The sequence below is a fragment of the Lactuca virosa genome, chromosome 1 (assembly GCF_052849685.1).
Source record: "Lactuca virosa cultivar CGN04683 chromosome 1, Lactuca_virosa_CGN04683_v6, whole genome shotgun sequence".
NCBI classification, from domain to species: domain Eukaryota; kingdom Viridiplantae; phylum Streptophyta; class Magnoliopsida; order Asterales; family Asteraceae; genus Lactuca; species Lactuca virosa.
This window is the reverse complement of record NC_136426.1, coordinates 267,012,823-267,084,911: the sequence shown is the minus strand read 5'-3', so window position 1 is coordinate 267,084,911 and position 72,089 is coordinate 267,012,823.

Below are 72,089 nucleotides of genomic sequence, written 5' to 3'. Positions count from 1 at the left end.
CGTCCCATATAGATCTATACACAAGTGTCGCGCTCTCCCTCCAGGAGACTCTGGTTATAATTTCAGGACTTGGGGGTACCTATAAAAGTACATGAAGGTTGTCTCACAAATGCTATATTGATGATTATGTATAGAATATTGATAAGTTACTTTGTAATAAATACTCAGTAGGTCAGTTTCATAAACTATATATGATATAGTTTATATGGTTGTTTTCTGCTTGTTTTCTGACGAATGTTTTCTACTCGTTTTCCGTTAAGTACTTTATTTGTTTTCTATTATGTGCTTTGGAATTTGAAACCAATGAATGAGTTCTCTAAAGTATACCTGCTATAGTTTAACTGTTGGTAAGAATCGATAATACTTTTATTCCATGAAGTGCACTATTTGTACCAAATAGTACTAAACAGTTTGAAAACCCTTTTATATTTATATAAATGTAATATTTATATAATTGTGATTAAGTAGACCTTCGATTAAATAACTTTACTCCAAGCCCACAACCAAACAAGGAACAGGAAATGGGGTCAAATTATATATTCTAAATCTTTTGAATCCAAATTATATTATTTACACATATATAAATGTGTAATTTTTGATAATTATAACAATTTAAAACTTTAAAAACATTTAAAATAATTTTAGATATTAACACAATTTTCATTGTGTTTCACTTGTATCCCCCCTAAAACAGTTAAAAATCATAAAAATGTAGGGGTATGAACTCACCTTTTGTGAGTGATTCGATTGGAGGTTCAATATAGGATGTTATTTCCACGAGTTATATCCCGAGTCCTATAAGCATTTCATGTAATATATGTATATTTTTAGTGAATATAATCACAAATACGATAAGGAATCGAAGTAATTTGCAAGTTTAACTTACAAATAAGAGTGTTAGAAGAAAATATGGAAGGCTGCAAGGTGATCACGGCCAGCCTGGGTGTTCACGACCCAAGAACACTTGGTGTTCTTGAGTTCACAACCCACAGATTTCGACAAATGATGATGAATCAAGGTTGAAATCAAGAGAGCTCCATATGAACTACAAGAAGGAAGGTGCTTATTATGATCTTGAGGAGAGATGAGGGTTTTTGACTGATGATACTTGAGAGAGAATGCTTGAGTTCACGGCCAGAAGTGAGGAAGTGAGGTAAAATCAGTCAACACTTATATATATAGGGGGAAGTTCACGGCCACAAACTGAGGGTTCACGGTCCGAATTCCGTTCACGGAACGAAGGCTCGTTCACGGCCCGAAGGCTCGTTCATGGCCCAAAGGCTCGTTCACGGCCCAAGCAAGGTTTGCGGTCCTCGGTTCGGATGGAGTGGTTTGCGAAGGTTCCCGGTTTGAATATGTTTTACATCTTAATCATACAACACCTTTAATACAAGGTTCATACACTCCTCACGACTTTAATCTATCTTAATAGAAAGGTTTAAAGAAATAGGTTTGACCTATTATAGATATGTTTGACTTTTACAAGAAAAGTAATTACGGGTTGTCACATCATCACCCTATTAAAGGGAATTTCGTCCTGAAATTAAGGCTAAGAAATACACATGGACTAAGGAAAAGATGAGGATACTTATGTTTCATTTGATCCTCCCGCTCCTAAGTGAATTCAGGTCCTCGCTTTGCACTTAAGCGGACCCTCACTATCGGGATAGGGATTTGATTAGTCCTATCGACTTCACTGTCTAGGATTTCTATGGATTCTTCCACAAAGTTGAGGCTCTCATTTACCTCGCTCTTATCCAGTGGGATAACAAGAGTCTCGTCGGACAAACACTTTTCAAGTTAAAGACATGGAAGGTGGGGTGTATTTTATTGAATTCTCGAGGTATTCAGGGTCTATAAGCTACTGGACCAAATCTAGTAAGAATCTCAAATGGTCCTATGTACCTTGGATTTAGTATTCCACGCTTTTTGAAGCGTATCATGCCCTTCCAGGGTGAGACCTTCACATGATGTGGTCACCAACCTGGAATTCCAAGGGTTTTTTCCTATTAAAGTCGTAGCTTTTCTGTCTGACTCTGGAAGCTTTAAGTCGCTCCCAGATTCGTACTCTCTTCTTGGTAGTTTCTCGGATGATTTCCGGACCAGCGAAGGTGTTGTCTAGAATTTGACCTCTAGCTAGTCGCGTGTCACCTACTTTAGTCCAGTACAGAGGGGATCCGCACTTATGACCATAGAGGGCTTCAAATGGAGCAACTTTAATGCTAGTATGGTAAGGAACTCGACTAGTTGGCAAATGGGTATCCCATGCTTTACCAAAGTCGATCACATATGCTCTTAGCATGTCTTTTAATGCTTGAATCGTTCTCTCACTTTGTCTGTCGGTTTGTGGATGGTAGGCTATACTTATGTCTAGCCTAGTTCCCATGGATTTCTATAGTGACTGCCAGAATCATGAGGTGATTCTACTATCTCGAACGGAGATAACAGACATTGGGACACCTTGCAGTCTGAACTTGGATGAACGGAGTATCGAGTATTATGTGTTTCGATCACGACCATTGTCTCCGAAGCCATCGAACTTCGGTGTCCAGATCCGATCCATGAGGTATAAGACTCCGTCACCCTTGACTTCTAAGTTCCTATCCATCCCTCTCAGGGTTTCACCTGTCACATTTTTAGGTTTCAAGGCTTCCTGCTGAGCCTCCTTAATTTATGTGGACTGATGTGAATGGATTGTCATAGTCAATGATGTGACCCTATGACCTGAGTACTCCTTCCAACTAAGGGCGTCAGCTACCACATTGGATTTATCGGGATGATAACGTATTTCACATTCATTGTCATTTAGTAGCTCGACCCTTCGTCGTTATCTCATGTTAAGCTCCTTCTGGTCGAATACATGATGAAGGCTTTTGCTTTGAAGTTCATGGTAAGACTCATACTTGGCTCGTCCATCATCACCTCGTGTAAACAAGTCGTATATAATTCAGATTGACTAGACGTTCGGATGGGTGGCTTTTCCCCAAGTCCACAACCAGACAAGGAACATGAGATAGGGCGGAATTACACATCCTAAATCTTGTTGAGTCTAAATTATATACCACTCTCGCATACACACTTAGTAGTGATAGATTAACCTAATGAGTTCTTAGTATCTGTTCTCGAACTTGACTTGCGGTACAAGTGATCTTCCAATGAGATCTATTGGGGATACTTAGGGTGGTTACTGACTTCTGAGACTTCTTTGGTGCTTTTCGCTTCATGTTTCCTATCTACTGAGTAGACTAGAAGGGCGTGGTACCCCTCGCATGGGTACTTTTGAAGTTTTGAAGCTCGAGACGATATAAGGGTTTGCGTTATGGATTGAAATAATTTCATTGGACGGTTGATTTAAGGGAAAAGTTCTTTACACAGCATAGGAAACTGGTATGGTGAGGACCAAACCAAACCATGTCGACTGACGACGTCGAAACTCCTCGACAAAATAGATATTAAGTCGATTTGGAAGAAGTGATTACTAGGACGATGAACTATCCTACATACATACGTTTTCAATGCCTTTGGTTTTATCCTTGGTATTATTACTGCGAACCCTTTAGTACTGCAATTAACAAGTACTAACTAAACGAGGGTCCTGAAAAACTGAAATAATGAACTTTCATGAAATAATCCCTACTAGGTATCTCTATAACCGCTTGGTGTACACGAGTCATGTATAATTAAGATTGGAAAGACAGTTGACTGAGTGACCCTGCCCTAATTCCACAACCAAACAAGGAACATGAAATGAGGCGAAATCACTCACTCTAAGTCTACAAATCTTAATTATAAATGACCCTAATGTATACACTAAGCCATCATAGCTTACCTGTTAGGGTTCTTAGTTTTATATGATTGTTGTGATTTTGATCGAACGAGAGAGCAATTATGATTATGCTTAATTATTGAGGTTTTGGAAGCGTACCAAAATTTCTAGTAGGGTTCTTTGATGCTTCCTCATGTTCCGGGGTTAAACTCCTCCTGCTCCCCCGTTATTCTTCTCTGTTGGACAGTCCCTCTTGAAATGTCCTATTTCACCACATAGATGGCATATTGGACTGATCCCAACATTGGTGATTGAAGTGATGAACTCGACTGGAGTCCTACAGATGCGGGCGGTATGCCCCTTCATGTTGCATCTATTGCAATACAGTTCTCGGCAGACTCCATAATGATGGTAGTTGCACTTGCTGTAGTGTGGAAGGTTTCTTAAGTACGGTATGGTCGGTGTTGGGACAGTAGGGTTGATGGGGGTATTGACTGCCCCAGTTTGTTGCCCTTTGGTAGGTCCTTGAGTGGAACTGCTCCCTTTCTTGTTCTCGAACTTTCGTTTCAGGATATTAGGTCTGAGGTTTGGAGTGTCGTTACAAACAGGCACTCGTTGCTGTACTTGGTTATCAACGTGATCGGGATTGCCGATAACATCTCCACTAACATTTATGTTGTTAGCATTAAGGTGAGCCATGACAGCTGCTATAGCAGCTGTAACCGCAGCTTGAAAGGTAGACGAATCTATCTGTATGATTGGTGTTTTGCTGGTGGGTTGGTTACGTTTCCTTGGAGGCATGATTCTGTTACAAGATGAGAAAACGGGCTCGTGAGCAACGATGGTTGTTTCTAGTTTCATTCTAATTATTTATATATACATATAAATTTTTCCGTTTTGTTATATGGTTCTCAATGTTTTGACCTACATCCCTATGATGCAGTCCTGGTAAAGAGCAGAAGTAAGTTTTTAGAATGGTTATAAACCGAGTGTTGTCCGAACTAAGTTATCTTTGATTGGTGGATATCATGTTCCAACTTTCGAAAAGATTTGAAAACAATTCATAACAGAGTCTATATAAAACTGACTCATGAATTTTTCAAACTAATCACTCTCAATTGAGATTTCGTGATCCGATTTACTGCTATTAGTTGTTAGAGTGACGCAAAAGGTACTCAAACACTTTGCATGTTTCATATGTGGCTTCCCTCTGTTCTCTTCTCTACTCCTGGTGGTAAGGATTTGTTCTCTCCTAGTATCTATATGGTGTCCTTCTCCTTCGTAGGTATATTGGATTCCCGTGCCGTCATACTTCACGTTTTGGCACTGATCCCATTACTTCATAATGGAGAGTTTGCATCCCGAAGGTTCATGCAAACTTCTCCTGTGTGGTCCTGATAAGATAAAGGCACTTGGTGGTTTCGATAGTTTCTTTACTCCTCAACTGTTTCTTTCTCGGAATCCTCCTAACGAATCTTTTCTGGATCTTCGTGGATTCCTCCGTTAGTTGTTGTGGTGGAGTGGTTACATCTATCTAAGTGGTTTATACGAGAATGAGAATGTCTAAAGAATCTATGAGATTAATAAAACATTTTCGTTACAAATACATTTTTACGAGGATGATCCATTCCGGTCTTTCTATAATCACATAGTGTGTACCGATTATATATAATCCAGATCAAGTAGACTTTCGAATAAGTGATCCTACTCTAAAACCACAACCAAACAAGGAACAAGAAGTGGAGTTAAAATCACCTATTCTAAGTCTATAAAATCTCAACTATATATAACTTTAACGTAAACATTTAGTAATTATAGACCTATCAGAAAGGGTCTTTTATTTTTCACATAAGTTATTTATGGTGCCTAAAATACTCCTTTAGTATTTTAAACTTTAAGTTTGGTTATACTATTCTTTTGTGTATAAGGTTGGTAAGTTTTAGACTTGTTGCAACACCACAATCAGTCCCAAACACATGTTGGTCGTATCTCAAATAAATATAGTTGATCAGGCTAAATTTATCCCAGATATGACTACATAATTATCCAGGTTTGACTGTAATGTCCAACCTCCAAATACTTTTGTTTTGTTCTTCTTGTGATACTCGTTCTAGTATATATATATATATATATATATATATATATATATATATATATATATATATATATATATATATATATATATATTTTAAAGTATAACACTTGGTTAGAGTGTTTTTTTCCCTTTGTGTTTATAGTTGTATATCTTTTATGAAATTTGATATACTGAGTTCACTATAAACAATGCTCTGATACCAATCTGTCACACCCATAAACCAGAACGGCGGAAAAGTCAGGGGGTGGGTGACTTCATGTCAAGTATCACAACACATGCATTATAGTAATGAAAGTACAACAACCATTTCATTAATAATGTATAAGTTTTTACATAGGTGTTCAAACATTGAACATTTGACATCAAAAGTAGATAAAGTAAAAGACAAAAGACACAGCACGACACTAGGCAATCTTCTCAAAAGCTCTGGGAGTGTACCTGACTACTGGATTTCCTGAGAATACAAGTTATTTTGAAAGAGAGGATCAACATTTAAGTTGGTGAGTTCATAAGAATGTTTATAACTCAAATCCGTTTTCTCGTTCTTTGATAAAGTAAACACGTTTTTCCCAGAAAATCCTATATTTTCTGTTGTATTATACGGTAAGCAAAAGAATGAAAGTTTATGTGTTCTTAAGTGGTAAAAATGTAGTTTAGTTTACATAAAAGCATAAGGAAAAGGCGTTTTCTTATACGAAAATAGTATTTTGTATTTATACTTGTAAAATACTGTGTTATAGTTTTATAACGATAAAACTATGTGAAGTTTTACTTATTCATACACTAATCATTTTATTCAATATCAAAGTGTGAGTTATTATAACCATACTAGATGACCTATGATCGCTTGAACACGACGTTCTTCAGGCGTCGCAATTGGTAGGACATTTGTCACCATAGGTCTGCTGACCTAGCTGTTGCAAGCAGCTCTGGTGCGGGATTGTCCGTCCCGTATAGATTTATACACAAGTGTCGCGCTCTCCCTCCAGGAGACTCTGGTTATAATTTCAGGACTTGGGGGTACTTATAAAAGTACATGAAGGTTGTCTCGCAAATGCTATATTGATGATTATGTATAGAATATTGATAAGTTACTTTGTAACAAATTCTCAGTAGGTCAGTTTCATAAACTATATAAGATATAGTTTATATGGTTGTTTTCTGATTGTTTTCTGAAGAATGTTTTCTACTCGTTTTCCGTTAAGTACTCTATTTGTTTTCTGTTATGTGCTTTGAAATTTGAAACCAATGAATGAGTTCTCTAAACTATACCTATTATAGTTTAACTATTGATAAGAATCGGTAATACTGTTATTCCATGAAGTTCACTGTTTGTACGAAATAGTACTAAACAGTTTGAAATCCCTTTTATATTTATATAAATGTAATATTTGTATAATTGTGATTAAGTAGACCTTCGATTAAATAACTTTACTCCAAGCCCACAACCAAACAAGAAACAGGAAATGGGGTCAAATTATATATTCTAAATCTTTTGAATCCAAATTATATTATTTACACATATATAAATATGTAATTTTTGATAATCATAACAATTTAAAAACTTTAAAATCATTTAAAAGAATTTTAGATATTAACACAATTTTCATTGTGTTTCACTTGTATTCCCCCCTAAAACAGTTAAGCATCATAAAAATGTAGGGGTATGAACTCACCTTTTGTGAGTGATTCGATTGGAGGTTCAATATAGGATGTTATTTCCACGAGTTATATCTCGAGTCCTATAAGCATTTCATGTAATATATGTATATTTTTAGTGAATATAATCATAAATACGATAAGGAATCGAACTAATTTGCAATTTTAACTTACAAATAAGAGTGTTAGAAGCGAAGATGGAAGGTTGCAAGGTGATCACGTCCAGCCTGGGTGTTCACAGCCCAAGAACACTTGGTGTTCTTGAGTTCACGACCCACAGATTTCGACAAATGATGATGAATAAAGGTTGAAAACAAGAGAGATCCATATGAACTAAAAGAAGGAAGGTGCTTATTATGATCTTGAGGAGAGAGGAGGGTTTTTGGCTGATGATACTTGAGAGAGAATGCTTGAGTTCACGGCCAAAAGTGAGGAAGTGAGATAAAATCAGTCAAAACTTATATATATAGGGGGGAAGTTCGCGGACGTAAACCGAGGATTCACAGTCCGAAGTCCGTTCACGGACCGAAGGCTCGTTCACGACCCGCAGGCTCGTTCATGGCCTAAAGGTTTGTTCATGGCCCAAGCAAGGTTTGCGGTCCTCGGTTCGGATTGAGTCGGTTGCGAAGGTTCCCGGTTTCAACATGTTTTACATCTTAGTCATACAACACCTTTAATACAAGGTTCATACACTCCTCACGACTTTAATCTATCTTAATAGAAAGGTTTAAAGAAATAGGTTTGATCTATTACATATATGTTTCAATTTTACAAGAAAAGTAATTACGGGTTGTCATAAAATTCACCTTGAAGAGCTTTAAGAGTCAAGCGGTGAAGGAACCTCAAACACTAGCAATCAACTTGAGGAGAAAACTCCGGTTGATCCAATTGACGAGTCCTTACCTCTGAAGCATTCCAGTAGAGTTAGAAATACACCTGAGTTTTATGGTTTCCATATTACTACTGAAGGTGATACATTTATCAGTGATAGCACACTGGTAAATTTGGATGAACCTAACAATTACAAGGAAAACATGGCAGGCCCCGAGTCTGCAAAGTGGAAAGAGGCTATGGACAGCGAGATTCAGTCTATATATGACAATCAAGTTTGGAACTTGGTTCACAAGGCACCGGGTCGTAAGACAGTCGGGTGCAAATGGATCTTCAAGAAGAAGACCGACATGGATGCAAAAGTACACACATATACGGCGCGACTGGTTGCAAAGGGATTTACTCAAACTCCGGGAGTTGACTATGATGAGACCTTCTCACTAGTAGCGAGGATTAAATCTATAAGGGTTATGTTGGCCATAGCTGCATTTCATGATTATGAAATATGGCAAATGGATGTGAAAACCGCTTTCCTTAATGGAAAGTTGGCTGAAGATGTTTACATGAGTCAGCCAGAGGGTTTTGTCAATGAAAAGTACCCTGATAGAGTGTGTAAGCTTGAGAAATCCATTTATGGATTGAAACAAGAATCTCGTAGATGGAATCTTTGTTTTGATGAGAAAGTCAAAGAGTTCGGATTTTCGAGAACCGAGGATGAGTCCTGTGTATATGTCAAAGCTAGTGGGAGTATAGTAAGCTTTCTTGTATTGTATGTAGATGACATAATGCTCATAGGAAGCGACATCCCAACCTTGCAGGAGGTTACGTCCTAGCTTGGGAAGTGTTTCGCTATGAAGGACCTCGGAGAAGCTTCCTATATCCTAGGGATAAGGATATTGAGAGATATGAGTAAAAGACTAATAGGATTTAGTCAAAGTATCTACTTGGACAAGGTATTGAAGCGTTTCAGCATGGAGAACTCCAAGAAAGGTAACCTACCTATTTTGAGCAATACCAAACTAAGTAAGACTCAGAGTCCGAGTACAGAGGCTGAGATAGCAGAGATGAGTCGAATACCATATGTTTCCGCCGTTGGCTCGATCATGTATTCTATGAGTTGTACTCGTCCTGATGTGGCCTTTGCTTTGAGCATGGTCAGTAGACATCAAGGGAATCTTGGTAAAGCTCATTGGAATGCGGTTAAGAACATTCTTAAGTACCTGCGGAGGACTAAGGACTGGGTCCTTACCCTTGGTGGGAGTGACGACTTGAGAGAGACAGGATATAGCGACGCCAACTTTCAAACCGACATAGATAATTTCCGCTGTCGGTCGGGCTGGGTGTTTACCCTGAATGGAGGAGCAGTGACATGGAAAAGTTCCAAGCAGGAGACTGTAGCTGATTCAACGTGCGAATCAAAGTACATAGCAGCAAGCGAAGCATCGAAGGAGGCGATATGGTTGAAAAACTTCATCGGAGACCTTGGAGTCATTCCATCCATAAAGAAGCCTATGGAGATTTTCTGCGATAATGAAGGGGCAGTTGCCTTAACCAAGGAACCGAGAGATCATGGTAGATCCAGGCATATTGACAGAAAGTGCCACTTCATAAGACATCAAGTAGATGAAGGGCACCTCGTGGTAAATGGGATATCGTCAGAGGACAACCCAGTAGACCCCCTTACAAAGGGACTGACTAGGGTTAAGCACTTGCAGCATGCGAGGGGCATTAGGCTAAAAGACGATATTAGTTTTAGTAATTAGATAAATCGAAACTTGTAATAGCTAAATTGTTATTGGCATTTGATGATTAAATAAAAGGAGTTTTATTTATAAGTAAAGTTACTGTCTTGTTCCAATTATTTACTATAGTTTCACTTTGCATGTTTTGACTACCAGAATAATAAAATTATGATTATTATTATTATTATTCAAACTATCCACAGTCGATCATACGTTGAAAGTAAGTATGAAAGAAGACTGTCATGAGTTGGGTTGTAGATTGTCTAAGAAGTTAGGCATAGCAAAAGTATGCTACACCATTCACGAGTGCTCCTGAAATAAGATTTGAGTATTGGATTCAACCCGCGCTCACCTGAATTACTTCATGGAATTTATCACGAGTAATTGTGAGACGATAATATCATATAATCTACAAACCAAGATATATGAGTTGTTGACTACGATTCGGTTGTGCTATGATGGCACAAAAATGCATCAGTAACTTGATATTATAAAATGTGTCGTTGTGCATGATTTGATGAGTAGTTAGTACAAGCATATAATATCGAAGTTTATCTGTTCCTTTTATCCTAAGAGGATTAAAGCGATATCTTGGTCCCCTCGATGATTCTGTTTTGACTTATGTGTCGGGCCCGGTCAGAAATAAATTGATGTGTTCAGTTATGTTCTATGTCAGACTAATCAGAAATCGGGAAACAAATTGTAGGACAATAAGTATGACTATGTTCCATGAGTTTGTCCGCATAGATATCTTGAGAACAGAGGATTATATGATCACTTATCTAAAGGATGCGTTACTGACTGGGTCAGAGTTGACAACGACTTTTGGAAGCTTACGATTGCTAAGTCGGATCCTGAAGTTACATTGGCAACTAAAGTTATTAGACTTATCTAAGTGGGAGATTGTTGGGTTTGGTGTCTAAGCCCATAACTATAACTGGTATGTACTTGACCCGATTGTAGCATGGTCCCTTTTTGGGTTGCCTTCACCAATGCAATTTGATAGGAAGGATTTTCGAGAATAAAGGTTATTTGTGATTTATTAATATATTACAAGTATAATATATTAATATTATTTAACTAGTATTGATCAAGAATTCATTTGGAATTAATTTTTTTATCAAAAGAGACTAATTAAATATATGGGGATTGATTTTGTAAATCAATGATTCTTGTAATGTGGGCTAATGATCCATGACTATATGGATGGGCTAAACCAATAAGATAATCCATGGATAGTCCATGGAGTTTAATCCATGGAGCATAAGAATGTGAAGAGTCATGGATCATTAGGGTTTACAAAGTGTAACCCTAGTATTTGCCACATTATAAATAGTGCCCCCATAAGCCAAAATCGGCTACACACTGTTTGGAGTGAAGTATCTTATTCTCCTAAAACCTCCTCTTGCATTTTGCTGTTTGTGAACCAATAGAGGCATCACACTTGAGGTGCTCAAGCTTTCAAATGTCAAGAACTCAACCCTACTCAAGAGGTAAGCATCTAAACTAAGTGTATATTGTATAGCTTCAATTGTATGCTAGCTAGGGAGAATGCTTTGGAAAATTGAAAATGTGCATGTATAATAGAGAAAACATAGATCCAAAGCATTTAGGGTTGCATGTGCACCATAGGAGTGTTATAGTGTTCAAAACCCAACACCTCTTTCGCCATATCTGTACGAAGCTCTTCTATTTCTAGGTTGACATCTTCTCGAACCTTTATAACATTTTGAACGAAAAGGACATCTATTTGCTTCGCAACCACCTTCAACTCTTTAAGTTATCCATTAAAGGAATCAGATTGAGATTTGAACCTTGACTCAATATCCCTATCCATCTGATCAAGTTTATGCTGAATCCGATGCTCTTGAGCTTTCAGCATCACATCCACTTCTATGCCAAACACTGAATGTTTACCCCCTCAGTCTGCTTGTAATTGAAGCAATGAATTAAGTATCCTATTCAGAATCTTAAATTGCTTCCCAGACATCAACATGTGATCAGGAATGTTCTCTTCTTCAGAATCAAATTCTATGTCAACAAATGAACCCACGAATCCAGCATCATCAGTTTCATCATCATTTACTGTTTTGGGAGGTTCGGTGGATTGGGATGGAAATAATGAAGTGATGGGTTGTTATAGGAAATTTTCGAAAGTAGGTGAATTTGTGGATGAAGGAACATTGGTTGTAGTAGGAATATGAAAAGGAGGTAAAGAGACTATAGGATCGACTCCAGAAGATTAGAAAGTAGAAGAGATTACAGTAGTAGGATTACCTTGGGCATCTTCATTCAATACTCCTTCACCCGTGTCGACATTTGCATCTGTATCACATACGTATGCAGTGATGCTAGAAGTGCGAACCTCCTCAAAGATTGATTCGGTTGTCGACACTCCGAGTGGTGTGATAATAGTCTTCTCAGGAGTAGAATTTTTCGTTTGTTCACCTTGATTGTTGGTTTTGTCCACTTTAGAAGTTTCCACATTGCCACCAGGATTTCCAGTCGCCTCGAGATTCGACTTAACTGGAGAATCTCTCACAGGTGAAGAATTTCCCATTTGATCATTTCTCAATGGAGATTCAGGAACAACTTCATCATCCATTGAGTCTTCAGTCAAAACCAACTTCCTCAGCTTTTTCTGTTTATTCGAAATATGTTTGGCCATGTCTTCAGCATGCCTTTTCTTCAGTCAAAATCAACTTCCTCTGCTTTTTCTGTTTATCCGAAATACAGCCCCCTTTCTATTAACTTGAGGCTTGTAAGTAAGTTTTGGTGAAAAACTTGTTGATCGTTCAGGTGAATGGCGTGGTTTATGAGCCATTTTCTTCAACCTTTTCAACACACCTGTCTGAATAGGGATCACCTCCTTCGAAAGTTTTGTAGTCTCTTCAACAAGACGTTTGAGAATTTTCTTCAAAGATTTTTCTCCTTTACCAGATTTCTTTGGACACTTAGACAACTTTTCAACTGGTTCAGGACTAGCTTTCGAAGGAATAGCTTGATCATCTTTCTTCTTTGATGCTTTGCGCTTCTTTGAAGGACCTTCAACATACTTTTCTAACAATACCCCAGTTTCAATAGACGGATTGATAGTCTTCAAATATTCGACCAATATGGGATTGGCTAGATCAACTTTTTGAAGCATCACATCTGGAATATGAGCCACAGTCGGAAACAAATCAATATCATCTTCCACGGTCTTGGGATAATGATACAATGAGAATTTAGCTGTTTCTTCGTTTTCAGGAACCATTATGCCTTCCTTCTCATAGGCAAATTGCAGAATTAGGCTCCAATAACAAGCACACAAAATTTGGTCAACAACATTCATATTCCCTACACTCTTCACAAACTCATCCCAAAATTGAGTTGCATAGTCCACTGATAAGTCTTAGTAGATACCAGCCACCATGACATACACTTCCAATCGAGCTTTATCCAACCTTACAGTTCTTCCCGTCAAATAACGAAGGTAGATGCCAAATAAGAAATTCCAAAGACATGGAAAATTGGACTTCTTAAAGTCACTGATCTTTGTAAGAGTAGGTTGATAATCCATCTCATTGAACATATGAATGACTTGGGCATTCATTACCTTGTAGAAAGGTTCAACATTGGGGATATTCAGAATCTGAGCAAAATGTTTATTCGATAACCTGAACTTCTTGTCATTCACCATCCGACAAGTGACAACCAATAAAGCGGTACATCAAAAGAAGTGAACATCACCGTGGATAACACAAAATTTTGTAGAGCAACAATCAACATTTGTAATCCCTTTGGGTAAGCAGTAACATTAGATTGGACTTGAAAATTGGTGTCTTGAATCTTCATAATGGGTTGAGAACAAACATCTTCAGTGGTTTGAGACTCACCATGTTTGGCCGCCATTGTTAGGGTTTTGAATTCTTGAAGAATATCAAAGAGAAAAAGGGCACAAAACTTTGGAGAATTTTAATTGAGCGTAAAATTGGAATTGAACCCTCAAATCCCCTTTTATACGTACACCCAATTTGAATTTAAAGCGGTTGCAGCATTAAATGATAAGACACATGTCACCATGAAAAGCAGACCTAGTGTTGTAAAGATAGCCACGACTGAAAAAGTGATGATCACTTTTCCTTGAAACCTGTGTAGTAACTAGAACGTCACATCCATCAGACTGTTCGATAATACCAAGAGGATAAGAACCGTCAGACACCTTCGGAATGGAGGTTAGGCTCTTTCACTTTTGGGTTGAAAAGCGAAGTCATTTGCCAGACTTTCGAAATCATCAGCCTAAGTTGGTATTACTCAGAACCTCAAGTATTCGTGAGTGCAAAGTGTGCCAAAAGAAAAAGATAAGAATGAAAATAAGAAAATTTTGGTTCTGCGATGTCAAAAATATTTTGACACAAATGCAGTAAGATCCCAGGCAAAGATCGCTTCGTTATTCATCAAGAGAGATGACTAACAGCTTGTGTGGTTTCCTGTGAATTACAATCGAATACTTATCGAGAGAAGTATCGATGGGCATCTTTTTATAAGGCTTCATGGGTTGGTTAACATTTCGTTACATATCACATCTAAACATAAGAGTGATACATTGTAAAAGAAATTACTTGTTTGACCAGTGTAGTCAGGGACAAGTATGCTTTGGAAAAATGTATGAAGTAACAAAGAATCAGATAGATACTCACAATGAAATAATATTCCACAAAACAAAATAATTCATGGATCTTGATGGGTAAAAATGTCATGGGTTTCGAACATTTTAGCAAGATCACGTAAAAAGAAAGAATATGATTTGGAGTATCAAAAAGTGGTACTGAAACTAAAGTTCCGTTAAAATCTGGAACAAAGTTCCCTGTCAATTCCTTTAAGGATTCGAAATTTTAGGTTTCACTTTCATCACAGCTTCATGAATTCAGATCATTAAATCAGATTGTTTACATACCTATAACCAGGTTGGTTTTGGCCTGAGATGTCTTGGGTATGTGTCTTTGTGTGTGAGCATGAAAGAACTTTAGGATTAAAACGTTTTGGTTTAAGAATCGAAAGTACCTCTGTAATGATTGGACGATGCAGTTAAGTCTTAACTCATGTTAGAAGAGTAAGGTAGCTCAGAGACTAATGTGAATACAACCTAATTGGGAAGGAATTTTCGTGATGAAAAATCCATTAAGGCTTTCAAAAACACATCGAGTCATGGAGGCTTGGGTCGACATGAAGCAGCATGCTTCTAGGAACATCCTAACTAGGACAAAGTTTTGAAGATAAACCTTCCCTTAAGCAGCAAGCATGAACCCACAAAAATCTTCGCTAAAAGCTACACATGTAAAGATTAACAAAACACAAAAATATTTTTGGATTTTTTTTGAAAGAAAAGAACAAAAATAAGAAAATCTTTTTGATATTTTTGAATTTTGAAAGAGTAAAACAAAAATGATTGTTGTTTTTGTTTTTTGAAAAAGAAAGACAAAAACGAAAATCTTTTTGTTGTTTTTGATTTTTGAAAACGAAAGACAAAAACGAAATTTTTTTGTTGTTTTTGATTTTTGAATAAAAATAGCAAACAATAAAAGAAATGTACCTGACTAGCGAAAATTTAAAAAATAACAAAAGTATCAAAGATTTTGTCAAACCATTCTGCATGATGTCGAAAGCGAAGCATGTCGAAGCATTGAATAATAACAGTAACTGTTGAATTATGAACAGTAACCGCTGAATCGACATCTTTCCTCCACTTTTGCATGTCATTCTAACGAAATCTGTCCAGGAACTGAATTCCCATCAATCATTCGTAAGCCATTCAGTATTTTTACAAAATATTTTTCATCTAATGGTTTTCTAAAAATATCAGCAAGCTGATCAATGGTCTTTACAAAATGAACTTCTATGTTTCCATCTTCAACGTGATCTTTGATAAAATGATAACAAAGAGCAATGTATTTGGTTTTTGAATGTTGCACAGGCTTATGGAAGATGCGAATGGCACTTTGTGAGTCACAATACAACGAAATTTTCTTCATGTTGATTGCATAATCATGCAGTTGACTTTGTATCTATATGATTTGTGAAGTGCAAGCTGCAGCAGCAACATATTCAGCTTCTACTGTGGAAATCGAAACACACATTTGTTTCTTCGACTGTCAGCGCACAAGCTTCCCATCCAACAGTTGACATCCGCCACTTGTGCTTTTACGATCAAGATTACAACCACCCAAATCAGCATTTGAAAATGCTTGAATGAAGAACCCTGTCTTCGAAGGATACCACAATCCTAACGAAGTTGTTCCTTTGAGATAGCAAAAAATATTATTGACTACAGTTAGATGAGGTTCCCTGGGATTCGATTGGTACCTAGCACAATTGCACACAGAAAACATAATATCAGGTCGACTTGCCGTGAGGTAAAGAAACGAACCTATCATGCTTCGATACAATGTAAGATCAACATCTGGTTTATCCAACGAAGGACTAAGCCTTGTTCCAACTATCATTGGTACTCTCAGCTTTGTGCTATTCTTCCTTCCGAACTTTTCAAGCAGATTTCTTGTATACTTCTCTTGATTGATAAATATTCCTTCTCTGATTTGACGAATATTTAATCCCAGAAAATTGTTTATCTTCCCCATCATACTCATATCAAATTGGCTTTTCATAAAATTTTCAAATTCTCTTGACAGAGCAGGGTCAGTAGAGCCAAAAATACTATCATCGACATAAATTTGAACAAGCATAAGATGATTCCCAACTTTCTTTCGAAAGATAGTGGGAACAACTAATCCTTGTTTAAATTTCGATTGTTTTAAGAAATTGGTAAGAGTTGCATATCAGGCTCTTGGTGCTTGTTTTAACCCATAAACAGCTTTATCTAAAATATAACAATGATCAAGGAATTCTTCGTTAATATAACCTGGTGGTTTTTCAACGTACACCGTTTCTTCAATTTCACCGTCGAGAAACGCACACTTGACATCCATCTGGTAGACATCAAAATCCTTGTGCGCTGCATAGGCCAAAAGTATTCGAACAGGCTCGAGTCTTGCGACAGGGGCGAAGGTTTCCTCATAGTCTATACCTTATTGTTGCGAATAACCTTTAACTATAAGCCTAGCCTTGTTTCGAACAACATTACCATCTTTATCAGTTTTATTTTTAAAGATCCATTTTAAGCCCACAATTGAAACATCATTTGGTTTGGGAATTAATCTCCAGACCTTGTTTCTTTCGAATTTAGCAAGCTCAGATTGCATAGAAACAACCCAATCAGGATGTTCCATACCAGCCTTGACTGATTTAGGTTCGATTTTCGAAATAAAAACGTTGAACATGCAAAATTCTTGATGTACATTAAGTACCTCATTCTTTGCACGAAGTTGAGCTCGTGTTAACACTCCTTCATGAGGATCTCGAAGAACTTGTTCCTTTGGATGACTTCGAGTCCATCTATCCATTATAGGATATGCAGGATCAAAGTCCAAAGGTGCATCTTTGAACATTTCCTCAGTTTCAGATCCTTCTCCTGCATTTGACATATTATCATTAATGTCATGAAATTCATCATTTTGATCATTCGAAACATTTGTATTATTTCCAACTTGCTCCCCCTCAACAGTTGGATTATCATCAGGATGCTCCCCCTCGACATCAACATTCATTCTTTCTCTTTCCCCCTCGAAAGTATGCTCCCCCTCAACTTGAGCAGGCAAATTCAAGGGCTCCCCCTCCACTTGAATATTCGTTTCAATAGACAGACTTTCATTAATAGTGGAAGAATTTGTTGATGAAAGCGTATCATTGTTATCTTGTGTGAGAGTGGATTCATTAGAATGTTTCAAAGCTTTAGGCACTCGTTTGTCCTTAACATTAACTTATGCATCAATAGTACGATCTAGAACACCAAAAATCAAATCATAATCAAAATCTAACTAATTCAATGATTGAGATTCATTATTTGATTCATTCATTATTGGTTGTTGTTCGAAGGTCTTGTCAACTTTTTGAACATAATAATCATCAAAAGTGAGATTAAAATTTTCTTCTATTTTCCTCGTTCGTTTGTTTAACACCCTGTAAGCATCCGAATTGTGTGAATATCCCAAGAATATCCCTTCATCACCTTTCGACTGAAATTTCGAAAGATTATCCTTGAGATTCATAATGAAGCGCCTACAACCAAAAACATGGAAAAATTTAACATTTGGGTTTCGGTTGTTAATAATTTCATAAGGAGTGATGTTAAAACGATGATGAATAAAAGATCGATTTTGAGTAAAACATGCAGTGGAAACTGCTTCGGCCCATAGATATTAAGGAAGATTCGCATATGTGAGCATTGTTCTTGCAGATTCGCAAAATGAACGATTTCTTCATTCAACAACACCATTCTGTTGAGGAGTGTAAGGTGAAGAAAAATTATGCAAAATTCCTTTGTCTGTTAAGAACGAATCAAGAACATTGTTCTTAAATCCTGAGCCATTGTCACTCTTGGTCTTTTGAACCTTTTTCTTCAAACTTAGTTCAATATGCTTGATGAAGTCGATCATTGCTTGAGCAGTTTTGGATTTCAGTCTTATAAAATATACCCAAGTAAACCTTGAAAAGTCATCAACAATGAACAATATTTATCTCTTCTTGTTGAGAGTCTTAACAGTCGAGGGTCCACAAAGATCAATGTGAAGAAGTTCCAAAGGTTCAACAATCTTGGAATCAGTGACAATCAGATGACCTTGTCTGTGCTGCTTTCCTTGTTCGCAAGTTGCACACAAAGTATCATTATCAAATTTTAACATAGGTAAACCTCTAACCAGAGCCAACTAACATCAGACGAAGCTTTCAAAAGTAAGCACACCGAGGGAATACCAACGATTGGTTTGATGTCGAGAGTAAACATATCACCTTTTCGTTTTGATTTAAGCAAAACATCCTTTTTGTCAATGTTCGAAATCACACTTCCTTCTTCATTAAACACCACTTGATTGCCAGTGCCCACAATAAGTTGCAAAACACTTTTCAAGTTATGTTGAAGACCATCGACATAAGCAACCCTGTTGGCCGTAAATTTCCCATTGGTTACTTTTCCATATCCTTTGACTTGACATTTGTTGTTTTGCCAAACTTCACAACTCCAGCATCATCTAGACTTCTATAATCATGCAAGTTTTCCTTCTTTCCAATCATGTGATGAGAGCAACCACTATCAATATACCATTTGTCATCATATTGATCGTCACACCAAACCTGCAATCAGTGAAAGAATTTAGGTCCCTAGGGCTGTTTGGATCCTTGGTTATTAGACTGAAAAACATTGTGAAAAGAAGATCCTAGAATCGAATTCCGAACTTTAGATTTGAGACTATCAATTACATCAACTTTGTTAGTTAAAGGCACAAAAAAGTAATTATTCTCAGGTTTAGAATTTTCACTGAATTTCACATTTTGCTTCTCAATTCATTTATCAGTAACCTTTGCTTTCGGAATGGCTCTCCATTGTTTAACTGAAGGATTTGATTCATTGGATGAGGAACTTCCATTCGAAGATTCATTTAGATACTGTTCATAAGCATCCTTGATTTGTTGTTGAGAAAACTTTCGTGACTGAAATGATTTCCCTTTTCCTTCGAGCCAATGGTTAATGTTTTTCACATCAGACTTGCCTTTGACATACGAAACATTGGTAACGTGTTTCGTAGGAGGATTTGGAAAATGTGGTTGGGTTGGTTTGAAAGTCACATTACTTTTAGTATGGATTTTTTCGAACTTTTGAGTTGAAAACACCGGTTTCGTTTGTGAAGAAAAACGATTTTGAACATTCTTTGTGTTAGGATTGAATCTTAGTTAGATCGAATAGATTCAAACAAGTAAATAATATGAACACGGCCAATAGATCAAAATGTGCTTAATGATTATAAGCCACCGCCTCAGAAGAACTCGATGAAGAATTGCTACTGTAGAGGCGTGTAGGGTTACAAGACTATTTCCAAAGATACCAAATACGGTGCATGCATGCACCTTAAATACGATAACTCTAATAATAAATGACGGGTGGACAGGCCCATCCCGGTTACAAAATGGACTAAATAAATAATCACAATGGTGCAACACTTATACCCACCAATCTCCCTCTTTGCGTCAATTGAGGCGAGAGTCCTTCAAGGCTGAGTTCGCTTCTACACCTCAAAACTTTCGTAATAATGCTCATCAGAACCTTACGAACCTAGATGTACCATAGAATCATATCCGAAAAGCACTTGTTGTCGCCTTTCTTGTTACCCTTGTACTTGTTTACCATGTCCAAAACATACTCTAGGCAAGAGGTAGTGAACAGATGCTTATCAGCGAGAAAGAAACAAGCCTTATGATAGTTTGCATCGTTTCGTTCTTTCAACTGAAAAGCCACATACCATCCTTCCTTTTGTTTCTTCCCGAGCTTTAATTTCCTAAAACCTTCTGGGACTTCTTTAGAAAGAAGATTGGGCTTTCTTCGCAGCACAACAGCAATCTCCACATCCATTTTGCCTACCTCTTGAATATACGAAATTAACATCTGCTTGACGTGAGCAATAATGGGCTCATACTTCTGTCCATCTATCAGCAACAAGTTGAAAAGCATGATCCAATCATAAGGGTTGAGGCAGGGCATATCAGCAAGAGTAAACTCGTAGAACCGAATAGAAGAACCTGTCATAACCTTGAACTTTGCATTTGGGAAGCTGTCGGTTTCAATTGGACCAGTGACCTTCATAGTTGTAATCTTGCTCACACTCCACGTTTCGTATTGTGGCTTCATATGCTTGAGGTAGAACGAGAAGAGTAAATGATCTGCACCACTATCTGTAGATGGGACATTCGCTACTTTCACAAAGTTGCGAAACCTGAAGGCTTTTGGAGTTGTTGGTAGGTCCAGTTGCGAATCTTGTAAATTCTGAAGATCGAATGATACAACTCGATCCAGCCAATACTTACATGGCATATCCACAGCTTCACTTTGAATTCATTTTAGAGTCCACACTGGAAATAAAAGCTTTCGGCTCTCCAGTGTGACCTGATCTTCTCGTTCAGCTTTTTCTTTCGCATCATCTTCGTGAATTATTCTTTGATGCTCATCCATCTGAGCTTCATGTTCCTTTCGTCTTTTCAGCTCGTTTGCATCAGGCTCTTCATCTTCCTTTTTATCGATAATTGGCTCTTCACTAAATATATTTTCTGTTCCTTTAGGTTTAGTATCACTTTTAACTGTGGGCTTCACTCAAGATTTGGGGTTTTCCTTCTTTGATTGTTTGACTTCTTCTCCCCCTTGTTTTAGAATGGAGCTAGATTACAAAACACCTTCCAGTCGATGAAGCATTACGAACACTGGCCGGAGTTTCTTAGATAGATGCTTCTATATAGTATAGTGATCATTGAGTCCCTAGTCTCAATGATATCTGAAAGCAGAGCATTTAAATCTGCTAAACAACGTTTCATAACTGCTTTTTCAGATAACAAATCATTGACTTGTCTCTCAGCATTCTCGAGTGTGTCCATCAATGTAACAGCCCGTTTATTAAATAAATACACAGACAAATTAATGGATGAATAGTAGCCTTAAAATCAATAATAATTTAGCAAGGTGTTGGTTTCGAAGAGTTAACTTCCATATTTTTAGAAGTTGGGGGTTAAAAGTGTAAGTTCCGGATTGGTTTTGTAAATACTTATGAAGGCGGGGACTGCTTGGTAAATCATTGGGACTTCATTTGAAGAGATTTTGGAGGCTAAGGGGCTAAATGGTAATATATGGACTTCAATTAAAAATAATTTGTAGAGGATGGGCTGTTTGGTAACAATTGCACTTATTATGAAAGGATTTATGGAAGCAGGGGCTAAAGGGTAAGTTTTGGATTTAAACTAAAAACAAATCTCCTGGGGAGGGACTGATCTTGGATTAGTTGACCTAAGTTTCAAAGAACACGGGATATACCCGATGTTCCTTCCTGTCGTCTAACCCTAAACCTAAGGCGCCATTCAGCAGCCGCCACCATTCTTAGAGCTCCTCTAGCCTCCGCCTCCTTGCCATTGAAGCTGGAAACCACCAAAGCAAAATCGTCGGAGAGTCTGCCGACGACGATGAAGAACGTCGCATGGACGTTGTACTCGTGAGGCACTGCCGCTGCTATCTTTCGTCGGTGAGGACGCAACCTCCATTTCCTTCGCCGCCACCACTCCTTCTCCCTTCGTTTCTACTCCACATTAACTAAATCGTGTCGCTGCCGTCGACGTCGCCCCCTCACGACTGTTTCTTTTCTCGCAGGGAATATCTCTGGTCGTTGCTGCGACGGATACGGTGGTCGTGGGTACGTTTGGTGGTGTTTTTCCATGATTGCAAGATGTGTGTGTGTGTGTATTTGTTGGCTGGAAAACGTGGTCAACTACCATGGCAGCCAACCATGGTGGATGCCACCATATAGCTTCCTTCTGCCGCCTTCTGTCGGATCTTGACCCCACCAGCCACCGTGGGAGGTGGCTATGAGTTTGTGTATAGGTGTGCATTCTAGTAGACCTATTGTTTTCGGTTTTCATAAGGTTATAGGTGGTTTGTTTGTCCAGAAAAGCCACCACCACCACCACCGTGAGATGGAGGCTGCCACCACGTGCCACCGTCGGCCACTACTATGGTGGTTGTGTGTGTGCTTATTTATTTATGTGTGTGTTTATTTTTGGGATTTTGCATTGTAATAGTGTAACCGGTTCTAGAATAATAAAAAGAAGCTCTTAACCACCACCGTAAGGTGCTGGCTGCCGCCACCAACCGCCGTGTTGGGTGGCGGTGTGCTTTGCATGTGTTTGGATTACTTTTGGGATGCTTGGACTCATTGGACTAGAACCCTAACCACCACCGTGAGGTGATGGCCGCCGCCATGAGCCACCGTTGACCACCACTACCCGAGGTGGTAGTGGGTGGTGCCTGACTAACGAAACCCTAATGGTCCTAATGAAACCCTAGTGGGCCTATTGAAACCCTAATTGATCTAAAGATTTAGTTTTGGGCCTATTGGGTTATGATTGGGTTGAAACCCTAATTAGTGTTTAGAAAACCCTAATTTTGGTTATATTGGACTTGGACTTATCGGGACCCACATTTGGGCCATTGGAATGGAATTGTGAATTACACCCAATCACACCATATGATTTATCTAGTAGAGTGATGGACTTAGTGGATTAAGTCCTTAATGGGTTAAGTGAGAAACACTTAACCCTAATTGTCATTTTATGTGAAACCCTAATTTCACTTGGGCTTTGAGTTGGGCCTTTCTATTGGGCTAATAATGGACCATCCAAGAACAAGCAAATGGACTAGAATAATTTAATGGGCTTTAGGGTAAGGCCCATGTGTGGGGTTTGGGCCCAATTTGGAAAATTGGGCCATAGATGGGCCATAATTGGGCCTTTATGATTATGAGACATTCGGCCATTAGAAATGCCAAATGTTTGGACTGGACTAAATGGTTGGGCCTTAGAATAAGACCATGTAAAGGTTTGGGCCCAATTCGGAAAATTAGGCCATATGTTGGGCTTTGATTCACAGTTTGACCTTTGGGCCTTTGGATTGGGCCTTGAGCTTACATGAAGCTAAGTTACGGGTAAAGTAGTCTTTTAACCCAATCATGGACTATGGATATATATTGGAACCCAATTGTTAATTGGGTATTGTTTTGATATTGACAGTTCGAGAAGCTGTCATCCAGTAGTCCGGGTCTTCGTCTGCGGGACTTCAGCAGTGCGAGGTGAGTTACCTTCCAATAGAAGTGGGTCTACAGCCACAATGTCGGCCCACTAATAGGAGTTGTTGATTAGATAATTGTCTTTGTGATAGTTATCTAGGTTTGCTACTACCTGATATGTTTTATGTGCTAGCGTGATATGATGTTATGTGATAGTGGTAGTAGGGTGAATAGTCCCCATGTTACGGTTGTAAGGACCGAAGGGTAGGTCGGGCACCCCGGTATGACTGACAGTATGTTTATGTTATGTTATGTTATTATGTGGTAGTGGTAGGGGTGAAATAGTCCTCGTAACCGGTTGAGATATACCGGAGGGTAGGTCGGGCACCTAGATATGTCTGACATGGGGTAGGTCGGGCATCACGGTATGCCTGACAGTGGGGTAGGTTGAGCACCCCCATATGCTCAGTAGGGTAGGTCGAGCACCCAGATATGTCTGACAGGGTAGGCCGGGCACCCAGATATGCCTGGCAGTATATGATTTGTATGGTATGTGGTATGATGGGGGAACTCACTAAGCTTCGTGCTTACGGTTTACAGTTTTGGTTTCAGGTACTTCGTTTTCAAAGGAAAGGAGTCGGCTCGATCGCAGCGCATCACACTATGTTTTTCCGCACATGAGATCTTTGGGATTCTAGTCTGATATAGTTTTATGATAATATGTTTTGATTACTTAGACTTTGGTTTTGACATGAGATATTACTATGGATGTTTTTATATTGTTGGTTTTATAATAACTTAATTAAAAATGAAATTTTTGGCCTTGAATTTGGGGATGTTAGAAGTTGGTATTAGAGCCTTGGTTTGAGGGATTCAGGCACACTCTCGGGTGTGTCTGAACTCAAACTAAGGACTTGATATGAAAATTTTGAAAATAAAAATCATTTTTATAAAAAGAAATTTGAAAAGAAATTGAGAAGAGAAAAAAGAACTTTAAAAAAGAACAAGATGTGTGATGCGTGCAATCAACCGAGTTCAAGTAAGTTTTCCCCAAGATACCCATACATGTTATGTTATGATATGATATGATTATGAGAACTGCATGCTAGATTAGGGCTAAGGATCTATGGAGGATGCCTTATATGCCTATTGTATATGCTTGTAGACTTGCATGCTGGTACTGATCAGTCATTGATAGGATAGTTGTTTAGGTTATGCCTGATTGTATGAGCCTTTGAATTGCATGTACAGATTCCTGATTAGAGGATAAAATGGTTTGATTGGAGTATGATGGTTATAATTTCCATTGTCTTAATGTTGTTTGCTTTGTGCTTTGTGGGACTCTTAGTGATGTGATTTGGCTACTAAGTGAATATGCTAAGTCGTATGGGATAGATGCCGGATAATCTGAGAGTGATGGACTTGACCCTATTGTGCAGCTCTTGTTTGAGTCCAACCGTTCTACGGATGGGTATTTTACTCGAAGGATTATCTTATCTCTGTTGCATGTGGCTATATTCATGAGGTAGCTAGTTGACATTACTGGGAATCTTTCAGCAGCTGAGGACTAGGTGGGTTCGGGAACCTAGGAAAGCCTAGGATATGTTTCAGTGGGTTAGTAGTGAGCTTTAGTGAGACTTATATGTATTAGTTTGAGGAAGTGACTTGGAGGATTCGGGACGATTGTTGAGGAAAGTATGGATAGGTGTAGAAGGTAGTATTGGGCACGTACTACTGAAAGCACAGGATCCATACGCGAATCGGTGAGAGTCTTGGAAAATCTGAGAAGCTTCAGGGAGTAGTTTGTGACCCGGTTTGGGGGCAGGATATGTTCCAGCTATTGCAGCTCAGCCATTGGCAAGTAAGACAATGAGCATGACAGGGTGTCAGACCCTAAAGGATATGACTTCCAAAGTTCGAGGATGCGAGATCGATTTGGATCACCTTGAGAAGAGAGGGTCGTGTCAGGTGCATATAGTAGAGGGTCCTGGGGAGGGACCCAAAACTTCTGATCATCGGGTGGACCAATAGGGTCGGAGTCAGTACAGTACGTGCGGGAAAGTTGTTGAGAGAAAAACTTAGAGACACACTTGAACAAATGTTAGAACAAGTAGATTGCAGAATAGTTAATCTCGAAGGATCTAAAAGCTCAACAATAATATAAATAAGTTATAGTTAGATAGTTAGAGAGTCAGTTGCGGAAAAGTAAAGAAATAGAAATGACAACAATTGTTATATCAAGTATACACATAAGTTGATTCATAACGAGGAATGCATTCAAACCAAGTTAATAAGGAAGATCAAACTTAGTGATTAAGTCACAGAATACTTGCTCCGAAGAGAGACTATATTCAGATGAATTCTGGTAAGATTGAAGTAGAAAGAGATGAGTAATAGAGAGATAGAAAAGATAACTTAAGAAATGTGTATTCAGATAGAATGCATAAGTTATCGGTATTGAATACAAGAGAATGAGCTCTATTTATAGAGACTCAGAAATACACTAGATTACATCTCTATGAGTAGCCATGCAAGGCATACTGGACAATAGAGTGTATTACAATAAAGATAAGTAAAGTAATCTAGCTAAGTGACTGCGGTAGGTAGACTCCGGTTGCGGTTGCTGATGAACAAGATTTGACTGCGGGTGCTAAACTTGTTGCGGTAGCTGAAGTGGCTGCGGTAGCTAAGTTCAAGAGGGTCACTTTTATGATTCAACAATTTCCCCCTAAGTGACCTCTTTAACTTCGGTTCAGCTATCAAGTTTGAGGAACTTGATCAGGATCCACCAAAACCTCCTGATGTTTTCCAGCCAAGTGGTTCTCCTTAGGATTTCGAATTTGACTTCTGCGGTAGTATGCTTTGATCTTTCAACTCCGACTCGGCAGATGTCTAGTTGCTTCTTGGTCAGGCGATGCATGGCAGTCATAGGAATGAAGTATTTGACATTATCAGTCTTCCTTTTGAAAATGACTCCAAGTTCAGTAAAGTTGGTTGCGCCTAAGGATCTTTCTTGAAAGCCTTCGGTAGGCATAGGCGCAGGTTCGAGTGGTGGCAGATCAAATTTTTTGGCTATGGTGGGGTAGATGTCTGCATCGATTTTGGCAAACTCACAGACTGTTTCCTTCAGAAAAGTGTTAGCCCTTTCAAGCGCAATCTTCATTTTAGGGTGCTTCTCGGACTTGTTTTGGAACACTTTGGCAATGAGGAAGATTTCTTCCGGATTCATGCAAGGAAAGTCTGCCTGGGTGCGGACATAATCATGCTCTCTTCTTGTGAGGGTATACTGGATGTAGTCAGCCTTCATGAACTTCCGGATTTTGTAGTTCTTGATTGTGGATGATCTATCGTTAGACCATATGTTTTCAATGGAGGAGGCATTTTTAGCATGGAAGAGAATTAGTCTCTCAAATTCCATTGGCAGTCTTTTGTGATCAGGAAGGCTGCGGTCAAATTGCTCAAAGACTGTGAAGAATTTGGCATTTGGAGAAATTGGGACATCCCAGTATCCGTCTGATGGGGGTTCAGCATAAGTGAGGTGGGGTCTGTAATCTTCGTCCAGCAGTCGGCGGTGCGGATTGATCCATGAATTTATCAAGGATTCGTCCATCATTGTGTCAAAACCGCATTCTCTCCAAATTAGCTCTGCAAGTTTGGCTGCCTTCCAATCTTGTTTTCTTTGAGCAGTGGCAGGGGAGTCCATTGAGCTTGGAGATGACATGTTCTCCGCGAGGTTTTTGAAGTGAGGGGGAGTCTCAGGCTTTTCAGGAGTGACTTCCTTTTGCGGTGAAGGGTTATGTGGTGGAGTGTGATGAGATGGTGTAGGTGTGGGAATTTTTTCTGTGATGATGGGGGGACATTGATGTTGTGAGATGGATGGATCAGAGTGATGGACTTCTTCTTCTTCACTTCCCCCTCTTGAGGGATGCAACGGAGGAGCTTCCTCAAGCCATTGTTTAAGTCCATCAACATTGGCAAAAACCTCTTGGAATTGAGCTTTGAGGGCTTCGGCCAACTGTTGATTGTTTGGAATGGAGGAGCTGAAGAGTAGCCTGTGGATTTCCTTGGGTAGCTGGAGGATCTCAGGACCATGGAATTTGGAGGACAAAGATCGTTGCAGTCTGTTGATGGTCGATTGAAGAACGGAGATAGTGGACTCATAAGCAGTGTGAGTCTCATCTATCAGCTTCTGAGACTGTCTGGCTTGATCCGCGATGGCTGCTTGGAGATCCGTTTTGATTGCGGTCACCTCAGTGATGAGGCGTTCCGCAGCAGCCATAAAGTCTTTGTGATCTGCCTTGCGGTTGTTGTTAAGGGACCGGATCCCCATTTCTACTTTGAGAGAAATCCTCTCAACAGCCAAGCGTTCCCTTGTCTCCAGACGTTCTAAACGTTCGATCAGGGACTGCGGTCCCGGGGTGTCTTCTGGTTGCGGTTGTGTTGGCTTGACCGCAGCTAAGATCTGATCAACTTTAGCTTGTAAGCTCATGAACTCTTTTCTGGTGACAACATTCTTCTTCTTTTTCTTCTTGTCTTTTGGTTTGGAAGTTGAATGATGGGAGCCACTGGATTCCTCTTCCTCATCAAACATCATGAGGTCATCATCAGAAGGGCTGGGCTTGTTAACCTCCTGAATATCGTCATCATCAAGACCGAAGGTGGGAGCAGAACTGACCTCGATTGCGGTTCCTTCATCTTGTGATTCATGGACTGTTAGAGTGGGATTTGGATTGGGAGTTGGAGTGACTTTGGAGGTACCTGCAGTTGCACCTGAAGCTTGAGCTTTAAGAATTGTTTCAACCATCTAGGTCATCCAGTCTTGAACTTTCTGAATAGTGGCTACGGTACTGGGATTGCTGATAGCATTTGCCCAATACTTAGCCACTGACTAGATTTCTTGCTCTTTTAGCTGTTGCTGCTTGATTTGTTGTTCCTTGCGGGCTTGGAATGCCCTTCTGAATGCAGCATATTTTTTTATTTCTGACTCAATTACAGGAGTGTACCGTAACCATGAGTCATTTGATTCGTCGCCGTCAAATCCTTGGAAACACACCGAAGTGTCCTTCGGGTCCACGGATCCTTGCACGTTGGTGCTCACCGTGCCTAAACCACCTGCTGCGGATGTAAGCAGAGTAGGATTTCCTGAGCTTCCTTGGTCTCATTGACCCTTAGTAAAGTGTGGCCTCGGCTCAGTTCTGGCATGGGCGGAAGAAGTGCCCTGCGGTTGGGAAGGTGTTTGTAGTGTTTGGGTGACGTTTAAAAGGATGGAGCACAACTCCTCGGGAGAAAAGAAATGCAATCGGGAAGCCCTGGAGACCTTAGGGCGAGCACCAGTGTCATCCTCTTGGGAGTGAACTGGGGGGAGTCTCCATGATGTTGTGAATCAGACTCACTTTCTGAGTCTGATTGGAAAATGATTGTGGTGTTGAATGGGTCTGTGGCCACCCCAAGGACTACTGGAGCCTTTTGAGAGGCTTCAGTATAGATCCGGTCACACATTTGGCTAGGGGAATCGGTTTTTCGTTTCTTAAGGATAGCAATTGGTTGCCTATCCTCATCAGAATCACTACGGGATATAGGTGCGGTTGGTTTGGTTTTACGTTTCTTGGTGGGTGCGGTTGGTTTGGGAGCATCCTTCTTAGGGGTTCTTTGTTTCTTCTTGGTTGCCAATTGCTTTCTTCTTTGAGAAAGATTGGAGAGTGTAGTGGCAGAAGAGACTGCGGTACCTTCAGGGTTAACAATTGCGGATGATTGTGGAAGAGGCGGGGTAGGAGGGTATGGGGCAATACCTTCTGTAGCCTCAATGTGATCTGAGACATCAGCAGTCTCAAGACCAAGTGTTGTAAGAATGTGGGTAGGGAGTCTGCGGATAGGTCCAAAAACAATTTGATTGGAAGAGGGATTGTACCTTTCGAGATCCTTAGTGACAAAGAAGTTGATGTCACTACCCATATCGATTCCAGCATCCGCATGAAGGTCTGATATGCAGAGTGACCAGAACCTTGCAAAAGTGAGCTCGGTTGGGTTCTCCTTTGGGCTTTCTTTGGGAATGTATTGAAGGAAGTCATCCCATAGGATCTGCCCGTAGTTTACATCGTGCCCTGTGAATATGCTCCACACCAACTCCAATAGCTTGAGTCCCATGTTGTCAATGCCTCCGGTTCTGCCGGATAGACAGCGGATGATGAAATGGCACACAAACTGCCAAACCGCAGGCAACTGATTTTTCTTAAATTCACCAATTCCTCTAATTGGTTTCTGATACCCCATTCGGTAGAGGGCAGAAGTAACGTCCGCCATGGAAGGAGAGAAGATCTTGATGGAGGGATGAACCAGAAGGTTTATGGCAGTGAGAAACTTTTCTTTGGACAGGATGACCAAAGAATCGTTAATCAGATTGAGGTGAACTTCTTGAGGGTTTTCGATTGGGCGATAGGCGGAGAATGCACACTTGAAGAGGGTTGAGACTGCAACAACATCTGTGAAAGCGTCGAAAGGACCAAACAGAGGATGATTCTTGAGAAACTTGATCATCAGTTTGGTTGGAGCATTGTATGAAGAATGATCTTCAAACACTACTCGAAAGTTGCTCGAGGCAATTGTTGGAGAGTCTGAACCGGTAGGATTCACTGAGCCTGAAGCCTTGGATTGTTTCTTTGATGCACCTGATTTCACCATTGTAGAAGCTTGAGAGAAGAAGTAGAAAAAACAGAGTGTTCTTGAAAGATTTGAGAGGGGGGTTTCGATGTTCAGAAAGCGTAAAATGATATTGGGGAAGAAGATGGGTTTATAAAGGGGTGAAAGTTTTATTAACCCTAGGTAAAAGGTAAAGATAAGGTAAAAACGTCGTTTGGGATTTGGGGGGAATCTTTGAATTGGGGATTAAATCTCAGCCACAAATAATCAAACAGTTTTAAAAAGATTTGGGAGATTTACTAAAAGGGGTTTGCATTTAATGAAAAGTCAGACATCTATCAATGTGTCAGGTCATCGTGGGGTGAGGGGAAAGGAAGTTGTAACGGATGGGACGTGTTGAGGAGAGGAAAAGACAGATTAAGGATGTGATTATGGAATACGTGCTTTTTGTCGTCATGCCTAAAAATAGATGTGACACAAGGTTTATTCAGAAAAAGACAGTTTCTGAAGGGAATTTTTTTTTTAATGTTTTATTTAATGAAGGATCATTAAATAGCACACAAGGATTCAAGAGTTGATGAAACAGTTGAGAAATCAGCAAAGTGATCGCGGATGGAAACCGCATTGCGGATGGATATGACGTTCCGGATGGAAATTTCATTGCGGATGGAAAGATGAATGATTGCAGTATAAGAACTGAAAAGAGCACTTGTACAAAGACTAGTAATAACAAACAATAAAGACCCATGAGAGATAAGTATGATTTATGGTTGCGGTATCACGACTGCGGTACCTAAACCATCTATCATAAGTAACTCTCAGTTAGAACCGCAACGGAGACCAAGGATGGTCTGCGGTATCTATCAATTCAAAAAGAATTGAGGATCTGGATTCATCATTCCTAACATTTGCAGGAAGGTGTTAAGCTTTGTGGAGTGGAGCGCTTTTGTGAACATATCAGCAATCTCTTCATGAGTATGGACAAAGATGAGTTCAATGTTACCTTTCAAGATGTGGTGTTTGATGAAGTGATACCATAGTTCAATATGCTTAGTCTTGGAGTGCTGAATTAGATTATGAGAAATAGCAATAGCACTTTCAGAGTCACAATAGATCAATATCCGCAGCATTCTATACCCGTAGTCCAATAGTTGAGTTTTCATCCAAAGGACTTGGGAGCAACAGCTGGCTGCGGCCACATACTCAGCTTCTGCGGTAGACAGAGAAACACAACTTTGTTTCCTTGAGGACCAGCTGACGAGTCTTCCACCCAAAAATTGACATCCACCTGAGGTACTTTTGCGGTCTAATCTGCATCCGGCGTGATCCGCATCTGTGAAAGCTTGCAGGCTGAAGTCATTGCCTGCGGGGTACCACAGACCAAGAGATTTGCTTCCTTTCAGGTACTGTAGAATTTGTTTGGCTGCGGTCATATGTGACACTTTTGGGTCAGCCTGATACCTTGCACATACACCAGTTGCAAAGACAATGTCTGGCCTGCTCGCGGTGAGGTACATCAAAGAACCAATGATACCTCTATAGGTCTTGTGATCCACAGATTCGCCTGAGGGATCAGCAGAGATCTTATAACCGAAGGCCATGGAGACCTTAGCAGAAGAACAGTTGTTCATGGAATATTTCTTTAAAAGTTCAGTGGTGTATTTTTCTTGATGAATGAATATCCCTTGCGGAATTTGTTTCACTTGAAGCCCTAGAAAGAAGTTAATCTCTCTATTCATGCTCATTTTGAACTTCTTGGTCATGAGCTTAGCAAATTCATCCACCATTCCTTGATCAGTTGATCCGAAGATGATATCATCCACATATATTTGTACAAGCATAAGATGGTTATCATTTGCTTTTCTAAACAACGTGGGGTCAATCACTCCTCTCTTGTACCCGGATGAGACAAGGAATTCAGAAAGAGTCTCATACCATGCTCTTGGGGCTTGCTTCAGACCGTAGACTGCTTTTTCAAGCTTGTAGCAGTGGTCTGGGAAATCAACATTTTCAAAACCTGGAGGTTGTTGAAGGTAAACCTCTTCTTTTAATTCCCCATTGAGAAAAGGCACTCTTAACGTCCATTTGGTGTACCTTGACGTTCTTGTGGGCTGCGTATGCTAGGAAGATCCGGATAGCTTCCATGCGTGCTACCGAAGCATACATTTCATCGTAGTCAATGCCTTCAAGTTGACTATACCCCTTTGCAACTAGTCTTGCCTTGTTTCTAACTACCGCACCAGATTCATCCAGCTTGTTTTTGAATACCCATCTAGTGCCAACAATAGAGTGACCATGTGGCTTCAGAACGAGCTGCCAAACTTTGTTTCTTTGAAATTCTTCTAGCTCTTCTTGCATTGCAGCTATCCAGTCAGGTTCAAGCAATGCTTCTTTGATCGTTCTGGGTTCTACCGAGGACATAAATGTTGCGTAGTGGCAGTGATCAGATAGGTCCTTGGAAGATCGAGTCTGGATACCTGCGGATGGGTTGCCAATGATTTGACCTGGTGGGTGGTCCTTCGTCCATACGTGAAGACGGGGTTGTAGATGATCAGCAGTTGCGGTAGAGGGAATATCTTGAATATCAGAAGAATCTGCGGTTGGAGATGGCAGTTCCCCCTGGACTTGAGAACATCCTGTTGAGTCATCTTGGTTTGTTGGAACAAGAGTGGAATTTTCTTGAGCAGTTGGGAGTGGTTCCCCCTGGATTGCTGATGGGAGTTCCTCTGGAACCTGAGAGGGTTCCCCCTGGACTGCAGATGGGAGAGTGATAATCCTTGAATCGGTTCTCGTGTCAATGTTCTTAATGAGTTCATCATCCGAATCCGAAGATACGTTTGATGGTAATGTTTCTCTGCGGGTGGGAATTTGAACAGCATCTGGTACTGGAACCTCGATGGTTGGTGCTTGATCCGGAGTAGAGCTTTCGCCCTCAACCGGAGAGGTGAAAGTATTGAGAGATGCTACTTCAGATAGAGATGGACTAGAAATATCAGCATTTTGTTGTTGAGCTGCGGATGACACAAGAACTTCGGATAGTTTCGCCGTTTCAACAGGATCGAAAAGATCGTCATAATTGACTTCAACTAGATTCAAGGGTCCTGAAGAAGCAGGAATATCACTTTCCATGATTGCGGTGGTTTCATTGGATGGAGGGGGGTTGCGGATGTGAGAATCATCAAATTTCACATCGAAGCATTCAATGATTAGCCTTGTACGTCTGATGAGCACCCAGTAAGCAACTTTGTTAGTGGAATAACCAAGGAAGATGCCTTCATCAGACTTCGGTGCAAACTTGTTAAGCTGATATCGGTTGTTGATCACGAAGCATCTACACCCAAAAATATGAAAGAAGCGAACATTGGTCTTGCGGTTGTTGAGGCCTTCATATGGTGTTTTGTTGAGACATTTGCAAACAATGCTTCGATTTTGTACAAAGCAGGCAGTTGCTACAGCTTCAGCCCAGAAGTAGAGAGGAAGGTGTGCGAAGTTGAGCATGGATCTGGCTGCTTCTACCAGTGTGCGGTTCCTTCTCTCTACCACTCCATTTTGTTGTGGTGTATAAGGAGCTGAGAAGTTGTGAGTGATGCCTTTGGAAACCAAGAAACTGTTGAGAAGAGTGTTAGTAAACTCGGTTCCATTATCACTGCGGATACGTCTTACTGGAAGCTTTATCTGAAGTTCCATTTCCTTTATGAAGTTGATGAGAACCTGCGGTGTTTCTGACTTGAGTCTGAGGAAGAAAACCCAAGTGAAGCGTGTGAAGTCATCAACTATAACCAGTATGTACTTCTTGTGATGGAGACTGGCTACGGTTGATGGACCGCAGAGATCAATATGTAGTAGCTCTAGTGGTTCAGAGATTGAAGAATCAGTTACAATGAGGTGAATTGCTTTAGATTGCTTTCCACATTCACAAGCCGGACAAAGAGTATCGTTGCTGAATTTGAGAATAGGGAGACCTCTGACTAGTTCTCCGGTGACCAAGTTGTTGATGTACCTGAAGTTGAGATGAGCTAACTTGCGGTGCCAAAGCCAGCTGACTTCAGATACAGCCTTGGATAGGAAACACAACTGCGGTCTACCAATGATCAGAGAGACATCCAACGAGTACATGGTACCTTCGGATCGGGATTTGATCAGGCATGTGTTCCTATCACTTGTCATTACGTAGCAAAACTGATCATCAAATTCAACTCGATGTCCCGCTTTACATAGTTGGCCAACACTGATGAGATTGTGTTTAAGGCTTTCTACATAAGCAACCTTCTGAATGGAAAAGTTCCCCGTAGTGAGAACATCGTAACCGCGGATGACACCATTCGCATTGTTGCCGAATGTGACATTTCCACAATTGCATATTGGCCTGAAATCCCGAAGGTACTCTAACCTTCCGGTCATGTGCAAGGAGCAGGCACTGTCAATTAACCACTCATCTTCTTGTTCCTCCTTGCACAAAGCCTGAGAATTACACGGTTAGTTTAGGCATCCAAACTAGTTTGGAGCCTGGGACAACTGATGTGTTTCTGAGTGATGTATGGACCGAGGTTGCAGGGACAGGTCTCTTGTCAACTTTTAATCCTAGTCCTGGGTGTTTGAGCAGATTTGGAGTATTGTGGTTTTTTGAAAAAGTACGAGGTTTCGTGTTGAGAGTTTGTGAAAAAATACGAGGTTTCTGACTCTGACTAGATTTGATGTAAGATGAATCCTTCTGACAGCTACACTGACATCTACAAAAAGAAGTTTTGTCTTTTGATCCGACACTATGCTTGATCAGCGGTTTAAAGGATGAATTGGACCTGTTACCGGTCCGAGGTGGGTAATTCCTGACATGAGTGTTGTCGGGTTTTGAAAAAGGTTGTTTTTGAAAAGATTTAGCACGTGTAGGTTTCTGAGTTCTTTTTGGTGGAGTTGGTAGAATACCCTTCCACCTTTTGAAATTCTGATGTGACTTTAAAATTGTTGGAATGGGTAAGATACCCTTCCATTTTGGATCGTCCAAGGAATACACTTGAAAACCATTGATTTGAAAAGACTTTACACCCTTTTGATTTTTGCCAGATGAACTAGGAATGACTGATGAAACTAGAAATTCCTTTTTGTTTGTTTTCTTGATGGGAGAGTTTTTTGGAATGTAGTGTGAGAAAACAAATTGTTCGGGACTTTTGGATTTTGGAAATCTGACATGCTTCTTGTTTTTTGAAAAGGTTTGTCTATTTATGCCACGAGATCGAATTTCTTCTTTAAAAGCCTTTTTAGCTAATGATTTTGGTGAACCGCAGTCTCTGTTATTCAACTGTGGTTTCCTTGAATGTTTTGAAATTTTGTTAAAACGAGGACTTGAATCATCAGAACTTGAGGATTCAGGGATTTGAGAACATTATCCTACTTCGAAATTTTCTATTGGTAACTCATGATGAATTGTTTGAAGAGTGACAGAACTTTTGTTCGAAGACTGCGGTAGGGATGACTTGACTACTGCAGAGTAAGTCTTTGTTGGGACTTCAGTGGGATTTTTGTGGGACTTTTGACTACAGTTTGAGATACTGCGGTCTGAGGATAGAGATGGAAAGTCTTCTGAGACTACGGGTCCTTTAGTGACAATTTCTTCATCAACTACGAAAGAGGTTTGAGAATTTGGATAAATGATGCCACAGATAGGAATTTGATCACTTGTGTGACCCGAAACCTCAGGCACAATTTCCTCAATGACACAGTTGTTGCTTAGATTATGTAATCTACCGAAGTGAGTTTTGATATCTTCGAGAAAAGTCTTGTCATTGACAGGGAAATGAAATTCTCGGTCCGGAGGGACATACAGTCTGTCTTTGTTGAAACGTGGTGAGGAATCCATTGCGGTAGGATATCCATTTGACCAGCCCCAATTGTATGTATTGTCCACGGTTCCATTGTTTACCAAATTTTCAATAGCTTCACTTTCATTAAACAATTTTTCAATCAAGAGATTTAAGCGTACAATTTCACTATGAGCTAAATCTCTCTGGTTCAAAGCTATCTCAAATTGGGTTTCACTTAACATTCTTGCATCTTTTTCTAACTCTAAGTCCTTCTCTAACATAGCCATTTTGAGTCTTTTGTTATCCAGTCGTCCTCTCACGTGGAACATCTCTTGGGACGCAATATTCTTCTCATCTAAGGCTTTATTATAGTCTGTAAGGACGGCAGCACAAGTGTCATTAAGATCATCTATGTAGGGTTGACAGTCATGCATGCTATAATTTAGAGTTTGAATCATGAGTTTTACCTGTTCGACGATGCTTAGAGTTCCATCCTTTGCCATGTAGCAGTAGTTCTTTTCCAGCTTTGTGGACTCATCATCATCCGCAGTGGCCAGCATGCAGATTTTCCCTTTTCCTTTGACATTGCTGATGGCTTCATCTTCATCTCCGGATGACCAAACTTGATGGTCTCTTTTGACATGGGCTACGTATGCCCTTGCCTTTTTCTTATCTTTCAACTCTTGAGCCATTCTAAGGTAGAATGCTCTATCTTTTACTACATTGGCCTTACAATCTCTTGCAAAGTGATTTTCTTTGTTGCATTTGTGACAAATTACAACATCAGTCTTGTCTTCTGAGGGAGTACCGGAGTCAGTGGTTTGCGGAGACTGCGGTACCTCCTTTGGTTGATTAATTTAAGATTGCGGTGGAGGATGTGAACTTTTGGGATATCGAGAATGGTTATTCTGGGAACCGAAGTTACGATTGAATGGAGGTTTGTTGAACTATTGATTCTTGCGGAAGGAAGGAGGTGGTAGACTGTTGAACTGTTGACTAACAAGAGCAATAGCCTTCTGAAATTTTTCTTCATCATCATACTCTGAGTCAACTTCGTATGACTGCGGTGGAATGTCATATGATGAAGGGTAGGGTGACTACGGTGGAGCTTGTGCTACGAGAGCAAGTGGTCCTCCGAAGTCAGCACAGTCTTTGAGTACGGTGGATTCTTGTGCTTGCAGCTCTCCATAGAGCTTGTAGAGTGACAAAGAGTGAATCTTTCTATCGCCTTGGACTATCATCTTAGCCGTAGTCCAATGTCTTCCCAAACTATTAAGAAACTGAAGGTTTGTTTCATGGTTACTGCGGATGGTGCCCGCATTGGATAACTTGGTGACTATCAGATTGAACCTTTTGAAGGAGTCTTCCAAACTTTCTTCAGTATGAGCTTTGAAGTTGTTGAACTCATTGAGTGCGGTAGTGAGCTTCTTGTCTTGTGCTTGTTCTGAGCCTTCGTACAAATTCTTGAGAACTTCCCAGATCTCTTTTGCTGATTTGCAATTTATGATAATATCGAAGTTGTCAGGAGCAACTCCACAGGAGATTTCATAAAAAGCAACAACATCATTTTCCATTTTATCGAGATCTTCCTTGGTGGGACGGCTCATAACTGGTTGACCTCCTCCTAGTCTGGTTGTAGCGCCGTTGGTTTGGACTGGAGTCAAGACTGGGACATGTGGTCCTTCTTCTACGGATCGCCATACATCTCTACCAACTCTTCTTAAATATCTTTCCATTCTTTGTGACCAGTGATGATATTCATTTGCTACCAGTATTGGGGCTCGATTTGAACCACCAACACTGTTGGAAACATTCAGAGATAACGATTGTGCCATTGAAATTTTTGTGAGAAATGAGCTTCAGTGGTATAGTAGGCTCTTTGAAAAATCAGAGTTCCGTTTTCAAAACGCAACCACTATGGCTCTGATACCAATTGTTGAGAGAAAAACTTAGAGACACACTTGAACAAATGTTAGAACAAGTAGATTGTGGAATAGTTAATCTCGAAGGATGTAAAAGCTCAACAATAATATAAATAAGTTATAGTTAGATAGTTAGAGAGTCAGTTGCGGAAAAGTAAAGAAATAGAAATGACAACAATTGTTATATCAAGTATACACATAAGTTGATTCATAACGAGGAATGCATTCAAACCAAGATAATAAGGAAGATCAAACTTAGTGATTAAGTCACAGAATACTTGCTCCGAAGAGAGACTATATTCAGATGAATTCTGGTAAGATTGAAGTAGAAAGAGATGAGTAATAGAGAGATAGAAAATATAACTTCAGAAATGTGTATTCAGATAGAATGCATAAGTTATCGGTATTGAATACAAGAGAATGAGCTCTATTTATAGAGACTCAGAAATACACTAGATTACATCTCTATGAGTAGCCATGCAAGGCATACTGGACAATAGAGTGTATTACAATAAAGATAAGTAAAGTAATCTAGCTAAGTGACTGCGGTAGGTAGACGCCGGTTGCGGTTGCTGATGAACAAGATTTGACTGCGGGTGTTGAACTTGTTGCGGTAGCTAAAGTGGCTGCGGTAGCTAAGTTCAAGAGGGTCACTTTTATGATTCAACAAAAGTACACAAGGGAGTTTGACATTCCAGGGGTTTAGGCTGCTACAAGTGTAGCGGGATTGGTCATGTCAGCAGAAGGAGTCAGGCCCTACAGTGTCAAACGGGAGAAGTCAGAGCTCCAGCAGGCGATGTTGCGGGTATGTAACATTGTCTTCTTTTAGTTTTATCTGCACATTGTTGTGGGAATTGTGTTGTGGTTTGGGATACTGTAGCAGGATGAGTAAGTGTATCCCTGGTTTGTTTCCTTGCTCCTGTTGGGTAAGATCATCAAATATCGTCATATGCCAATTGCATACCGTGAATTACTAGTGGTTAGTGTAAGATTGCTTCCCTTTTGCTGGTTCTGGGTGTTCAGTGTTCGCTCGGTTCATAGTACAGATTTGTAGCGGGGCAGTTAGGGACTCATCTGAAGTCGAAGCCTGTGAATCCTTATAGTACTTCAGGAAGGAGGGTCCTATTGTTAGTTTCTGTCATCGAGATCGGAAGGGAGTTTTACATCAATTCCTCATAATGGTCGAGGTATCTCAGGAGGAGGTGATCAGGATTCCTCCAGATGTTGCGGGTACGTCATCTTCTGCTACTACTAGGTGGATGACGGGAATTTGTACCACTTTGGAATTTTGATTGATTTCAAACCAGTTAGATCTCGGGTCGGTTCTCTACTATCGTTTGGGTCATCAAGGGTAGTCATATGCCATTCTGCATACTGGAAAGTCCTTGATGAACCTACAAAGGGACATATCTTGCAAAGTGGGTTCCGTGCGTACCGTTATCATTCCAGATCTTTGTCGGGATATGTGCAGGAGTATTATTCAGAGGATATAAGGTCAGGGTTAGAGCGATAGTTCTCTAGTGAAGTCAGAGTTTAGCGGTTCTATCATTGTTCGGACATGGTCGGCAATTCCCTATGGAAGAACTTTGGAGTTCCAGGCACTACCATTGCTAGGAAAGGACTGGTAGCATGAAGATAGTGGGGATAGTTGTGAGTGTTAGATGCCTAAGTGTTTGGTCATAAGATGTTCAAGAGAATTGCATTTCTCGAATGGGTTGTGTTCGGATAGAGTTCAGTGGTGCTGCGAGAGTGGACAGAGTGGAAGTGAGAACGAGGTTTCGTCAGCCAGGGTGAAGATTAAGGTCCCCAGTTGTCAGCATGGGAGGTGGAGTGAGGCATCAGACTGGTCCAGATTTCAAGAGTACTCTTCCAGATTTCAGAGAATGGGCGATCTTAAAGTTTATCTGGTGATTGATCACTAGCATTGGTAAGTACAGGTTGTCATCGGTGGATTATTAGAAAGCAATAAGGATTGGGGATCCTTTGATTCTCACGTTCCATGAAGACTTACTTGAATCTAAGTGGGGGAGAATCGATCAGGTACTTACGAGCCGTAATAGGTGTGAAACTAGGATGAGTGTCACATCCTCGTCAGGAAGGAAGGCGGCCGAGTGGCCGTCTAGGTTGAGGATTGGGTGAGTTGGGAGTTTAGAAAATGTTCCAACATTTAGTTCACGTTTTCCCTTGGCATCAGATAGCAGGTTTTGGGAACCAGGTTAGAGCTTCTGTTAGGACTCAAGTTCAATTGAGTGTTAGGTCGAGTGCGTGTTCGACCTAGTATGGAAAGTTTTGTAAGACTACAGGGGTAGCCATAACATTCACTAACATAATAGTATGGAAAGTGTTATAAGACTACGGGGGTAGCTGTAGCTTTCACTAACAGTCAGTTAGCATGGAAAGTATTGTAAGACTGCGGGGGTAGCCGTAGCATTGACTAGCGGTCAGATAGTGCTAGAATGTTGTAAGTCTGCGGGTGTATCCGTAGCCTTCATGAGGTTGGCAGATAGTGATAGAGTGTTGTAAGTCTGCGGGTGTAGCCGTAGCATTCACGAGGTTGGTAGAGAGCTTGAGCGTGTTGTCAGAACGGGAACAGTAGTACCCACCAGTTCGGGTGCAGCAGTGAGGATATGGAAATCCACAGATTGGATTTCAGAATTACCCAGATGGATTAGATCTGGTTGAGTCGGTGATAAGACTGAAGGAGCGCCACTACAGTTATGAGATTAAGGAAGCAATGGACTGCTTAAGGTCGTTTGTGATATAAGGCTACCATTGGTCAGGTAGCAATCACTTTTAGCCTTGGATTTGGTGACGTCAGGATTCGACGCATGGACCCAATCAGTTGGAGACTCTGAAGGTCTCGGTAGATTTTGGAAAGCAGCCATGTAGCAACATGCTGTTTCAGGCAGTTTCAGTGTTTGGGCGGTATTAGTATTTGTGTTTTAGGTTGCAAGTACGGACGGAATAGCTGGTTGATTGGGAAGTGACAAATCACTCACATTGGGATTAAATAATTTCAGAGTAGTCGATTTGATCATGTTGCGCAGCTCTTGTCTGAGTCTAACCGTTGCAGGGATGGATCTTCTACTCTAAGGATTATTTGAGCCTTCTATTAAGAATAAGTGCTCTATAGTTTATTATGGTCGATGATTTTTTTTCTAATGGTAGCACAGAGATAATCAAGCCAGAAAGTGTGCAGTTGGTCGGTCATTCGAGGAAGATTAAGCTTGGTAAAGCTCAGCATGGGTGGTCTGCGAGGGAGTCAGACCATCTCGAGACTATAGATTTCAGACAGAGTAGAGGTGATCATATTGCAAGGGATTCGTTCATCTTCGGGTTTTAGAACCTTACGAGGGATGGTTTTGGTTACCCTGGGAAGGCTATGGTGTACCCGGGATTGAGGCCATCTCACTTGAGTGGTTTGGCATGACAGGAATGGAAAAAAATGATTTCGAGGATGAAATCTAATTTAAGTGGGGGAGAGTTGTAACACCCCGTTTATTAAATAAATAAACTGACAAATTAATGGATGAATAGTAGCCCTAAAATCAATAATAATTTAGCAAGGTGTTGGTTTCGAAGAGTTAACTGCCATAATTTTAGAAGTTGGGGGTTAAAAGTGTAAGTTCCGGATTGGTTTTGTAAATATTTATGAAGGCAGAGAGCGCTTGGTAAATTATTGGGACTTAATTTGAAGAGATTTTGGAGGCTAAGGGGCTTAATGGTAATATATGGACTTTAGTTTAAAATAATTTGTAGAGGAGGGGCTGTTTGGTAACTATTGGACTTATTATGAAAGGAATTATGGAAGCAGGGGCTAAAGGGTAAGTTTTGGATTTAAACTGCAAACGAATCTCATGGGGAGGGACTGATCTTGGATTATTGGACCTAAGTTTGAAAGAACACGGGATATACCCGGTGTTCCTTCTTGTCATCTAACCCTAAACCTAAGGCGTCATTCAGCAGCCGCCACCATTCTTTGCGCTCCTCTAGCCGCCCCCTCCTTGCCATTGAAGCTGGAAACCACCAAAGCAAAATCGCCGGCGAGTCTGCCGACGACGATGAAGAACGTCGCATTGACATTGTACTCGTGAGGCACTGCCGCTGCTATCTTTCGTCGAAGAGGACACAACCTCCATTTCCTTCGCCGCCACCACTCCGTCTCCCTTCGTTTCCACTCCACATTAACTAAATTGTGTCGACGCGGTCGATGTCGCCCCCTCACGACTGTTTCATTTCTCGCGGGGAATATCTCTGGTCGTTGCTGCGACGGATATGGTGGTCGTGGGTACGTTTGATGGTGTTTTTGAATGATTTCAAGATGTGTGTGTGTATGTGTATTTGTTGGCTGGAAAATGTGGGAAACCACCATGGCAGCCAACCATGGTGGTTGTCGCCAAATAGCTTCCTTCTACCGCCTTCTGCCGGATCTTGACACCACCAGCCACCGTGGGAGGTGGGTATGAGTTTGTGTATGGGTGTGTATTCGAGTAGACCTGTTGTTTTCGGTTTTCATAAGGTTGTAGGTGGTTTTTTTGGCCGGAAAAGCCACCACCACCACCACCATGAGGTGGTGTCTGCCACCACGTGCCATCGCCAACCACCACTAGGGTGGCTGTGTGTGTGTGTGTTTATTTATTTATGTGTGTGTTTATTTTTGGGATTTTGCATTGTAATAGTGTAACCGGTGCTAGAATAATAAAAAGAAGCTCTTAACCACCACCGTGCGCTGGTGGCTGCCGCCACCGACCGCCGTGTTGGGTGGCAGTGTGCTTTGCATGTGTTTGGATTACTTTTGGGATGCTAGGACTCGATTAGACTAGAACCCTAACCACCACCGTGAGGTGGTGGCCGCTGCTGCGAGCCACCGTTGACCACCACTACCCAAGGTGGTAGTGGGTGGTGCCCTACTAACGAAACCGTAATGGGCCTAATGAAACCCTAGTGGGCCTATTGAAACCCTAATTGATTTAAAGATTTAGTTTTGGGCCTATTGTGCTATGATTGGGTTGGAAACCCTAATTAGGGTTTAGAAAACCCTAATTTCGATATATGGGCCTTGGACTTATCGGGACCCACATTTGGGCCATTGGAATGGAATTGTGAATTACACCCAATCACACCGTAGGATTTATCTAGTAGAGTGATGGACTTAGTGGATTAAGTCCTTAACGGGTTAAGTGAGAAACACTTAACCATAATTGTCATTTTATGTGAAACCCTAATTTCACTTGGGCATTGAGTTAGGCCTTTCTATTGGGCCTTAGTGATTGGGATAATAATGGGCCATCCAAGAACAAGAAAATGGACTAGAATAATTTAATGGGCTTTAGGGTAAGGCCCATGTGAGGGGTTTCGGACCAATTTGGAAAATTGGGCCATAGATGGGCCATAATTGGGCCTTTATGATTGAAATGCCAAATGTTTGGACTGGACTAAATGGTTGGGCCTTAGAATAAGACCATGACAGTTTAACCTTTGGGCCTTTGGATTGGGCCTTGAGCTCGAATGAAGCTAAGTTAGGGGTAAAGTAGTATTTTACCCCAATCATGGACTATGGATATATGTTGGAACCCAGTTATTAATTGGGTATTGATTTGATATTGACAGTTCGGGAAGCTGTCATCCAGTTGTCCGGCTCTTCGTCTGCGGGACTTCAACAGTGCGAGGTGAGTTACCTTCCAGTAGAAATGGGTCTAATGCCACAATGTCAGCCCACTAATAGGAGTTGTTTATTAGATAATTGTCTTTGTCAGAATTATCTAGGTTTGCTACTACCTGATATGTTTTATGTGCTAGCGTGATATGATGCTATGTGATAGTGGTAGTAGGGGGAATAGTCCCCATGTTACGGTTGTAAGGCCCGAAGGGATAGGTCGGGCACCCCGGTATGCCTGACAGTATGTTTATGTTATGTTATGTTATTATGTGGTAGTGGTTGGGGTGAAATAGTCCCCGTAACCGGTTGAGATACACCGGAGTGTAGGTCGGGCACCCAGATATACCGGACATGGGGTAGGTCGGGCACCCCAGTATGCCTGACAGTGAGGTAGGTTGAGCACCCCGGTATGCTCAGCAGGGTAGGTCGAGCACCCAGATATGCTTGACAGGGTAGGCTGGGCACCCAGATATGCCTGGCAGCGTGTGATTTGTATGGTATGTGGTATGTTGGGGGAACTCACTAAGCTTCGTGCTTATGGTTTACAGTTTTGGTTTCAGGTACTTTGTTTTCAAAAGAAAGGAGTCGGCTCGATCGCAGCGCATCACACTATGTTTTCCGCACATGATATCTTTGGGATTCTACTTTGGTATGGTTTTATGATAATATGTTTTGATTACTAAAACTTTGGTTTTTACATGAGATATTACTATGGATGTTTTTATACTGTTGGTTTTATAAGAACTTAATTAAAAATGAAACTTTTGGCCTTGAATTTTGGGATGTTACAGTCAAGACTTTCACCTTTTCAGTCTTCAAAGCAAGAGAATCCATGATTTTCTCTCGACGGCTAGGTCCTCCTGAAGTTGTGTGATCTTTCTAGGAAATGGAGGAATTTAACTAAGCATGGTCAGTTTTGATACCAGTGCGAACCTCTTGAAGTTTCGCTTTCTCTGTTTTAAGAGTTAAGCCTAGGCTACAGATGACTTCATTAGCCTTAGAGGCTTGAAGCAACGAATTAGTAATTAGCTTATCGACTTTTTCGGTCGTTTTTTTGTAGACAGAAGCAGAAGCATCTACCGCCTTGTTCATCTTTTTAAGGTTGGCGTAGTGCTCTTTTGTAAGGGTCTCAAGAAGGGACTTGATCGTGGCTTGCGAATACTCATCACTGGATGATGCCTTAGAGGCTTGAAGCAACGAATCCAGTTTTTCATGAATCGCCTTGAGTTGCCCTCTCATGACGGGAGCTTCGTTATCACTTTCAGTCCTGATGTTAAATGGACTGTAGGTGAATCCTGTGAAGTCGTCTTCATCTTCACCATAGATCATGTCAGGGTCATTCTGGCGGAAAGGAGAAACGGGTGGGGTGAAATGACCAGCTGCGAAACCTGAAGCCCCTGCGCCCGGATCATATGCGTTGACAGTAACAGGAGGCTCAACAGTGAACGTTGTAGTGGAATCAGTGAAAACAGGAGGTGGAGATTGCGAAACACCCAAAGTAACAGGTGGGCATTGGGCAATAGTAATGGGTATGGAAACAGTTGCAGTTCAAGAAGGAATAGAGACATCTTCAAAGAAATCATTGGTAATAGGAATTGAGACAAGAATCTCAATGGTTACCTCGGGGTTCGTAGATATGGGCTGCGAAACCTCAGGATGTGAAGTTGCCGTAGTGTTTTCGTGGTGTACCGTCTCATCATCTGGAATACGAACGTCAGAGTGAGTGACAGACTGCGAACCTTTGTTTTCACTGGGAGTTGGAGATCTCATCTTACGAGCCTGCTTCTTTATCTTTCGCTTCTTGGTAGGAGTTGGAGCTGGTGCAGATGAGCCAGCGTGTGCTTTTCATTTCTTGGAAGTTTGAGCGGGTTCAGATGGACCCTCTTGAGCACCTTGTTTCTTTTCTCCTTTCTTACGTCCTTTCTGTCCTCCTTTCTTTAGTTTGTCAGCTTCATCGATGATTGATTGCATCTCAGGAGTTAAAGGATAAAAGCTTGAAACTGGAAGTTTTCTGTAGGCTTCAAGAATCTTGCTTGCTGCACGGACATCACAAAACATGGCTTCAGGAATAGAGCCAACAAATTAGAACTTTGAGTTGTCAGCAAGAATAATGTTTATAGTGTGATAGATTGAAATGGCACACATGAAGGAGTCTTGCATCACCAAAATCTAGAGCTTCTCAATTGCCCTTTGAACGATGATTGTCCAGAAGCGAGCACATGAAATTTCACTGTGTCGAGTTGTAGAATGGGTACTTTGGACCAATTGAGCCCAAAGAACAGCCATAAAATCAATGTTGATTCCCGTGTAGATCCCATACATGATGGTCATGAATAACTTAATGGCACAATCCGAGCCAGTCACCCGCTCAGAAAAACTTTTGAATATCAGGGTAAAAATCCCATTCCATTGAGGTGGCAGATAGGGTTTCCTGAATTTTGAGATGGTAGTTAGGGTTTCTTTGTACCCGATTTGGTAAAACATCTCCATGATGGCTGGGATGGAGACAGATTCAGGGTCAACCAAAATGATCATGTTGAGCAAGCCCTAGTAAGGTGCACAATCGGGACTTGGTAATTGAGGTTTTCCTGTTGTGAATTTCGAAGGTGATTCTTTTTTCCTCCATGATGTAGCTAGCAGACGAGTAGGCTTTGGATAAGAGAGACATCAGAACAATATCTTATGTGGTCAAAGCTTTGACCAGAATTTCAAGCACTCGACAATGGGTAGAAGAAAGTTGTCGTACTTGAGAGGATCGAGATCAAGAATCAAGTTTTTATTTGGCTTGATGGCAAAAAGCAACGACTGTGCAGATTGATCTTGAACAGAAGGGGTTTCTGAAGAGGTGGCCATGGAGCTTGGTGGAGAAGATGATGAACAGTAGTGAGAAAAATCGCCTGAGAGTTTTTGGAATCTTTTGACAATGGTGAGGAATAATGAATCGTCGAAAAAACCTTTATACCATTAACCAGGAGAGAGAAAATAAGGTGACGGTTGCATTTTATCCTCTGAAACGTCGCCTAAAAAGACGTGATGTGGCAACTGTTACGCCAGAAAAAGGTGTCAGGCGGCGGAAAATCAGGTGTCGTTTCAATTTTCACGAGCCTATTTGAAATATTATCTATTTGGATTGCCACTTCAATTACCCCCTTTCGCAGTTGACTTATGTACCACCTTTCGCAATTAAGACGGATACAAACTTTCGCTTTTAAGTAAACCCCAGTTAAACTGCGAAACTGAAAATAAATGTAAGTGCCATGAACCGTACTTTTGAAAAATCACAAGGATCTTCGTGTGAGAGGGTGTCAAAGATAGAGAAATAAAGCAAAACATATATGTGGAATTGTAGTGATGTCTTGTTAAAGACACAATGTAGTGGATCCCGGGCAACGATCTCTTCCTTCGAAGTCAAGAGAGACTAAGAAGTGTCAGTGTGGTTTCCCGTTGAACTACGATCATCTATTTATTAAGAAACAGTGGAAGGCATCTTTAAAAAGCTTTATTGGGTGGTTCTATCTCCAACAAAACTATGAAGCTTGATATAAGTTTGAAAGTTCGAATGAAGTAATTGTTTGACCATTGTAGTCCATTGAACAAGTAAGCTTTGGAATTATTTTACATAACAGGGATTCGCATAGAAATCTCAAGAAAAAATAAAAACTGGCTCTATTGGGTAGAAACGTCTTAGGTCTAGAACATTTCATTAAGATCTCGCAAAAGAAAAAGAGATTTCTTGGTACAGACCACAAAAGTGGAGTTTTGTTAATTCCTTGGTGAAAAGTCTAGAACATGTATATTGTTCACCGTCAATGCGCATAAGTGTGTTGGATTTTGGGTCTCACTTAATTCGTGGTGATAACGAATTGATGATCACAAACACAGAAGTTGTGTAACCATAAACCTCAGTCGTAACATTTGAGAGTCTCGAGGGTTACATTGGTGAATACGAAAGTGATGGAGAAGAGTATGAGGTGGTCCCAAAGAAAATAGTGTACCTGTGTTATGCGAAAGTGACCAAGCAGCGAACTCTTAACTCATAATGAGAAGAGTAGGGTAGCCCGAGACTTATGTAAATGAACAGCCTAATTGGGAAGAAACAATTGGTGTTATCGAATCATTAAGACTTCAACATAGAGTCATTGAGGCTTCAGAGAACATGCAGCAGCATGCTTCTAGGGACACTTAACCAGTACATAGATAAGAAAGTTTATACCTGCCCCATCATTCGTAATTGAGATCATCAAGCTTCTTGACATGAAACCTGCTCAATTATCTAATATTTTTGGCATTTTGAAATTAGAAAGTAAAGAAAATATTTTTGTAATTTTGTTTTTCTGAAAAGAAATAAAAACAAAAAATAAACTATTTTTGGATTTTTGATTTTTCTAAAAAAAATATTAAAACAGAAACAAATAAAATATTTTTGTATTTTTGAACATAAATACATAATATACATAACGATGAAGTGATCTTTGATGAAGTGATACCTCAGTGCTATATGTTTCGTCTTTGAGTGTTGCACTGGGTTGTGACAAATGTGAATGTCACTTTCGGAGTGACAATATAGTGGGATTCGTTTCATGTTCAGGCCATAATCACGAAGTTGACTTTGAATCTATATGACCCGGGAAGTGCAATAGGCAGCAACAATGTACTCGGCTTCAGCTGTTGATAAGGAAATACAAGTTTTCTTTTTGGACTGCCAACTTACAAGTTTTCCATCAAGAAAGTGGCATCCTCCAGTTGTACTCTTTCTATCTAACCCGCATCATCCAAGATCAACATCCAAAAATGCTTGCACAAAGAAACCAAACTTTGAGGGGTACCATATTCCAAGAGAAGATGTTCGTTTATGTGACAACCCGAAACTTTTTCCGTTTCTGTTATACGATTTCCTTTAATAAAATTTGAATTTTATTAATTTTCCGTCAAATTTCTTGATTTAAAAATCATCTAGTTTTATATAAATAAAATTTATATATGCGAGTCGGAACCAAATCACGTGAAAACCCGAACCTCTCGAAAAATCAAACAATTTCCGGCCTTAGTGAGGTTACGGCCGTACACTCGTTTACGGCCAGCGTCGGGTGGACCCCCACCACCGACCATGAAAACCCCTATAAATACGAGACCCCCACCCTCATTTGAACACTTTTGACCGGAAACTCTCATTCTCTCTCTAGAACCCCTGACCGTAAACACCTAAAACGCCCCTTTTCTTCCGAAAATCATCAAAAATCATCATTTGGGGTCGATTGGGAGCATCTGGATCACGTTTTCCGCGAAAACAAACACCCTTGTTCTTGAGTTTACGGCCGTACACACTTCATATCTTCAAATCTTCAAAGGCCATATACCCGTTTACGGCCGTAAACTCATCAAATCTTCGAAGGCCGTAGTCACGACCGTAAACCCCAGTTCACGGCCGTAAACTCCATTCACGGCCGTACACACTTTTTAAGTGGTGCTTTTGGCTGAAAACCCACTTTCCTCGATTCGATCAAGTCCCGGTAACATTTGTTAACCGAAAGAAAGTGTTTTCCTAGCACATTATCTAACGAAATCGCTAACTTAGATACATTTATGTATTTAATTGTTATTAGGATTCCGTTAAGTGTCACACTACAACTCAAGGGTCTTCATTTCAGTCTGTTGATTCGACGCTAGTGCACAACTAACAGTCAGTTCATACCCCTACGCTTTTATGATTTTAAACGTTTACAGGGGGAATACAAACCAAACACAAATGATTTTGTGAACTAATACAAAAGGACTTTTAAATAAGTATAAAACTTATGCAATTGATGCGGACAAACGATTTATAAAATATATAGATATTTCATCCCTTTTGTACTATGTTGAGCATAAGGGACGTTTTCAACTTATAACCGTAATTGCATAGTTTTTAGATTTTATATTCACATCAACTACGTTATATACATGAAAACTATAATAGGTATAGTTTGGGGTTTTGAATACACAGCTTTTACGAATTCAGAGTTGTACACTACTATTCATTTAAACTATGACAGATTTAGTTTATGATATACATTACTACAAGAGTACATGCTTTATAATTATTTAAATATAATTATTACCTTATACCGTATTCAAAAGATTCAAATACAAGAGAGCGATACAGAATTACAAGTAGACTAGATTATATAGTATTGTGAGACTCTACATCAAAAACTGTACCCTTAGGTGTACTAAGTTAAATCCTATCATAGTATAACCAGAGTCTCCTGGAGGGAGAGTGTGAGATTTGTGAATAGATCTATTCGGGATTGACAATCCCACACCTGAACTGCTAGCTACAGTTAGGCAGGCATGCCTGGGGTGACAAATATCATTTAACCAACACTTGAAGAACGTTTTAAAGGTCACTAGGTCATATCAAGCATGGTTATACGACTCACAATACTATAAACTAATCATTTGTTTACAGGATTTCCTTCTTTGTTAGTTTTATTTTAATTAATAGAACTATTATACACTACATAGGAGGATTTTCAGAGATTACATTACACAGTTTTATTCAGATAGTAAAACTACTATACATACTGGTGGTAGCCAGGGTTTTTCAAACAAAACATTCCACACAGAGGTTTTTCATATAGAATTCATCATACTATGCATACTAGTAGTAGCCAAGCATACATACTAATATGTTTCATACTACAAAGGATACCATAATAAACATTCATTAAAGGAACTGGTAATATCATGCTTTTATCAAAGAAAATATTGGATTTTCTTGGAAACATACGAACATTTCTACAAACTCATCAACAGATTTTCACTACAAAAATATAGCTTATGAACTCACCAGCTTTATGCTGATACTCTTTCAAAACTGTTTGTATTCTCAGGAAATCAGTAGACAGGTACCTCCTGGAGTTTTGAGAAGACGGAGTGCATAGAGTCACGTCTTTCTATTTTTGATTAAACTTTTGATGTACACAAACTATGTTTTCAAACAGATGTAAACCTTTTTCATATATGTATTCGATGTTTGGTTATGTTTACTATGATTGCTATGATACAATTGTTGTTATACTACACATGACGTCATCCACCCCCAAACGTTTCTGCCATTCCGGTTTGGGGGTGTGACAGTTTAAGATACTTGAATATGTTCTTGACAGCGATCATGTGAGGTTGTCGAGGATTAGCTTGAAACCTAGCACAATAACAAATGGAAAACATGATATCTGGTCGACTAGCAGTTAGATACATTAGTGAACCTATCATTTGACGATAAAGTGTCATATCCGCAACCGGTTTTTCCAGAGATAGAGTTAGTTTCGTTTCGAATTCCATTGGAACCTTCGTCTTTGAGTCTCCCACCATTCCAAACTTAGCAAGCAAGTCCTTCGTATAAGCTTCCTGATTTATGAAAATTCCTTCCTTACTCTGTCTTATGTTCAAGCCAAGGAAAAAGTTAATCGGACCCATGGAGCACATCTCAAACTCCGTTTCCATCAATTTTCGAAACTCGACAGTTAAGCTTGGGTTCATTGATCCAAAAATGATGTCATCAATGTAGATTTGGACGATCATCAAGTGGTCACCATCTTTCTTGCGAAAGAAGCTTGGGTCGACCGAACCTTGTTTAAACTTAGCCTGTTTTAAAAAACGAGTAAGAGTTTCGTACCAGGCTCTTGGATCTTGCTTCAGACCATAGACCGCTTTGTCCAGAATATAGTAGTGGTTGGGATATTTTTCATTTATAAACCCAGGTGGTTGTTCCACATACACTGTCTCTGCAAGTTCCGCATTTAAAAATGCACATTTGACATCCATCTGGTATACTTCAAAGTTCTTGTGTGATGCATAAGCGAAGAAGATACGAACAGATTCCAACCTTGCAACTGGTGTGAAGGTTTCTTCGTAGTTGATGCCTTCTTCCTGGCAATACCCATTGACAACCAGTGATGCCTTGTTTCGTATGAAGTTACCTTCTTTGTCTAACTTGTTGCGAAATACCCATTTGAGACCAACAACGAATGCATTTTTTGGAGTGGGAATAAGTCTCCATACTTTGTTTCGTTCGAATTCATTGAGCTCCTCCTGCATGGCTTGCACCCAATCAGAGTGATCAAGAGCAATTTGAACATTTTTAGGTTCAATTTTGGAGATGAACGAATTGAACATGCAAAATTCCACTTTAGAGAATAGTGAAGTTCGCTTCGACTTTTGTTGAGCTCTCATAAGAATGCCTGTGGACGAATCTCCAATGACTTGAGTTTGTGGATGATCTTTGGTCCATTTAGCTAATGGAGGGTAGTTTGGATCATATGATGGATCCAATTCCGCATTCACTTCATTAAATTTTGATTGTTTATCCGAATCATCATTCGCATTTCCATTCTCCCCCTCGAATGATGTATGAGTATTATCTTCTGGATTCGGATTCTCCCCCTGGAAAGGTGATTCTAAACTGACATCAGGGGATTCAGGGGTTTCGTTCTCCCCCTGAACAGGTGCATTCGGAGTTGTGGTTGAAGAAGAACTCTCCCCCTGGACTGTTGTGTTCGTAGCTTGAGGGATATTCGCACTTTATGGATCTTGGTTCATATCTTTCGCAGCGTCATCAATGATTTTCTTCAATTCGTCGACTTTGTTGTCAGCTGATTTGGACTCGGATGAAATTACTTTTTCTGGTTCGTCGAAAAGCTTCATAAATTCGTCGTAGAGAGTAGAGAGAGGAATTGTTGTTGCATTCGCTTGTGGAAAGATCTCCTTTGTTTGACTATCAGATTTCTGAAACCTCTTTAAATAATTATCATCGAATGTGACATAGTAGGTTTCTTCAATCTTCTTGGATCTTTTGTTGAGAACCCTATATGCCTTGGAGGTCAGCGAGTATCCCAAGAAGATACCTTCGTCAGCTTTCACATCGAATTTGTTCCTTTGTTCTTTAGAGTTCAAGATGAAACACCTGGAACCAAACACATGGAAAAACTTTACGTTTGTTTTTCGTTTGTTTATGATTGCATAAGGAGTGACAGAAAATCGCTTGTTGAGGATGGAACGGTTTTGGGTGAAGCATGTTGTACCAATCACATCGGCCCAGAAGTAAAGTGACAGATTCGCAAAAGAAAGTATTAATCTCGCAGCTTCACACAATGAGCAGTTTCGCCTTTCAACGACCCCATTCTGTTCTGGAGTATAAGGAGCAGAAAATTTGTGCGTTAATCCTTTCGCAGTCAGAAATTCTTCAAACACTTGGTTTTTGAATTCTAACTCATTGTCGCTGCGAATGTTGCGAACCAGCTTTCGCAATTGTAACTCAATCTGATTTATGAAGTCTTTTAACTTTGGAGTCGCTTCAGATTTCTTCTTAAGAAAATACACCCAAGTGAAACGAGAAAAATCATCTACAATAACGAGAATATACTTATTACCACCAATACTTTCAATCGCAGAAGGACCACAAAGGTCGATGTGCAAAAGTTCGAGTGGTTCAATGACTTTCGTATTCACTATAGTTGGATGACTCTTCCTGCTTTGCTTCCCCATTTCGCATGCAACACAAAGATGGTCCTTGTCGCATTTTAAGAGAGGAAGCCCTCGCAAGTGATCACCAAGAACAAGCTTGTCGATATCTTTGAAGTTGAGGTGCGAAAGTCTACGATGACATAGCCAACTATCATCCGTAGGTGCTTTCGTCAGTAGGAAAATGGCAGGCTTCCCTCTGATAGGATTCATGTTTAGTGGGTACATTTCGCCTTTGTGTTTTGATTTTAGAAGTATTGCCTTTGTCTTTTTCTCAATGATTTCTGATCCTTCGTCATCAAACGAAACTTTCAATCCTGTACCAACAACTAAATATGAAATACTTATAAGATTGTGTTGCAGTCCCTCTACATATGCCACTTTGCGAATAGAAAATTCTCCATTAGTGATCATCCCATATCCTTTAATATCTCCAAGTGAGTTATTTCCGAATTTCACTCTTCTACCATCTTTCAGTTCTCTGTACTCTCGCAATTCCTCCTTCCTACCTATCATGTGACGCGAGCAACCACTGTCGATGTACCATTCTGAGTCAAGCTGCTCGTCACGAATTACGTGTGAAAGTTAAGCAGATTTAGGAACCCAAAGTTGTTTGGGCCCTTGTGAGTTTTTCACTGGAAAAGAAATAGAAGGATCAACCAAATATGTTCGTTTTATTAAGGTTGTTTTATCTTTCTTTGTGATTTTAAAAATAGTAATTCTAATATCTTTTAAATTCGCATCTTTTGTGGATGGTTTCTTTTGTTTATTCTGGATTTGCTATTTAGCAGCCTTTTTCTCAACTTGCCTACGATTAGCTTTAGATCTTTTTAGAGGAACTTTAGACTCCGAAACCATCTTTCCTTTGCCTATAACGTCTTGCGAAGCCTTGACTGAATGCGAAACATTCTTGTTAGAAAAGAAGAGAGAGTTGGTTTTCGGAACAGGTTTCATATGATTTTGAAAAAGTGGTTTTTGAGAAATCTTTTGAAGCAAGACCTTAGGTGCATGATTTTGTTGAAAGGTTTTAGGTTTCGCAGATGAAGAGACTTTCGCATTTGCATTGACTTTTTCTTTGTGAACAAAATTTCGATTTTTAGAGTGCCGGAACTGCTTTCTTTCACTTAAGATTCTTGTTATGTCTAGCGTTCGTGTGGCATTTTTGAGTTGCGAACTGCTCTGAGGATTTGAGAATACTGGCCCTTGTTTTGGCTTTCTAGTAGGGGTTTCGGTCCGAACTGACGATGTATCACTTGGAACACTCTTAGTTCCACTTGGACTTCCCTTTTCATAGCTTGAATTGACTTTGTTTATGGGTTCTGCTACGTATCTGCTCTTTTTTCTCCACGAGGTCATTTCAGATAGACCTTTGGTTTCGTCTTCATTGTCGATTTGAGCAGACCAGTAGTACTCATCACATCCGTCTTTGTTGTCATCATCGACCATGAACGTTAATTCAGCTGTTTGGTTTTTGTTCAGCCCTTTAGTTGCAAAAACTTGGTTAGGAACAGTTTGGACTTTAGGAAAAACAGTTGCTTTAGCTTTTAAAACTTCAGGTTTGTGTTTAGAAATACGTGCGATTTCAACTGAATCTTTAGAAAGTAGAACTTACGCAGAAATAGTTTTGTTTTTAATAAACTCAGAATAGTCAACCTCATCCTCCACAGAGATTTCACTCATATCACTTTCATCGTATAATTCAGAAACGTTTTCAACATCAAGTTTGTTTTCTGAATTTAACTCGGTGTTTAACGAGTCAAATTTTTGCACCGTTTGAGATTTGATTTGCTCTTTGTCTTTTTCATCCAAAAGTTGTTTGAGCATGTTTTTGTGATCTTTGGACTTAATGAATGATTAGATTTTTTCCAGTCCAATCATGTACGCAACTGAAGTTTCGTCTGATGAGACAATGGACTCGCACTTGTAGCAGACAACGTCGATTTCGTCCTCTTTGAATTCGAGAAAGGGTAAAACCATTTTGTGTATTTTCTCTCTAATCCCACAATTAAGATGCAACTGAGTAACATTGAAATAAAGTCTTTTGGCAATCAAACAAAAAAAATTACGCTGTTTTGAAAGACTCAAATTATCCTTCTGTAAATAAATCGACTCATCCCTAGACTTAGATAAATCCGACTCTATCTTCTCTATCCACATGCCTCTCTCCTCACTCTTTGACGAAACCCTGCTGATTTGATCGGTTAAGTTAGAGTTTGTTAAACGAGTTCTTTTTAAACTGTCACTAAAACTTGAAAAAGTGTATCTTAAATCATTTAGTTTAGTTTCGTAACGAGACAAGGGTATATTTAGAGTTTCGAGAATAGAGTTTACCTTGTTGATGACTTGCTCACACTCGCTTATCTACTCAAGAACAGTTTTTGCAGCAAAGCAGCTGTCAGAAACACGGTCACCGTCGGTAGCATATCCTCTTAGTCCTGACATATCATTTATCACCATCAATCATCTACCTCCAAACTGCGAATCTTCTTCCTTCGCTACGAAACTTCTTCCATGAGTAGGCCTGCGAACCTCCTCATCTTCGGAATCAGTGGACCAGACTTCAACCCTGCCAAACTCATCTTCAGCATCGTTTTCCTGCACAATCAAAGCAGGCATAGAGTTATCAGCATTCTTTTTCTTCTTTATCTCCTCGAGCTTTCGGAGATAGTATGTCTCATCGTCTTCTCCTTCCTTCTTCTCGTTCAACCTTTGCATCATACACTCCTTGGCTAAGTGGTTTTTACCATGACAGTAGTTTCAATCATAGCCAGAGTCACCCGTGAGCTTCTTCTCCTTCTTGTCCTATTCTTTCTGAGAACTGTTTGCACCCTCTTCTTTTACCTTCTCAGAGTTGTAGTTTCCCTGCCAGTTTCGGTTCTTGTTCCTGTTGAAGTTCTTCTTTGCGAACCTCCTTGGGTTGGACACCATCATTGGAAACTCTTCTTTAGAAAGTTCCCAATCGGAGAGCTCAAACTCCTAATCATCATCTTCTGCAGCCTTGTTACCCTTAGCTACAAGTGCCAACGAACCTACTCAAGAAACAATTTTCCCTTCTTTTGTCACTTCATCTTCATGTGACCTTAGGATACCAATAAGCTTAGCCAATGTGTAGTTCTTGAACTGCTCATATGCTTTAACAGTACAAACAACAACCTTCCATTCAGACCTTAGACCATTCATTAACGTGACCTTTTGCTCAGTAAGCTCACGTCCAATCTTATTTCTCATCATCCTACTGAGAAGATGATTGTAGCGATTGAAGGTCTGATCTAAACTTTCGTCAGGCTTTTGCACAAAGGCTCCAAACTCTGACAGCTGGTAAAGTTTGATTCGAATGCTCCAAATCAGCATCAGTAGAGTGCAATTCCTTAAGCCTATCCCAGATACCTTTTGATGTATCACATGAACTAACCAAACGAAAGGTGTCTGGTGGTAGGGCAAACCTAATAATCCTCATTTCCTTGACGTTGCTAATTAACTTTTCCTTCTCATCTTGTGGAACATCCTTTACTTCAAGAAGAAGCTTGTTATAGTCAGCCTGAGGTTTAATTACTCTCCTGGTTCCAGTATGAACAAACGTCCCAACTATGATGGCATCCCAGATTAGATAGCCATTGTCTTCTAGGCCAAGGACGTAGTCTTCAAAATGCAACGCCCACACTTCATATTCACTAGGGAATAAGATAGGAATCTTGGTTGTGGATCCAATGTCGCTTGAGAGATTTATCGAGTTAACGTGGGAATCTTCTGAATGCATGTTTGTATATTGAACAAAACCTGTATGAATCAGATGTGTAAACAACAATAGGGTAATATTAAGATCAAGATCAGCATCAACAGTTGAACAAATGATGATGACGGCTGAAACAAGATCCAATAATAGCAGAAACCCTAAAAGCTTCTTTCAACGGAAGAGATGTGTATAGATTACACAGTCTCCTGCTCTGATACCCATTGTTATGAATGAACCCTAGTTAGATCGAACAGATTCAAACAAGTAAATAATATGAACACGGCCAATAGATCAAAATGTGCTTAATGATTATAAGCCACCGCCTCAGAAGAACTCGATGAAGAATTGCTACTGTAGAGGCATGTAGGGTTACAAGACTATTTCCAAAGATACAAAATATGGTGCATGCATGCACCTTAAATACTATAACCCTCATAATAAATGACTGGTGGACAGGCCCAGCCCGGTTACAAAATGGACTAAACAAATAATCACAATGACGCAACACTTATACCCAACAATTTGGATTATTCAAAAATCGATTTTGTCTTGAAAAATGATTTTGTGAAAACCTTGTTTGTTGATTTGAATTAAAATTCCTTGAGGATTGATGATTTGTGAAATGCTTTGTATTTTATGTTTGAGCATTAGGTTTTGTGTAGGATTTGGACTCTTGAGTTTTAGACTTTGAAAAATCTTTTTGTGGTTTGTTTGAAGACAAATATTTTTGATTTAGAGCGGGATTTTTCTTATTTTCAACTATCTTTTTAAAAGAAGTCTGAACCGATTTAGACTTTTAATGTTCAGAAGTTTAATTTAGTATAACGTTTAGTTTCTTTTGAGACACAATGTTTTGCCAAAAAACTTTCTTTCGTGCTTGTCTCTTTGAAATACCACTTTCTTTTGAAATCTTTTCAATTTGTTCCTTAACTCTTGAGAATTAATTTTCACATGTTGAGAAACAATGTCATCTTGTTTTGAAACATCTTTTGATTTTTCAGATTTTCAACCCAAATTCTTTGTGGTTTTTGTCGTTGAAAAGTGTAAGAATTCTTAGTTAAATTGTTTTCGACAGTACTTTGGTTTGAGAAAAATCCTTCTATTGATGCTTTCTTGTTATCTTCATCAACCATTTTATTAAAATCAGGTTTAACATTATCACAATTTCCTGTTGTGACAAAAACCTGATTCGGAAAGATTACCTCATCTGAGCATTTGAAGTTCTGATACACTACTTTATTTGTTTCAAGGTAATGAGAATCTTTTTCCTTCATATTTGTATCGAATTTCTCAGTTTCGTCAAAAACCTGATCAACAACAACCCTTGGAATGGTTGTTTCTTTCGGAACATCATCATTGTCATTTTCACTGTCTGTTTGACTTTCTTCGACAATCCCATGGTCATGATCATTAACTTTCGAAGTTCAAGGTTTTGTCAGTGTCAACTTTAACCGTAGAATCATTACATTTTTCTTTGCCTTTAGCCATTGATGTGACATTAATGACAGACAACTGAGAACAATCAATAACTTCCTCCTCTTAAATTTCACTAATATCATCAGAATCCTCTTCGATATCAGCAAAATTAGTTTGAGGGACAGTTTTCGATTTCTCAATTCTTTTCAAAATCTTAATTTGTTCGTCTTTGGTCAAAGTTTCATTTACAATATCAACTAATTCATTAGCATCCAGACATTCATCAATTTTCACTATTCCATATGCATATCTATTATCTGGAACCTTATCTAATTCAACAATTGTTTGTTCACAATCATAGGAAATAGAGTCAATTTTCTCCCTTTCGAATGCTAAAAAGGGCAAAAGTTTCCTATGTTGTTCTTTGCTAATATCCGAAGAATGATGCAAAGCTGTCAATTTACCATATAATCTTATGGCAGAGTTACAGTAGATATTTCTTTGTTTTAACAAAATTTTAACATCTGCACTTAAACTATCTCTATCACACATCAAATTTGTTATTTGCATATCTAAGTACTCTATTTTCATTTTCTTCAAATCCATCATCCTTTGAGTTTCTAAGAGTTGTGTGTTCGACTTCTTAGCATTATTACTAGCAAAAATAAGTAGATCATTAACGTAAGTAATAGCTGCATCAAACTCAGATAGAATAGAATCATATGCACTAGAGGGAATATTGAACGTACATGAGAAGTCATTGGTGATTTGTGTGAAGATTTCAAAAGAAAACACTTCCCAGTTATTTTCTCTTCCTCTTCTTCCTCATGCATAGCAAACATAGCCGTGTGTGTAGGGTTTCACATCTCATCGTCGTCCGAACTAGATGACCAAATCTGGTATGTACCATCTTCTTCATCCACACCTTTGGCCACCAGTGACAATCCCTTCGACTTTGCACGCACCTCTTCCAATTTCTCAACATAATAGGCTTCGTTTTTAACCTTGTTCTTCTTCTCATCACGCTTTCGCAACATACAGTCATTTGCCATATGATACGCCCCATTGCAGTAATGGCAGTCGAATCCAGCATTACCTTTCAGCACATTCTTTTTCTTCTCTCCCTCGGCATGAACTTCCTTTTTCTCAACCTTCTTCTCATCACTCCCATAATTTCCAACAAAACTTCCCGTCACATCATTTGTTTTTGACTTTGCATTGAACGGCTTCTTGAAAAATTTATTTACGTGAATTTTAGAGTAAAATGCAACAGCCTCATCATCAGAGTTTACAATCAATCCTTCATCATCCGAAACTTGCTTCTCAGCAGCCTCTTGATGGGTTATGAGCATTACATCAATCCTATGGTGCAAATGCAAACCATAATTCTAGGATCTAGTTTTTCTATTTGTACATGCAATAATTGTCCAAGACTTGCAAACCCTAATCTAGCATATAACAAAATCGAAATCAACATAAATAACTAGAACGGATGCTACCTTTCAATTGAAGCTTGAAGACCTTGCGCTTTTGAGAACCTAGCACCTCAAATGTGATGCCTCTGATAGATTACGAACACCAAAGCAATTGGAGAATGCAAGAGAGAGAGGAGAAGGTAATTTTCGGCTCTTGGAATCCTTCTAGGGTTGTGGTAGCCGAAAATTGGATGCCAAGGATGTCCTTATATAGCTGAAGAATTAGGGTTTCAGTAAAATACCTAATCAGGTTGCTTAAGCCCTAAGTAGCCCACAAGAATCTTCCAGAATCCCTACTATGGACGAAATCTAGTGGGCTTCCACAAGAATTGCGTCCACCCCTATTATTAGGGTTCCTCAGCCCATATTGCAATTATCCAATAACTACAATATGAGTCCCCTTAATTCAATTAACCTCTTTTGACAACAAAATTAATTCTAAATGAATTCTTGACCAATATTAATTGCCTAATATGATTTCTCTTTTAATATATTATTTAAATAATATATTAATAAACCATAATAACCTCTTTCTCTATTATTCTTCCAGTCAAGTTGCTTTGATGAAAGCAACCCAAAAGGACTATGCTACCATCGGGTCAAGTACATACCAAATATAGTTATGGGCTTAGACAGCTAATCCAACAGTCTCCCACTTGGATAAGTATAATAACTATAAATGCAAGTACGACTTCAAAATCCAATTACCAATCGTAGCTCTGAAAAGTTGCTGTCAAACTCTGACACGACCTATAGATAAGGGATCGTATAGTCCTCTGTTCTCAAGATATCGTGTGGACAATCACATGGAACACAGTCATACTTATTGTCCAGCAGTTTGTTTCTCGATCTCTGATATGTCTGACATAGAACTTAATAGAACACATCAATTCAGTCCTGACCGGGCCCGGCACATAAGTCAAACCAAATCATCGAGGGGCCCAAGATATTGTTTTTAACCTCGTAGGATAAATGGAACAGATAAACTTCGACTTATATGCTTGTACTATTTACTTATCAAATCATACACAACAATTCGTTTTATAACATCAAGTTACTGATGCGTTTACTCATTATTAATGCACAACCGACTCGTAAACAACAACTCATATATCTAGGTTTAAATAGTATATGATATTATCGTCTCATAATCACTCGTGATTAATTCCATGAGGTGATTCATGTGAGTGCGGGTTTAATCCAATACTCAAATCATATTTCATAAGCACTTATGAACGTTGCAGCAAACTTTTGATATGCCTAAACGCTTAGACAATCTACAAGCCAATTCATGACAGTCTTCTTTCATACTTACTTCCAACGTATGATCGACTGTGGATAGTTTAAATAACCTTATTATTTAGGAAGTCAAAACATGCAAAGTGAAACAATAGTAAATAATTAACACAAGACAGTAACTTTACTTGTAAATAAAACTCCTTTATTTAATCATCAATATGTTAATTACAATTTATCTATTACAAGTTTCAAAGGCTATCTAATCACTAAAACTAATATCGTCCTTCAGCCCAATTCTCCCAGCGTGCTGCAAGTGCTTAACCCTACTCAATCCGTTTGTAAGGGGATCTGCTGGGTTATCTTCTGACGATACCCTCTTTACTACGAGGAGTCCCTCTTCTAACTGATGTCTAATAAAATGATATTTTATGTCGATATGCCTTGATCTGCCATGATCCCTCAGTTCCTTGGATAAGGCAACCACACCTTCGTTATCGCATAAAATATCCATAGGCTCCTTTATGGTAGGTACAACACCAAGGTCTCCGATGAAGTTCTTTAGCCATATTGCCTCCTTCAACGCTTCGCTCGCTGCTATGTACTCTGATTCGCATGTTGAATGAGCTACGGTCTCCTGCTTGGAACTTTTCCATGTCACTGCTCCTCCATTCAGGGTAAAGACCCAGCCCGAATGAGAGCGGAAATTATCTCGGTCGGTCTGAAAACTGGCCTCACTATACCCTCGCACTCTCAAGTCATCTCTCCCACCGAGGATAAGAAACCAGTCCTTAGTCCTCCGCAGGTACTTAAGAATGTTCTTCACCGCAGTCCAATGTACTCTACCATGGTTCCCTTGATATCTATTGATCATGATCAAATCGAAGGCCACATCAGGGCGAGTACATGTCATAGCATACATGACTAAGCCAACTGCGGAAGCATAAGGTACTCTGCTCATCTCTGCTATCTCGACATCGTTACTCGGACTTTGAGTCATACTCAACTTGGTATTGCTTTGGATTGGTAACTCCCCTTTCTTGGAATTTTCCATGCTAAAATGCTTTAACACTTTATCCATGTAAGTACTTTGACTAAGTCATATCAGTCTTTTCCTCCTATTTCTCATTATCCTTATCCCTAGAATATAGGCAACTTCTCCGAGGTCCTTCATAGCAAAGCACTTCCCAAGCCAGGACTTAACCTCCTGCAAGGTTGGGATGTCGTTTCCTATGAGCAGTATGTCATCCACATACAAAACGAGAAAGCTAATTATACTCCCACTGGCTTTGACATATACACAGGACTCATCTTCGCTTCTTGAGAAACCAAACTCTTTGACTTTCTCATCAAAACAAAGATTCCATCTGTGAGACGCTAGTTTCAATCAATAGATGGATTTCTCAAGCTTACACACTCTATTAGGGTGCTTCGCATCGATAAAACCCTGTGGCTGATTCATGTAAACATCTTCAGCCAACTTAAGAAAAGTGGTTTTGACATCCATCTGCCATATTTCATAATCATGAAACGCAGCTATGACTAGCATGACCCTTATAGATTTAATCTTCGCTACTGGTGAGAAGGTCTCATCATAGTCAACTCCAGGAGTTTGAGTAAAGCCCTTCGCAACCAATCACGCCTTATACGTGTGCACTTTCCCATCTATGTCGGTCTTCTTCTTGAAGATCCATTTGCACCCGACCGTCTTACGACCTGGCACATTATCAACCAAGTTCCAAACTTAGTTGTCATACATGGACTGAATCTCGCTGTCCATAGCCTCTTTCCATTTTGCAGACTTCGGGCCTGCCATGGCTTCCTTGTAGTTGTTAGGTTCATCCAAATTATCCGTGTACTATCACTAATAAATGTATCACCCTCAGCAGTTATATGGAAACCATATAATTCGGGTGGAACACTAACTCTACTGGAACGTCTAAGAGGTAGGACTCGTCAACAGGTTCAACAGGAGTTTCCTCCTCAGGTTGAGCGCCAGTGTTAGAGGTTCCTTCATCGCTTGAATCTTGAAGCTCTTCAAGATCAATTTTCCGCCCACTGTCCTCTTGGCATATAAGTTCTCGTTCTAGGAAAATGTTGGATCAAAATTATGGTTTATACTTTGCTTTTCTAGGAAAATGTATTTTTATGTCTAGGACCGTAAACAGCTCGGTGTTTACGGCTATATATGTGTTTACGGTTGGTGTGTACGGCCGTAAACGGGTTTACAGCCGAAACCCGTGTACGGCCCTGGTCTACTATATATATGGTGAGGAGTGCATGTGTAAGGCTAGAGAAGGAGAGCATATTCTAGAGAGAGAAACTAGAGAGAAGATTAGTGTGTGTGTGAATCTCTTGTAAGGATCTTCATTCATATCATCAATACAAGATTCATCATCTTCTTCTTCTCCTTTTCTTCTTCACTAGATCTGGCATCATCCGTTTGATTGGGATTCCGCACCATCAAACGGATCTGATTGATACACAAGCAGATTGGGGACTTACAATTAGTATCAGAGCCAAATCAGTGTCAATTTAGATTTTTGTGAGTGTACGGTTGAGCTCGGTTAAAGGTGTGCGGCTGAAGGTTGAAGGTGTACGGTTGAAGGTTGAATGTGTACGGTTGAAGTTTGAAGGTGTGCGGTTAAGAGTGTGTGGTTGAGTGTACGGTTGGAAGTGTACAGTTGCAGTGTGCGGTTGGAAGTGTACGGTCGGGTGTGTGCGGCTGGAGTGTGCGGTTGGGAGTGTACGGTCGCAAACTCCTTAGTTGGTTGAACTTCTTCATTTTAAGTGATCTTTCTTGATTAGTTCTCGATCTATTCATTTCTGAAAAGCCAAAAACAAAAATGGATTCTCAAATCCCAGCAATTCATCATGAATTGGATTCAATCATGGGAACAACCACTCGCATTCCACGATTGTTATCTGCAGAAGGGTTCCCGGAATGGAAATACCGGATCGAGAAATACATCAAGATGAAAGACTTTAAGGTTTGGCGAAGCATTCTCAAAGAACCAGTCAGAATCACTACTACTCTTGCGAATGGACAAATAATTGACAAAGCATATGCTAATTACACTGATGAGGATTTTGAAAAGGTTGAAGAACAGGAAAGGGCTCTAGCTACTTTGACTATGGCTTTATCTCCCGATATAGCTCAAGGATTCAGAGAGTATGATTCAGCCAAGGCATTGTGGGAAGCTTTAATTGAGGTCTATGAGGGTAATGAAGACATGAAACAGAGTCGCCAAGACATGTTAAGACAAAAATTCAATATGTTTAATTATGTTCTTGGAGAAACTCTAGAAGCCCAGTTGCAGCGTTTTACCACACTCACCACTTAAATGAGTTCAGCCAGAATTTATGTGACTAAGTCTGAGATAAACAAAAAGCTGCTGAATTCACTTCCAAAGGCATGGGATATGAACGTGGCCGTCATCAAGAAGACGAAAGATCTCAATCGTCTCAGTCTTGCTGAAACTATGGCTATCATCAAAGCCTGTGATCTTAATGATAAACAAAGAGAGATCAATCATGTGAATTCCTACTCGACTGAAAATCTTGAGATTTCTTCAAATAATGCCTTTTCATCTTTTACCTCCTCTCCAAGTCAAGCTTTTTCCATTCAACAACCTCAGAATCAAACTTTTGTTGCTCCATCAGCTGCACCATTTGTTTCTTCATCATCTATGTCACATCCACAAAGTCAGTCTTTTGTTGTTCCACAAGCTGTTTCCTCCTCCAAAGCACCAGTTACGGTTCCTGCTCTAACTCCCAAAGAAAGCGATGAAAACTTAGCTCTTGCCACTGGACTTGTCAATTGCTACAATGCTTTTGTAGCTGGAGAGCTTCCACCTCAACTCTCATTTGCTGATCTAAATCAAATCCATCCAGAAGATGTGGAAGAAATGGATATTACTTGGCAGATAGTAATGGCAGTATTCAGGGCAAAGCAATTTGCAAAGAAGACGGGAAAGAACAACTTGGGGATGAATGCAGACAAAAAGGTTGGGTTTAATAAGGGCAAGCTTCGATGTTACAATTGCCACGACCCAGGTCATTTTGCTCGTGAGTGTCCGAAACCAGACAGAAGGATAAGCAATGATATAACAATGGTTCCAGTGGGAAATAATCGTGGAAATGCTGCTATCAACAGCGAGACTGCTAATCTGGCAGTGGTTGCTCAGTCCTTTGACTGGGAGGACCAGATTCAGGCACTGAATATTTTAGGACCTGAGAGTGCTCACTTTGCTCAAATCGATGATGTTTCAGAAGAGAAAGCTGAGGTTGATCCTGAAGAAGAGATGATGGAGTTGCAGTTTGCCTTTATGGTGTCTTCTACTCCGGAACCTGAGAAGAAAGAGGTACGTTTGTCTTCCTGCTCTCAAATATGCATTGATAATGTCAAAAACCTACTTGAGCATATAGAATTATTGCGTAGAGAGAACGAGGACCATAAATATGAAGGGTATCAACTTAGGAAAGGACAGAAACCCCTGAAGGCTGAATTAGAAGCAAAAACCAAAGACTTTATGAAACTTCAGGAAGAGTATAGCAATAAATGTGAAAATTATAGATATGTGACTGAACAACTTGCTGAGTTAACTGCTGAGCTTGACACATTGAAAAACAAATTTGAAAATGCAGATTTTAAGTTTAGAAAATTTGATGTGTCAAGTGAAGTAGTTGCGTCCATGATAGAACATATTTTGCAATTCAAAAATAATCAGCAAAAGAGTTTAGGATATGATAAGGTGCCTCCTCCTTTTAACCATAATTATCAGTCTAAGCCTTTGAATGAGGAAGAGATGGATAGAGAGCCATTTCTTAAATATGGATTTGTGTCAGGAGGTAGTATTAATGTTGAAAATACTAATGTTTCTACTTCCCATGCAGATCAATCTTTAAGTCAATCAAAGCAAGAAGCTGAAGGATGTGTTTCTAAAAATAAAAATGTTTCTGAACCTGCTGTTTTTATTTCAAATGATACCACTTTTGTTTCTGTTGTATCTTGTGATGATTCTGTATCACAAAATGATAACTCAAACTTTTTCGATATATTTGATGATTTTTTGACAATACTGATGTTTCTGTTTCAAGCACATCCACTTCACCAATCACACAACATAGTTCACCCTCATCAATTACACAGTTTGATTCTTGCACATGTTCTTGTGGAAAAAGTAAGGGTGTCAGTAAAGAAAGTAAATCAGACAAAGTCAGTACCAGTTACAATAATAAGAAGCAAATTTGTTTTAACTGTGGTACTACCGGTCACATCGCTAGGTATTGTCCTAATAGCGCATTTGTGCATTTCTCGTCTCAAAGAGGAGAGAACGACTCTCGAGGAAGGTCTTTAACTAGCAAATCCTCGAAATCTCACCCTCGAGATGATGATTGGAAGGCTAATCAAAACAAGAAAAAGGTAGTTTTTCAAAAGAACAAACAGATTTTCAATAATAAAGTCACAAACAGTTTGCCAAAATCGAACAAGGCTAAGCCGAGATCGGTTTTGTCAAAGAGCGAATCTGGATCTTCAACCACTTCTTATAGAAAATCCAAATGCTCAAAACAAACGGGAAAGAAAAATGTTTCAAAATCACCCATGACTTTTACAAAAACTAATTACCAGTGGGTGCCCAAATTAACTTCCAACCAATCATCGTCATCCTCTGAAAGTGTGTTAAATGATGATTCAAAATCAAAAGGTACAAAGGATAAATCAGTGAATGTTAAAGGTCAGCCCAGAGTTGTAATGACCTAGGTCCCCAAATCTAAATAATCCCGCTCATTGTGCAGGGACAGTTGCGGAGGAATGTCATCAGACCTTGGTATGTCGATAGCGGCTGTTCCCGACACATGACAGGAGACATCTCCCAGTTGAACGACATTCAAACTTTTAATGGGGGATTCGTTTCCTTTGCGGGCGGAAAAGGCGGAAAAATTACTCAGAAAGGAACTGTGTCAAATGGAGTGTTGAGTTTCGAGAACGTCAACTATGCTCCTGAGTTAAAGCATAGCCTGTTGAGCGTCTCTCAGATTTGCGACAAGGGTTATTCAACTCACTTCACTGATAAGGAATGTCTGATTCTGAAGCCAGGCATTGTCATCCCGGATGAGTGGATTCTTGTTAAATCAAAGCGGGATGGAAATGCATACATCATCGACATGAATAGCAACATTCCTGAACAAGTCACCTGTCTCTTTTCAAAAGTCTCAGAACAAAATGCTATGCTGTGGCACCGACGACTCGGTCATGCGAACGCTAAGAATCTGAATTGTCTTGCTAAAAATGAAATGGTGTGTGGCCTACCTATCAGATACTTCATGACATTTGACAAGTGTGTGTCATGTGCCCAAGGAAAGCATCACAAAAAGCCACACCTACCAAAACAGGTTAATTCAATCAGCCATGTGCTCCAATTATTGCATATGGACTTGTTTGGTCCGGTCAATGTCCTAAGCATCAACAGAAATTCATACTGTCTAGTTGTGATCGATGACTTCTCGCGTTTCACGTGGGTCTTCTTCTTATCCAACAAAGCTGGGGTATCTGATCTGATTAAGAAGTTCATCGTAATGATTGAGAACCAAACCAATAACCGGGTGAAGGCGCTTCGAACTGATAATGGAACAGAATTTAAGAATGCGGTTCTTGATCACTTTTGTGCAGAAAATGGAATCGTGCGTCAATATAGTTCCGTTCGCACACCTCAACAAAACGGTGTTGCTGAACGAAGGAATCGAACATTGAAGGACGCTGCAAGGACGATGTTGTGTGACTCAAAGTTGCCAGTTTTCTTTTGGGCTGAGGCGATCAACACATCAAGTTATGTTCAAAATCGTGTTCTGATCAACAAAGCTCCGATGAAGACTCAGTACGAAATTCTTTATGGTCACAAGCCATCTGTCAGTCACTTCTGCGTATTTGGCTGCCCTTGTACCCTTCTTCACCTGGAGTCCAACCCGAAGTTCAATGCCAAAGCTGATGACTGCTATTTTGTGGGGTATGTTGTTCACACTGCGTACAGGGTCTACAACAAAACAACAAAGCAAATCGTAGAATCCTTCGATGTGCGCTGGTTGGAGGAGAATGAAACAGATGCTAAAGTGGGTCCTGATTGGCTGTTTGATTACACATCTTTGTTCAAATCGTTTAATGTGTGTTCAGATGGTTTATCTGGTTCCACTTCTAGTTTGAAGACTGTACCTGAAGACGAAGACGAAGAAGTTGTTTACAGACCGCCGATAGTGTCTTCTGCAATTCCTACGGTGGAGTCATATGTTTCAATTACTTGTCCAGAATCTCCAAGTCCACAACACGCTCCAGATGCTGATGCCACACCACTTACTCCTGTTGAAAGAGAGTTCATGTCCGGAGATTCTTCCGCTGCTACTCAAAATTTTATGGAACTTCTCTTTCCTGAGAAAATTGCAAATGAGTTTGTGGCAGATCCTTCGAACGAGATAGGTTCGTCTGAAGTGGATCATTCGACAAATGATGGAGTTATCAACATTCACAATCTTCCCGTTTGAATCAATGACATCAGCCAGGAGATACCCTCTCGTAGTCAACGCGATCATCTGATCAAAAATGTCATTTGCCAGCTGGGTGATGGTGTTAGAACTAGAAGTCAGATTGGAGATGTTAATACATGTCTCTATTCTTGCTTTATCTCTCAAATTGAGCCAAAGAATGTTGAAATGGCTTTGAATGAGCCTAGCTGGGTAGAGGCTATGCACGAAGAGTTAAATCAATTTGAAAAGCTCGGGGTTTGGACGCTGGTTGAACTACCTAAGGGAAAAAAGTCTCTTGATACACGATGGGTATATAGCAATAATCAGGATGATTCGGGATTCATAGTACGCAATAGGGCGAGATTGGTGGTTTATGGGTTTAGGCAGATCGAGGGTCTTGACTACACCGAGGTTTATGCTCCGGTGGCTCGCTTAGAGGCTATCCGTATCTTCCTTGCATACGCTTCCTACATGAACTTCACGGTTTACCAAATGGATGTCAAGACAGCCTTCTTGTATGGCAAGGTGAAGGAAGAAATTTACGTTGATCAACCCCCTGGGTTTGTTAACTCCAAGTTTCCCAATCATGTCTACAAGTTGGACAAGGTGTTGTATGGGTTACATCAAGCTCCTCGAGCGTGGTATGCAACTCTCACAAAGCACTTGCTCGAGCATGGATATTCTCGTGGCACTATCGTTCAAACCCTGTTCATCAAGCATGTGGATAATGATCAGATTCTAGTTCAGATCTATGTTGACGACATTATCTTCGGGTCTACAAGTCCGCAACTATGCAAGGAGTTTGAAGGCGTTATGAAAAAGAGGTTTGAGATGAGTTCATTGGGTGAAATGACCATGTTTTTGGGGCTTCAGGTCCAAAAGAAGTCAACCGGAATCCTGCTCCATCAAGCCAAGTATGTGGAGGATATGCTAGAGAAGTTCGGGTTCCGAGACGCTAAACCTGCATTGACACCGATGGCCGAAAGACCCCTGCTGACTCCGGATACTGATGGTGAACCCGTAGATCAGACCGAATACAGATCGATGATAGGATCGTTGATGTATCTAACTGCAAGCAGACCAGACATCACGTTTGCAGTTTGTCAATGCGCTCGATATCAGGCCAATCCTAAACTTTCATATCTTATTGCTGTCAAAAGAATCTTTTGGTATCTCAAAGGCAACCCAAAACTAGGTCTTTGGTATCCGAAAAATTCTGAATTTGATTTATATGCTTTTGCTGACAGCAATTATGGAGGTTGTGAGCTTGACAGGAAATCAACTTCAGGAGGATGTCAATTTCTCGGTGATCGTCTGGTGTCGTGGCAGTGCAAGAAACAGCACACCGTCTCAACCTCAACAGCAGAAGCGGAATATGTTGCTGCCTCTGCTTGTTGTTCTCAAGTTATCTGGATCCAACATCAGCTGTTGGATTACGGTTTGAACTATCTAGAAACCCTTATTTTTTTTTATAATGAGGCTGCAATTCAGATTGCTAAAATTCAAGTCCAGCATTCGAAAACCAAGCACATTTATATCAAAATTCATCTCATCAAAGATTGTTATGAGCATTCGCTCATTCGGCTGCAACAGGTTCCCTCTGCTGACAATGTGGCGGATCTGTTCACAAAGCCGTTTAACAAATCTCGATTCGATGTGCTTCTGAGCTTTTTCAAAATGATATGTTTTGAGGACTGGTTTTTGCTTTAGGTTAGTTTAAATTTGTACATTTTAATTTCATTCTCTCCCATGCACAAATTTAGGGGGAGAAATAAACAAAAACCAAACAAAAATTAGAAAAGAAAGCTATAAACCAAGGGGGAGATTGTTGGGTCTAAATTATGGTTTATACTTTACTTTTCTAGGAAAATGTATTTTTATGTCTAGGACCGTAAACAGCTTGGTGTTTACGGCTGTATACGTGTTTACGGTTGTGTTTTACGGCGGTGAACAGGTTTACGGCCGTAAACCCATTCACGGCCCATGTCTACTATATACAGGGTGAGGAGTTCTTGTATGTGAAAAAAAGAGGCTAGAGAGAAGGAGAGCATATTCTAGAGAGAGAAACTAGAGAGAAGATTAGTGTGTGTGAGAGAATCTATTGTAAGGAGCATCAATCATATTCATTCAATACATCATAGATTTAAGTTATACTTCTTCTCCTTCTCTTCTATTAGATCTTGCATCATCTGTTTGATTGGGATTCCGCACCATCAAACAGATCTGATTGATACACAAGCAGATTTGGGACTTACAATTGGTATCAGAGCCTCGATTGTATCAATCATTTTTGTCAGATCTGCAGCTTATTTGATCTTATTTTTGAAGGATTCATCCGTTTTTGTATATATCTTGGCAAAATAAGGGGTGTTTGTTCTTCGCGTTTTTCATAAAAACGAGTTCTGGATCGCATTTTGGAGCAAAAAGTGTGAAAAACGTCGTTTTTCTTCGCATCTGAAGCAGGGTTTACGGCCGGAGTATACGGTCGGAGTTTACAGCCGGAGTTTACGGCCGGAGTTTACGGCCGGAGTATACGGTCGGAGTTTACAGCCGGAGTATACGGTCGGAGTTTACAGTCGGAGTTTACGGCCCCGGAGTTTGCTGCCGGAGTTTGCGGCCAGAGTTTACTGTCGGCGGTTTACGGCTCGGTGGACGGCTTGGTGGTATACAGCTCGGTAGACGGCTTGGTGGATTGCGGCTCGGTGGACGGCTAGGGAATTCGGCTCAACAGCATCAAGTTCTTACCTGCACGCGCATCTGAAAAAATTAGGGAGCGAAATTGAGGGTGCAGGGGATCGAACCCGGGTCCCCTGATTGATCAAACTCACGTCTTACCAGTTGGACTAGCAGGTCCTTTGTTCCACTTCTTCCGAACTTAATTCATAAGGTGTCCCTGTTTCGATCCATGTTTCGCAATATTGTCACTTTTAACCCCAAAATCAATTTCCTTTATTTTTAAATTACTTTTTCAACCCAAAAATTTTAGTTTTTACTTTTTACTTAAAATTTTGACTTTGACTTTTAAAGTTTGACCTTTGACTTTAAAATTTGACTTTCTTTGTTTAACCTTCAAATTTTCAAATTTAGCTTTTCGGTTTGACTTTTAAGTTTGACTTTTAGGTTTGACTATTTAAATTTGACTTTTAAGGTTGACTTTTGAGTTTTTAGTCAAAGGGCATTTTTGGTAAACAATGAGTTCCACATCCATTCCGGTAAATGAAGTTTCATGTACTCCATCTTGTGAAGCTACGATTAAATTTCTTCGCGAACAAATTGATTTGCTAAAAAGGGAAATGAGGACCTGAAATACGAAGGATATCAACTTAGGAAAGGTCAGAAACCATTAAAAGCACAATTAGAAGCCAAAATCAAGGATTTCCGAAAGCTTCAAGAAGATTACAGCAACAAGTGTGA